This window comes from Sapajus apella, unplaced genomic scaffold (assembly GCF_009761245.1).
Source record: "Sapajus apella isolate SASKATOON/1434 unplaced genomic scaffold, GSC_monkey_1.0 scaffold47, whole genome shotgun sequence".
Taxonomy (NCBI): domain Eukaryota; kingdom Metazoa; phylum Chordata; class Mammalia; order Primates; family Cebidae; genus Sapajus; species Sapajus apella.
In genome coordinates, this window is record NW_022436987.1 from 4006791 (window position 1) to 4078627 (window position 71837).

The 71837-nt window shown below is 44.9% G+C and overlaps 2 protein-coding genes across 5 annotated transcripts; one reads left to right on the top strand and one right to left on the bottom strand.

Annotated features, from left to right (window-relative positions):
- Window positions 1-14340: 14340 nt before the first annotated feature.
- Window positions 14341-57040, bottom strand: TRIM66 (tripartite motif containing 66). Of its 4 annotated transcripts, XM_032240674.1 has the most exons (21): window positions 55968-57040; window positions 55270-55438; window positions 48609-48712; window positions 46571-46718; window positions 45270-45402; window positions 44824-44940; window positions 43342-43456; window positions 42632-42778; window positions 40198-40315; window positions 37398-38299; window positions 35573-35734; window positions 21341-21856; window positions 20987-21179; window positions 19450-19510; window positions 18139-18313; window positions 17527-17813; window positions 16927-17053; window positions 16533-16607; window positions 15966-16118; window positions 15333-15551; window positions 14341-14618 (listed from the first exon to the last, which is right to left on the bottom strand). In XM_032240674.1, the coding sequence occupies exons 3-21, from the start codon at window positions 48615-48617 to the stop codon at window positions 14559-14561; spliced, it is 3717 nt and encodes a 1238-aa protein (XP_032096565.1). In that variant the 5' UTR covers window positions 48618-48712; window positions 55270-55438; window positions 55968-57040; the 3' UTR covers window positions 14341-14558. The 4 variants fall into 4 exon arrangements, with proteins under 4 accessions (XP_032096565.1, XP_032096567.1, XP_032096564.1 ...); XM_032240676.1 differs by having other exon boundaries at window positions 17527-17729; window positions 55270-57040; XM_032240673.1 differs by having other exon boundaries at window positions 55270-57040.
- Window positions 57041-63921: 6881 nt separating this feature from the next.
- Window positions 63922-65500, top strand: LOC116525098 (calcium-binding tyrosine phosphorylation-regulated protein-like). Its single transcript, XM_032240678.1, is given in 2 exon segments — window positions 63922-64516; window positions 64518-65500. Coding segments are annotated over 2 exon segments (1167 nt in total). The 5' UTR covers window positions 63922-64313; the 3' UTR covers window positions 65482-65500.
- Window positions 65501-71837: the final 6337 nt, after the last annotated feature.

Genomic DNA, 71837 nt, shown 5'->3' on the forward strand with positions numbered 1-71837 from the left:
AATGAGATAATCACTTCACACCCACTAGGAGGGCTATAATAAAAAATGTAGACAATAACAAGTATTGGTGAGGATGTGGAGAAATTGGAACCTTTGTACATTGCTGATGGGAGTGTAAAACAGTACAGCTGCTTTGGAAAACACTCTGGCAGTTCATTAAATGATTAAACATAGAGTTATTATGTGGCCACTCCTGGGTATATGACCAAAAGAATTAAAAACGTCTGTCCACACAAAAGCATATACATGAATGTTCACAGCAGCATTATTCATAATAGTCAAGAAGAGGAAACAACCCATGTCCAACAAATAATGAATGAATAAGCAAAGACAGTATATCCATACAATGGAATGTTATTAGGCCATAAAAATCATGAAGTACTGACACATACTACAATATGGACGACCCTGACAACATTATGCTAAATGAAAGAAGCCAGAGGCAAAGGCCATATACTGTATGACTCCATTTATGTGAAGTGTCCACAACAGGCAAATCTATACATATAGAAAATAGATTAACAGTTGCCAGAACAGGGAGGATGGGGAAATGGGGAAGACTGCTAACAGTTACGTAGTTTCTTTTTGGGGTGATGAAAATATTCTAAAATTAGACTGTGTTGATGGCTGTACACCTTGTGACTATTCTAAAAGCCACTGAATCGTGCTCTTTACAAAGGTAAATTCTAGTCAGGCGCAATGGCTCACCCACCGTGTCTGGCCCCAGATGTCCTTTACCCAGATTTACCTATTAAGATTTTATGACAGCCAGACCCAGTGGCTTACGCCTGTAATCCCAGCACTTTGGGAGGCCAAGGCAGGCAGATCACGAGTTCAAGAGATCGAGACCATCCTGGCCAACATGGTGAAACCCTATCTCTACTAAAAATACAAAAATTAGCTGGGCGTAGTGGTGCGTGCCTGTAGTCCCAGCTACTCAGGAGACTGAGGCAGGAGAATCACTTGAACCAGGGAGGTGGAGGCTGCAATGAGCTGAGATCATGCCACTGCATTCCAGACTGGTGACAGAGCGAGACTCCATGTCAAAAAATGAAAGAAAAATTTATACCATTTGCTTTATGTATAGCACTCTCTCCTCTCCGTGTGTGTGTGTGTGTGTGTGTGTGTGTGTGTGTAATTTAAAAAGATATACATCTACAGTTTTGTTCTGTACCATTTGTGGGTGATTTGCACACACTAAAGCCTTTTACTTCTAAATACTCCAGTGCATATTTTCTAAATATGAGAATATTCAATTATATAACCACAGTTTGGTTATCAACCTTAGTACATTTAACATTGATACAATAATCTCATCTAATCTCCATATCCCCATGTTGTCTGTTGACCCAAGAATGTCCTTTATGCTACATTTTCCCCATTCCACTACAGGACCCGATATAGGGTCAGGTGTTGTATTTAGCTGTCACGTCTCTTTAGCCTCCCTGAACCTGGACATTTTCCTAGCTTTTCGTTAATGACAGGGACATTTTTTAAGAATCAAGTCACCTATCCCCTGCCTTTACTTAATATAACATCTTTCATTCTGTGTTTGTCTGATGTTCCTCTGTGATAAGATTCGGGTTCTGTATTCTTGGCGGCAATACTGTATTATGGCTGACACCATGTCCTTCTCATGGCATTACATCTGGGGGCACAGTAGGTCCACCTGCCCCTTATTGGTGATGTTATTTTGATCATATGGTCAAGATGTTATCTGATTTCTCCACTGTATAATACTCCAATTGCTATATATTTTTTCCTCCCTTACAACTTTTCCTGCACAACGAGCAGTCAGTGGAGAGACAATTTAGGACTATGCAAATATCCTGCTCCTCATCAAAATTTCCCCCTAGGGTTAGCCCTTACCAAGTTTTTCTGATGTTCCCCAGAGCTGAGTGCCACCTATGAGGCTTCCGGCACACTGCAACATGGGGAATGAACCTCGGACCTCTTTCATTCTGCCACTTGTCTGGAGTCCAGGAGCTAATTCAGTCCTAGATGTTTTGAAAGACCCTATAGAGACCTGAGTCGCAAGCCTGAGTTCTGATCCGGACACCGCCAATGACTCAGGAAAAACTTTGGACAAGTCTTCTTAAGACTTGTGTTCCTGCCAGGTGCAGTGCCTCATGCCTGTAATCCCGGCACTTTGGGAGGCCAAGGCAGGCTGATTACCTGAAGTCGGTAGTTCGAGACCAGCCTGACTAACATGGAGAAACCCCGTCCCTACTAAAAATACAAAATTAGCCAGGCGTGGTGGCGCATGCCTGTAATCCCAGGTATTCAGGAGGCTGAGGCAGGAGAATCACTTGAACTTGGAAGCATAGGCTGCAGTGAACTGAGAGCTTGCCACTGCACTCCAGCCTGGGTGACAGAGCAAGACATCGTCTCAAAAAAACAAACAGGCCAGGCCCAGTGGCTCACACCTATAATTCCAACACTTTGGGGGGCCAAGGCAGACAGATTACCTGAGGTCGACAGTTCAAGACTAGCCTGACCAACATGGAGAAACCCCATCTCTACTAAAAATACAAAATTAGCCAGACACAGTGGCACATGCCTGCAATCCCAGCTACTTGGGAGGCTGAGGCAGGAGAATTGCTGAAATCTGGGAGGCAGGGGTTGCAGTGAGCCAAGATCATGCCATTGCACTCTATCCTGGGCAGCAAGAGTGAAACTCCATCTCATCCGTCTCTCAAACTCATTTCGTCTGAACCCAACATACTGTATACTGTTTTTTCCTATACAAACATTCCTATGATGAAGTTTAATATACAAATTAGGTACAGCTAGAAATTAACAATAACTAATAATAAAATAGAAAAAGCATAACAATATACTGTCATACAAGTTATATGAATGTGGTCTCTCCCTCAAAAATCTTACTGTACTGTACTCACCCTTCTTCTTATGATCTGTCGACCTAATAACCAAGAAGGCTACTAAGTGACTAAGGGTCGGTAGTATATAGAGTGTGGATACACCAGACAAAAGTGATGATTCGTGTCCCTAGTGGGACAGGTTGGGATGGAGGGGGTGGTTAGAGATCTCATCACACTACTCAGAATAGTGTGCAATTTAAACCTCATGAATTGTTTATTTCTGGAATTTTCTATTTAATATTTTCAGACTGCCATGTGCCACAGGCAACTGAAATTACAGAAAGCAAAGCCAAGGATAAGGGTGACTACTGTAGTTCACATGCCCATGCCTTGCTATCTCTCTCTCTCTCTCTCTCTCTCTTTCCCTCTCCTCCTCCTCTCTACCCACAAGCTTTGCGGAAAAGCCACATCCTCATAACTTTTTCCCTGAATCTTATCCAGCTAAAAGATTTTACTGGGCACAATATTCTTAATTTGATGTGTTCCCTGAAGGACCTTAATCCATTCAAAGGTTTTAACAATGAATATTATGCTCATATTTTTTATATGATCTTTTACCTCAAGGCTGAATTTTAATGGGCCTTCAATTTTAAATTTTATCTTAGTTTTCAGCATCAAGAAGCAATTACCTCTTCAAAACCCTAGGTCCTTCAATTTTTGTATACTATTTTCTTTCACTCCTTAAAAACAGGGCGATTCTTTTCGGAACTCATGTCTTTCTTGAAATACCTTGATAAACAGAATATCAACCAGCATAGGCTGCTCATGTTGTTTTTCCTATCTCTTCCCCTCTATTGAAATTCATTAAGTACATGATGTGCCTCCCAAGTTATCTCAGACTATAGTTTTCAGCAAACGTTTTTCCTCTGCATAACATGAATCACTGTCCCTCTAGTCACCAATATCAGTTCCCATGCTACCCACTTGCTGGGCCAGTGCCTGGGATCTTAGTGTTTTGTTATTGTTCGATTTTTTTCCCCAAGGAAGCCCAAGCTTCTTTGTATTATAGGCCAGCTTATGCTGCAGTAATGAATAACACACAATTCTCACTGACTTACAACAAAAGTCCTTATTCACGCAAAATTTGCTGCAAATATGGAAAAAATGACAAAGCATATATTATCCATGTATCAGCCCAGCATATCAGAATGGTTGAGACTTAAGCATCTCCATGTCAGTGCATGCTCTCTGAATCACCTCAGTAAGGGAAGAGAGAAAATAGAGAATCAAGCACTGGCTCTCATTCAACCTAGTAACGACCTATATCACTTCCACTCTCATTGGCCAATTCAAGCCTCATAAACACACCTGAAGTAAGTAACTGGTGTGCAGTAGTGCAATATTCCCATGCACTTAGAAAGAGAAGAGCACTAGAACCACTGGAAGGTAACATTTACATCTTCCCCTCTCCTGTGTGTAGGATCTTCTCTGTCTTTGGTGTTCTGCAGTTTTCACTCAATAGATTTCAAGTTTCTTTTTATTTTTCAAGTGTATTTTGTTCAACATCTTATAGCTATGAATTCATGTCATTGATCACTTCTGGACAGTTCTCAGTTCTTAGCCATTATCTCTTCAAATGTTCTCAACTGTCTCATGGTATGTTTAGTGTGTTTAAATTCTGCAAATAAGTTCTATATATTGCAACTGGTTTACATGATTTTTAAGGCTCTTGAAGGTTTCCCCTCCATCTCCCTTTTTTTTCCCCCTTGCAATGTAAACCAAGTCATTTGTCCCATCGGTCCTAGGGGACTGGATTTTGCTGAATGGATCCTTGTGAAGTCATCTAAAGTGTTCTTCTATTCTCTGCATGTCCCGTCAATTGGGAGTTAATCTGTAAATTGGTAAATGTAGAGACTTGTTTAGGTTCAGATTCTATTTGTTTATAAACGCTTTATAGGTGATGTTGTGTTCTTCAATCAGGAGACACACAATGTCTGATTGTCTCTTTTTTGGTGAAGTGAGCAGCCATGGATGGTCATTGCCTAGATTCATTAGTTCACCGGAGGCTGAAAAAAAGGTGATATTCCAAATCTATCAGTCCTTCAATTACTGTGGAAAACTTCTTAAAAAGAAACTTTCCCTCATCAATTATTTGGTTACCAGAGATTCAGTTTATATAGGAAAGAGAGGATGAATGCTTTATTAAGCTAATTAATAAAATTTACTTTTTATTTTTTCACTGGGACACGATCTAGTTCTGTCACCCAGATGTAGTACAGTGACACAATCATGGCTCTCTGCAGCCTCGACCTCTTAGGCTCAAATGATCCTGCCTCAGCCTCCCAAAATGCTAAGATTACAGGTGTGAGCCACAATGCCTGGCCCTAATTAATAAGTTTCAAAAGTCACAGAGGCACTGTTAACATGAAGCAACACTGTCAGTGGGCCATACCACAAATGGGAACCACTAGAATAAATAAGGAGCTCTAGATACAAACACTGCTTACTCCAGCATCAGGCCTTAGCCCTTAGGCTGGGGCAAGACCAAGGCTGTGGTGTTCCTGTTTACAAGCATGAAGCAGATCCTTATTTTCTCCATGAATGAGGAGCTTGGCTTCAGCAGGTCTTACATCTCTGACATAGCTGGAAGCCAAGGGTACATCAATTTCCAAAAAAGCCTAGGAATATCCTCCCAGCCTGGTGAGCAAATAAAGCACTGTTTTTTTTTTTTCCATTTATTTATTTTATTGCATTTTAGGTTTTGGGGTACATGTGAAGAACATGCAAAATTGTTGCATAGGAACACACATGGCAGTGTGATTTGCTGCCTTCCTCCCCATCACCTACGTCTGGCATTTCTCCCCTTGCTATCTCTCCCCAGCTTCCCACCCCCCACCCTCCCTCCCCTATTTCCCCCCAACTGACCCCAGTGTGTAGTGCTCCCCTCCCTGTGTCCATGTGTTCTCATTGTTCAACACCCGCCTATGAGTGAGAACATACGGTGTTTAAAGCACTGTTTTTGTAATATTGGTTGGAATATGGAGTCAGCTGCTATAAAATAAAATAAAACAAAAACAAACAAAAAACACCCCACACTGGATGCTCATACTCTATAATCGCAGCACTTTGGGAAGCCAAGGCAGGAGGATCGCTTAAGCCCAGGAGTTCAAGGCTGCAGTGAGCCACGATCATGCCACTGCACTCCAACCTGGGCGACAGATCAAGAACTTGTCAAAAATAAATAAATATGTAAAACAAGAAAATAGATACTGGCAACAATTAGCAGTCTCTGCTACACTTGCTGAGCTGTCACTGAGGATTGGTTACACCCTCTCATTTCCTAAAGCATATTCTGTGCAAGGCCTTCAGGAGTGATGTTTATAGGACAAGGGGCCCCCCTCTCTAACCTGGGCATAACTCCAGGGCCCATGGATGAGAGTTCTTCCCAGACAAGAACTTCTTATTCTAACCCTAGAATAAGAACTTCTTATTCTAGGGTTTCTTATTCTAGGAAACCCTTCATCAAACATGAAACTGCACCTACAGCCTGTGGTAAATATCATTTTTACTGCAAAGTTTTGCAATTGTTTTTTATAAGTTTGCTTTTTAAATTATTTGGCTAGGAGTAATTCATTTAATTTACACTGAACTCAGGTTTCTTGGCAATTATCTTGTGTATATAGAATTTCTTAAGAAGTGAGAAATTCTAACTCACAAATTGTTTTCAGGTATAACAGAATTTTTACACAACTTTATGAAATTGTTATAGTATTAACAATTATAGATTTAACATGATATATAGACATTTAATTATATATTTATGTATGATTTACCATTTTTAATTTTATACTGTTTCAAGACTTTTCTTTTTTGAGACAAGGCCTCACTCTTTCAGTCAGGCTGGAGTGCAGTGGTACAATCATGGCTCACTTCAGCCTCAACCCTAAGGCTCTGGAGTGATCCTCCCACCTTAGCCTCCTGAATAGCTGAGACTACAGGTGTGCACCACCACACCTGGCTAATTTTTTTTAAGAGACAGGGTCTTGTTATGTTGCCCAGGCTGGTCTCAAACTCCTAGGCTCAAGCGATCCTCCCACTTTGGCCTACGAAAAGTGCTAGGGTTACAGATGTGAGCCACAGTGCCTGGCCAGGACTTATTTCTACAGGCCTTTGAAAAGCTCCTATACCCTGGATACTATGCCTCCACTGCCTAGTGGATAAAATAATCCATAGGCCAGGTGAAGACGAAGAGGAGGTCAAATGCTGCCTTGCCTATGAGGGCAAGACTTGCTGCAGGGAACTGGCCCATCTAGCAGCTTGGCATGGGAACCCGAGGAGTGGGGAGTAGAAGGGCTGTGTCCCTGGAACCTAGAGAAGGACTAGTACTAATGCAATTAGTAAGGCAAGTCAGTGTGGTGGATGAGCCTGGATCTCAGCTACTCGGGAGGCTGAGGCAGGAAGATCACAGAGTAGGCAGGGAAATGCTTCAGGTACCTGGGCCAGTCTGGAAAGGGGTGGGAGGTCAGAGAAAATTTTTCAGGTCTCATCTGAAGCATTAAAACTGACGATTATCCTTCCTTGAAACACAAACTTCCTTGGCTTCTCTGATACCACATCCCTCTGGTTTTCTTCCCACTTCCCGGCTGCTGAGACAGAGAATATGAGAGGAAGAATCTGTTAAGGGGGTGGCTAGTGTGCCAGGCAACACTGCGACATCTAAGAGAAGGTGTTCACAGACCACAGGATAGGTGAGTCTGGAGCTCAGAAAAGTGGATTCATGACTTTTATCTCCAGATGTCAGAGTGTTGAGTTGCAAGTACCAGAAACCATTTCTGGCTGATGTAAGCAGAAAAATGAATGTATTATAAGGTTTTTTTTCAGGTAGTTCACAGAATTGTCAAGAAGGCTAGAGAAGTATACTCAGAGCTATGCAGACAGGAACAATTCCTGCAATCATGTGCCAAATTGGTATGCTGAAGAAACTAGCAATGCCATCGGGCTGCAGGTGCTTCACCTTGTACCACTGCTACTGCCGCCATGGAAACCCAACCTGCCTGCAGTCAACACTGTCACCAGAGAGGAGGCTCTAGGCTTTGTTATTTGTTTTTGTTTTTTTGTAAATCACTACCACTAGGCCTGTACCCTGACTTCAACGGATGCTGGGAAATCAAGATTCTAGTATGTTTAGCTTCTGTAGGGAGGAGTGAGCTGTGTCTCCCAAGACTCCTGAGGTGGGAAATTCACCAAAAATAGGAAAGGAGTTCAGAATGTATGCAGCCTAAATGAATGACAAATCTTCATTACAATGTCCTTGACCCAAAAAAATGGCTAGAAACCAGTAGCATGGAGAAAGCAGAGAGGACAGCTAAGGATAGGTAACTGGGGAGCATCACTATATAAAGGATGTTCTTGAAGTGTAGAGCACTTGGAAGGGTTGGGCTTTCATATGGTTCCTTTTCCCTAACTCCACCTCCACTTGTTGCCTGTGTTTTGAGAAACAGGCTGTGTTCATGCAGTGAGAAACAGCGACATGGTGGCACGTGCCCGTAGTCTCAGCTACTCAGGAGGCTGAGGTGGGAGGAGCATTTGAACCCAGGGGTTTGGGACTAGCCTGGGCAAAGAAAATTATCTCTAAAGAAAATGAAAAATAACAAAAATAAGAAGAATAAGAAGCAGAGAGCTGAGTTCTTCCCTAGAGAGAAAAGCTTCCCAGGCTATTCTTCCTCACCTTAAGTTCTTATGATGTAGTGAACTAGCAGCAAAAAGGCCATGCGATAGTTCAATCATCTTCACTGAAAAACACTCCAGGACACAATTCTTGGTAAAGAAAAGTGTTATTTTTTATTTGTTCTTGAATGTATAGGTCCTTAAAATCAGAGACACTTCCCTTTAAAATATCCTACCTCATGCCCCAACTGCTTTGGATCTAATAGCCACTCCTAATAGGGGCCTAGGAGGAACTCACCCTACCTATCTGAGAAAGGGGTGCAGCTTGAGGAATGGGCATATGGCTCAGGAAGCAGCACCAGCTGGTAAGAACGCTCCTCAAAGCAGCTCTGTCTGGCTTGTGAGTCCCCTTTTCCTGCCCTGCTCTGGACTCCTCCAGCTGTGTCCCACACCCGGAATTCCCCTGTTCCTTATGTGGCCTGAGCTCTACAGTTAAAATCATAACGAATAATATCTTTACCATTGGAGAGCTGAGAGATCACTGTTCTCAGCCATTCTCCCACTGCAACTTTGTAGATGAGGAAACTGTACCCAAGGTCACACAGTTCATGATAAAAGCCACAAATTTAGGTGCTCAGAGTCTCAAATCAGATGTCTTTCTAGTATATACCTCCTTACCTCCAAGAAAGCCACCAATAGCTGCCTCCAGCTCCAGAACCAACTGGAGCAAGCAGGTGGTGGTGATCAGCACAGGTGGGAAAGGCCCTGATATAGGAATCATGCTGACTCCAGCTGAGCCGCAGCAAAGCAGGAGCCACCGCACTCCCCAGTCTCCCTCCATCCCAATGTCATCAGCAGCAGGCACCCACACTGCCAGCTTCTCCTCCTGGTTAGCAGCACTGACATGCAAGGAAATATGTCTTACCACAATCCCAGGTTCCTTCCCAACTGCAGCAGGCTTTAACTGGTACAGGATCATGGTGAGGAGCTGCCTACCAGCCTAGTAATCCAGTTTAGCCAGACTGAGACCTGGATGCTATAAGACCTAATCCACAGCCTTGGGCTGACTTATAGGGTCTCTTAGCAAACAAGGCTAAAATCTGTCTCTGTGTTGTCTAGGAGAGACAGAGGGAAGGACTCACAGATGCTGTCCTCCCAGCAGGAGCTCATAAACATGCTTGGCATGAGGAGAACTGAGTTCAGGAAAAGGAAGGGACTCAGGAAATAGACAGGGAAGCAGAGCAGCTGTGATTCTTCCTACCTACCCAACTTCTTAAAAGGAGAGACCCCAGACAGCCACAGACATGTACCCCTGTCTAGGTTTCAAGGATGGCTCAGCCTGTGCGGCTGAGAGGTAAGAGGAGAATCCAGAGACTTGCGGTGTCGTAAAGCTAAGGGAGGAGGCTGTTTCACTGAGGGTTGGTGGATGGTGTGAAATGCTGTGGAGAGGTCAAGACAGCTGAGCACTGAAAGGTATTTATTCTGTTTCGCAATTGGGCAGTCACTGGTGACGTTTATGAAAAAGAACAGAGGGCTGAAGAACAGTTGCGGAAGAATCAATTTAAAAAGATTCTTGTTTAAAATAACTTGACTAACAAGGAAAAGGTGTAAGGGGTAGCAGACGCTAAGAAACGCTGTTTTAATCTTGGCGAGAACCAGTTTGCAGACTGTGTGGAAATAACCAATGGAGACAGAGGCTGCAGACTCCAGGAAGCGGGAGCAGTGGGCTAAGCAAGGGAGCGCTCTTGGAGGACATACAAGAGGATTCAAGGCATAAGAACTAAATAGGAGCAGGAGGGGAAGGGAAGGGAGAGTTACAAACACAGATGAATGAGAGGGAAGAGAGGAACAGTGGGCAAGGACGCTCTTGCTTTAGGGGCTCTCTTCTGCGAAGTAGACAGTGAGCTCAGTTATTTGTGGAGGGCAAAGATGGAGGCATGGATGGGAAAAAAAAGGATCACAACAAGTTAAAGAATTTCCAGTCAATACTGAGAGCCCAACTGAGGCTGCCAACTGTGAATCTGTCATGCTCAGCAGCCCAGGAGGTGGGAGCAGAAAATATGATGATGCCAAAAATGGAGAATGGCTGATAGTTTCAACAAAAATTGCCTGGCACGGTGGCTCATACCTGTAATCCCAGCACTTTGGGAGGCTGAGGTGGGCGGATCACGAGGTCAAGAGATCGAGACCATCCTGGCCAACTTGGTGAAACCCCATCTCTACTAAAAATACAAAAAAAAGTTAGCCGGGTGTGGTGGCACACGCCTGTGGTTCCAGCTACTTAGGAGGCTGAGGCGGAGGTTGCAGTGAGCCGAGCTTGCACACTGCACTCCAGCCTGGAGACAGAGCAAGACTCCATCTAAAAAAAAAAAAAAAACAGTTGAAGGGGATGAGAAAGGATGTTGATAAAAACATCAATGTGTGATAGGCTCTGGGTTCAGGCTGGGGAGAGGAAGGAGTCCAGGAGAAAGCTGAAAGGCAAGGAGAGGAGAGAGAGGGCCGAGGTCATGCAAAGGGACTAAAGGAGCAGGGCAATTTTGGCAGTACTGATGGAGTGAGAAGAGGAAGCCCAGGAGATGGCAATCCAGGAGCAAAGGCTTTCAGTTCAGGAGGTCAGAAAGGAAGACCCTAAGTGACCCCATGGAGTGAGAGAGGGAGCAGAACAGAACCCAGGAACAAACAAGGAGGCGCCACGGTCTCAGGAGCCAGGCAAGGAGCTGTTGCTAGAAATGGGTAGAGGCAGAGAGCCAGAGTCTGCCGGGGTGGATGGCAGGACCTGCCATGGAACAGAGCCTATGGAGTGTCTGGTGGCTGCCACTCAGGTAGGGGTACTAGAGGCAGGCAAGGTGTATAGTTAGCAATTGCTGGATGTCAGGCAGGGCTAACCTACCCATGTTCTGTGGAAGAGTGCTCTGCAGTTCATCCTGAACCAACTTTTTTTTTCCGAGACGGAGTCTCATTCTCTCGCCCAGGCTGGAGTGCAGTGTTGCAATCTCGGCTCACTATAACCTCCGCCTTCCAGGTTCAAGCAATTCTCCTGCCTCAGCCTCGTGAGTAGCTGGGATTACAGGTGCATACCATTACACCTGACTGATATTTGTATTTTTAGTAGAGTCAGGGTTTCTCTATATTGGCCAGGCTGATGTGAAACTCCTGTCTTCAGGTGATCCACCCACCTAGGCCTCCCAAAGTGCTGGGGTTATAGGCGTGAGCCACCATGCCCAGCCAAAAAATAAAATTTAAAAATCCTGAACCAATTTTTAACTAAAATCTCCTTTCCATCAACTGAAGCTACTTTACTGTCTTATTTCTCAGCACACCCAAGAAGCCAATTTCTCCTCTAGGACTGCATGCTGTCCCATAAGAATCTAGAACTCACCGTATTTCCATTGCATGATACTGTCAATAACCAAAGGACTTGGCTGACTTCAAAACCGGGCTATTATGGGAATAAGTCAAAAGCAAGATCAGCCCAAATGTTAGCAAAGAGCCAAGGTAGTCACTTGGCTGCAGGTAATCACTTGGCTGCAGGTAATCACTTGGCTAGAAGGATTTTTTTTTTTTTAATTTCTAAGTCACGTTCTGGTTTTTTCATGCAAAAACAAAACAAAACCATGCCTCAAAACGCTGGTGGCTAGGTCCAAAGGAAAACCCAGGGTGAGGGCAGTGCCAAGGGATAGCTAGTGTGGGGATGGTGTGATAGGCTTTGGCCTCAGCCCCACCCACCCAACCCTGATCAGGTGTCTAAAGGGAACCTCTCTGCATGCAGGCTCTCCATGATGAGAAGGGAGCATGTATCTCTCCAGCTCATTACTAAGACCCCCTAGCTCAGCAAGCTGATCCTTGAGCCCAGCAGGCCACACCCAAGCTGGGAGCCTCACTGATATAAGGAAAGCCAGGCTTTTAACAGGCATTTCCACTTTAAATTTGTGGTCTTCAGTTGGTCCTAAGGAAGGATCAGATCTGAGCCTATCACAGCACTCACCAGCTGCCCAACGCCAAGTACGATAAAGCTCACAGGGATGGTGGGAATGTGGGCCGAGCAAAGGAAAGATGACCTAGAGCAGGAATTAGTGACATGAGAACAGAGGGAATGTTGTCAAGCCAACCAGAGAACAAGATTCAAACATTGAAAGGGAAATGGCCAGACTCCAAACCAAAAAGTCATGTGAGTCTCAAAGGGCAGAAACCTAAGTCCAAAGATTGCTGGACTGGTAAAGCATTGAAGACTTAGTTTCTGAACCAGAAAACAGGATCATGGGAGCCTATCTGCTTAGGAGAACATGGCACGTGCTGCTGAAAGAATGGCAAGCCAATGGGCATGGTTTGCTTTGAAGTGAAGATGATCTCTCAGCTTGGGTAGAGAAGGAAATGGGCAATACCATCAACTCGCAAAGAGAGAAGAAATGTTTTCTGACTTAAAAAAAAAAATGCTCATTAGCAAAGCCCTACAAATCAAAACATCCTTGAACTGTGTCTCTTAACAAAACCAAAGCCATGACCTAAGGCTCCCCTGAAATTAGCCATTTGATGGCAGGACCAAGGAGAGCTGTCTCAGTCCTGGCCACTGAAATGTCAGGTTCAGAGCTGGCCCTGGCCACTGAAATGTCAAGTTCAGAGCTGTCCCAACAGTATCAGTAATGAGTTCTTTCTCAACCAAGCCCTTGCTTGGGAGGTAGCCTGAACTCCAGTATCCTCACAAACACCTGGCGAGGACCATGCAGATCCATTCAGGATGCAACCTTGAGCTCCCGTTCCCATGGCTTCCAGAATGCTTCCCTCTGCATTCTGGGAGAACTAAGGCTCTGAATTTGCTTCAGGGTCACCAAAGGACACTGGCTTTTTGCCTCTTGATTTTTCCCCTGTCCACTTTAGACAAATTTCCGTCAGGAATGTCTAGATCTGACCCCTGTTGGTCCCTGAGGCCTTCTCTAACCTCCAACAAAAAGGGCTGCTAGTAAAGCTTTTTCAGGATGGTAGACAGCCTGGGGGCATGCTAGTCAGAAGATTCACTTCTGATCTTTGGCTCATGAACTTGGAGAGGTTGAGAACTAGAATCTCTAAGCAGGAAGAGAGGCCCAGAGGAGTGAGCTGGTTGTGGGTTACGCTTTCCACCCATGGAACTCTGTACCTGAAGCAGACAGCAGCTGCTTCACAGTATTCACAAGCAGAACTCAAGATCCAGACCTCTGAATGAGGATGATGAAGGGTGTGCCACTGACAAGCACCAACAGTCACTTCTAGGAAGGCAGGTTCTCACACTAAAGAAGTGCGATTAGCCCAGAGTAAGGAGCACAGAGGGCGGGCTCGGAAGTGGACATCTTTCTAAGTGTGCAAGTGAAATCTGAACCAGAAGATGTAAGTGGTCTCTGCACAGCCACCCAGCTCAATCAAGAATGTCACACCAGCCACAGCATTTTCATAGCAGCCACTGAAGTCAGCATCAGGAAAGTGAATATGTAAAACAAATACCCTGAAAACCGTTAGAACCCAAATAGGCACCAGTTGAAACCTAAGGCCTGTAGAAGCCTCCACTAGTCTGCACACGGCAGGTGCCTCTGTCCAGACAGGACAAGCAAAGGCAAACAGTGACAGTCTTTGGCTGTGCTGGGCCAGGGACCACAGTCCTGCCATATGTCTAAACCTCTCTCCCCTCTTTTACTCACTTCTGAGCCCAGGAGGAGTTCAGATATACACATGGCTCCTGAACCCTGGACACTAAAAGGTGAGACAGGTCTGCTTTCCCAGGCAGAAAAAAATTCACCAAGGAAGGTAGGTCCTCCCAAGCCTGACCAGGTGTGGTCTTGTCAAGTGGACCCTATACATCCGATTACTCTGATAATAACGAATGCCTTCCTCTTTCCTGTTTATTACTGAAATCTTCTCTGTAGTGGATGCACTACGGCTTCCAAATAAATGCTGTAGATGCAAATGGCAAAGAAGAGCACTACACAGTTCAATGAGACTCATCTACCACCCACATTCTGAAGAGGATAAGCTGCAAGATGGGAAGGAATGGTCGACAGGCTGGGACAACAGCTGCCAGAGTACGCAGCCTCCTTCTGGCTCTCACACCTGGGGGATGCTGTTGGCCAGACGAAATGACATTTTCTTTGCTCTTTCATTCTCCTGAAAGAAAAATACATATTAAAATAGCCAAATGTTGGTTATGTCAAGATTGCAGTGCTGCAAAGTATTTTATTTTACCACAGGAATGCAGCAATAAAACTTACTGAAGCCACTAAACATTGTATGCTGAGTATGGTAAGCAACTGAGGATGGCTGGTCAATCCCTGGCACACAGGAGGCAGGCAAAACATTTCCGTGGAATTAAACAGCCCTGAATGGACATTTCTGGTCTGCACAGGTGGGACCAGCCCAAAGATCAGAGGAGCTCTCTCTGCTGCAAGCAATACCTCTCCTTCCTTACCTACACCAAGGGGCTAAGAAAGATCTCTTCCTTTCTCTCTCAAATCCAAGTAGAAACCAGGCACTGAGACCAGGTAATTCCCTTCTTAGGGGCATCACAATCACAGTGTAGTGTAACCAGCACCAAATTGGCTATTAGGACAACTGGTTTCTCAGCCCTGGTCTGCTGCTAAATGCTGGGTTACCCTGGGCAGGCAGGTACCTTTCTGAATTTCAAGTCTCATGAGTAACTGGCATTGATGAGCCCTGTACTGCCCTGCCTTCCTTACAGGCTAAGGGGCTGGAAGAAGGGGTTCACTATCACCACTGTCTTTTGTGCCACCTGAACAGCTTCACCTTAGGTTGCTGCTTGGGTGCCCTTCTGCTTGCCTGATCACCCACCCACCTGCTGCCACTATGGCAGTAACTCTTTACCATATGTCGTCGCCGCCTCTTGGGTTGGATGCCTTCCTGCACGTAGGGAGGCCATGGGAAGCCCTGGGGAGTGGAGCGTCCACTCTCACTAGACACCTCTTCGGAGTCTGAGTCCTCCTGCCTTGGCTGGGCAAACCGTTTCTCTGGGTAGATCTCCTTCAACCAGCCCTCAAAGAACACTTCCAGGCAGCGGCCAGCCTCTGCAACCTCTGAGTCAGGCTGATGGAGAAGGAGAGCAATGATATCCTAGCCCGTTTCTACTAGTCCATCTCTTCCAGATCCCTCAAGAGCTACACAGAGCACAAAACCTGGCAGGGTCTCCTGAGGCATCTGGAACTGGGCATTTTTTCCCCTAGAACTCAGGATAACTAGTTTGATAGTAGCTCTTAAGGCAGAAGTGACCCCAACAGGCAGCCACAGATGGCCGGTCACTAGTACCTCCCCTTTTTCCTGAGTCCATGCTGAGGCCTGAGTGTGGGAGAAAGCTTTTAAACACCCACCACAGCAGGTCCCTGGAATCTGCTCCCCCATCTTCATGGCAGCCCAGACCAAACCTAACCTCTTACCCCTACCCACCCATGACAGTCCTGTGGTTGGAGGAAATAGGAGAGAGGGAAAACAGATAAGACATACATAATTGAACTTAGCACAGTTCCAGAACATGAGGTGCACATCCGATACCACCTCCTCTGGGGTGGTATAGTGAGCCGGGTCCTTCTTTTGCAGCTTCCTCCGGATGATTGACAGGTCCATGGGCCTCTTGATAATCTGGTAATAATGCCGGGCCTTGCGGGAGGAGACACGAGCAAAAGGAGGCAAATGCGGGTGAGAGAAGAAATGGAGGTATGGATAAGAAGGAAGAAGAAATGGACAATGAGTTGAAATATAAGTAAAAAGAATAGGAGGAGGAATGATGAGAAGCATCAGGAAAAAAAGGATGGAGAAAGAAGACAAAGAGAAAGGGAAAAGGAGGAATGTGTCACTTGTCAAGTCAGATCTGATACAGCAGCAGTTGTGGTTGGGGAGGCTGGAATGGCCATGGCCCCACAGTCCCCTGGACTATCCACAAGCTACTACTGTCATTACTTCCAGTGGCCATGCTCTGAGCCCAGCCTGGGAACCACCATGCTCCTGCCCCGTGGTCTAGACCCTCTGAGCAGAAGAAACAGTAGCAGGCAGAAACAGCGCGGCCTTCCTTACCAGGGGGCTGACAGGTTCATGGAAGGGCAGGCTGAGGTTATTGCAGCACAAGGACAATACCAGCTTCTCACACTTCTGCAAAATCAGAATTGGCAACAGAGTCACTTTGTTCTGGCCTCACCTCAGTATGAACTAAAGATGCTGACCCTGATAACTCCCTGGCTCTGTCTCACAGGCTACCAGCTGCCATACTAAGGCAGAGCTCAGTCTCCCAAGCCAGAGGAAAACTGCCAGGAGAAGGAAAATCATCCAAACACCCCGGGCCAAGTTGTCAGGCACAGCACAAAGAAAGGTATCCAGAAAAGCCCCTCATCCCCTCTGAAGGCCTCAGACCCTGTAGGCAGAAGGGGGCTGCCAAGGGCAGGGAACCTTGTTTCCAAAGACCCCTCCCTACCTTCTGGTCATATGTGCTTAGGCCAGGAGATGCCCGCATTCCAGGCTGGTTATAGCGGGCGTTCTCACAGTCGTACTCCATCTCGGGCTGGGTCAGGCTGCGGCACAAGGTACACACCCACTCTCCCCTGCAGGGGCAGGTGAGGCCATCTTAGGCCTCCACACATTGCCCAGAGCATCCTTCCCTCTCCCTCTGCCCTAGGGCAGGCACTAGGACAATGACATGGGAAACTGAGTCCCTGGCCTTGCCATGTAAGGAATGGCTTCCTAGCCACAGGCTTAGAAAAAATTCAGTAACTCAGAATTTAGTGAATCTAGAAAAATAGGGGTTGAGGAGGCTGGGGTAGGAGTATAGGCACGAAATCCACATGCAGGAGGAAGGTGAGTAAAGAGGTAGAAGGGAAGTCAATCAAATGTCAAGCATCCACCTGTCTGTGTGCAGAAGACACCCAGGCCTATCAACTCACAGACCTGCAATTCAGGCAGGCCCAGAAGAGGGGAGTAAGCCCATCCTGGGAGCTCTGTGGGCCTGGCCTGGAATAATCATCCCTGGAAGGTAACCCTACTAGCCAGGTGATGGTCCTGGACTGGCATGACTCACCCTGGAAAGCTGAGCAAGGCTGGCACATGGCAGGACAGATGGAACACTTTGGGGCAGCGGTCACAGCACAGTAACTCTCCCCCATTGAGGCAAACAGCACAGAAGTCCTCATTCTCTATTGGGGCTGGGGGGCCCTTCTTGGCTCCTGGAGTTCGAGGAATGAGTCTGTGTTCTTCAGATGTGCCCTCCACTTCTGGTGGCCGCTGCCCAGCCAGAGAAGTGACAGTGACCTTTCTTCCCCCCAGACCTGGGGCCTGGGTGGCCTCAGACAGTCTGTCCTGGCTGACCTTGGGGAAGAAGTAAGTCTGGGGAGCCAGAGCACAGCACCAACAAGCTCTTGGGGGAGGTGAGGGAGGGACCGGCAGGCCCTGTGCACCTACTATGAGAGCCACTTATTCCAGGACCCCACACCAGCAAGCCCCATGAATGCTGGGACAACTCGCTCCTAATATGCATCTCGCAGGCACTTTGAAGCAGGGAACAATGTCTGGCAAAGCGGCAGCCCCATCAGAGACTCAGGAAAGGTCCCAGAGCCAGAATTCTGGCAGTAGCAGAAAGAATAAGCTCTTAGGCTGGGCCAGGGTTTAAGGCCAAGGCAGAGGAAAGTGGTACCTTAATGGACATGCTGGAGGACTCAGTGCCACACTCGATGATCAGCAGGAAGCTCCCATCCTGATCATTCTTCTGTGGCTTCAGCTTGAACACGGGCATCTCTCCCGAGGAGCCAGCACAGATCTTGAGTCGCTCTAGTCGCACATAGGGAATCTTAGGCTCGCTATTGAAGGCTCTGCAGCAAGACAGATATCCCGGGGTCTTGGGATCCTCCTCTGGCCCCAACCTCTAAGTCAGAAACATCCATGATCCCTGTGATGGTTAATACTGAGTGTCAACTTGATTGAATTGAAGGATACAAAGTATTGATCCTGGGTGTGTCTGTGAGGGTGTTGCCAAAGATTACATTTGAATCAGTGAGCTGGGGAAGACAGACCCACCCTTAATTGGGTGGGCACCATCTAATCAGCTGCCAGCAAATATAAAGCAGGCAGAAAAACATGAAAGGGAGATAGCTGGCCTGGCTTCCCAGTTATATCTTCCTCCTGTGCTGGACACTTCCTACCCTCAAACATTGAACTCAGTTCTTCAGTTTTGAGACTCAGACTAGCTTTCCTTGCTCCTCAAGCTTACAGACAGCCTATTGTGGGACCTTGTGATCATGTCAGTTAATATAAACTCCACTTCATATATATATATATATATATATATACACACACACACACACACACACACACACACACACACGCACATATATATACACACACACATATATACATGTATATATATACGTATATATATATGTGTATGTATATATACATATATATATGAACGGGAGTTTATATTAACTTACATGATCACAAGGTATATACACACACACATATATATATACACATATATACATATATGTGTATATATATGTGTGTGTATATATATATCTCCTACTAGTTCTTTTCCTCTAGAGAACACTGACTAATACAATCCCCAGCTGAATTGCTACTCTAGATCCTCTCAGACCTGGACTCTGAATGCGGACTCTATAGGTCCAGATTCTGCCCTGCTGCCCAGCTCTGCATGGCCAGGCCCTGTCAGCCACTGGGAAGCCCTTTGGTGTAGTCCTTCCTAGTCAAAGATGGGAGCTCCCTGATGTGCAAGAACTGCACCCAGAGTGCATGCCTCATGGTGCAGCAGCCAGGACATCCTCCCACGACCATCCCAGACATTCACTTGAAGATCAAGGGGTGGAAGAAGACAGTTGCAGACAAACTTCTTCCACTTGCAATTAAATCGTCAAGGTTGCTTCCTCCCTATGCCAACATCTCAGGACGTGAAGTCATGGGTGGGAGGGGAGATTAACCAGGAGTCTGTTACCTGATGCTCTGGTTCTCTTTTGCATCCAGCTCTAGGGTTCCTTGTTCAAAATTCTCACACTCTAAGGCAAAACACAAACAAATACCTGTGACACACATTTGTGACAACAAATCCTGTCATGCACACCTTCCACTTATATCTGTTATTCATACCTTTGGCCACACACCTGTCATACAGTTGTTATCTACACTATAGTCATTCATAGTGGTGACAAGTCTACCATGGATCTCCTTCTTGAAAGGAGAAAGGTCACCTTCTTTCAAAAAAGATGAACACAAATAACACTCAGAAGCTGCCTACAGGTGAGTGTTGGTTCAGGCACTAATGGGCAGTTTCTCACCTTCAACATGAGCTCAAAAATCACTTGTTCTCAGTACACTGTTATTGCCTCCTCTAAGGAGGCCTTTTGTCCAGCCTCTGCCCTCTCAGCTAAGTGCTGGGATTCCAGCACTGCTTGAGAATCCAGCTCACACTCCATGGACAAGGGGCTCCCAGGAAGTCCTCCCCTGAGTATGCAGTCTATGGAGATGGGCAGGAGGCAGTGGTGGGGCAAAAGGAGGAAGCTAGCATCCGGTCAGCACCAGGCATGGTTCTGCTGTACATGGGCAAGCAGGATCTAAAAAGTTTAATTTTACTGCATAAAACGCAGAGTTACATTATTGTGTTGTAATAAGAACCAATAATTTTTCAGCTAGTCTTTCAGTCAGTGTGAGGAAAAGGAGAAAAACTGTTTCTTTCATTTTCACTTTTTACATGTATAGGAAAGAGACTGAGCATTATAAATTAAACATGCATCATACATTGAACTGAAAAAGTCCCAAATGATCACTAGGGAGTCGCTTCTGACTTCCCAACTGGCCCTCACCTTCCACAGAAGAACAAACAGCCTAGCCTGGTTGGAGAAGGGGCATGGGAAGCCGAGAAGCAAATCAGAACCAATCTCCAATGGTCCAAATTCCCTTCACTATGAGGCACAACACAAATCCACATTACTGTCAGGTACCAGGAAAATCCTTGCTACTCAGAGTAAGTTATCAAATTATTTCACTATAGTTACTTGTCCCAGTAGCCTATGAAGTAGGTACGATTAGCCCCATTTAGAGAGAAAGAAATCAGTTAAAGGTTAGGTTTCTTATCCAGGATTAGAGGGAGAGAAAACTGGTTTCCTAACTTCCATCTGTCAGACTCCAAAGTCAGACATGCTCTTTTCCCTATAACATGTTGCCAAGGCTAGCCCTCCTGGGCTGTGTTCTGTTTCCCCCTATGAATAATGCAGATCCCCAGGACTTTTTTTGCATGGAGAGTGTTACAAACAGAATAAATCTTGGCCATGCCTAGATCAGCCATGGCCACAGTGAGGGAAGCAGAACAGGTGTCACTAAGACAGTTTCAGAGGAGAGAAGTAAATTCGGCCTCAGAGAGATGCGCTGCTTCCCCAGCTTAGAGCTTGTCTGCTGGCTTCTATCTCACCTGGAAGTGCTGAGTCCATCTGCTCAAGTCTGTGGCCAACACGAAGGGCAGGCTGCTTGAGTCTCACCTTTTACGTTCTGGCACTGCTGCAGAGCTGGAGATGTGCTGACCACTGGTGCCAGTGGAGGTTTCTTCACAGAGAGGTTAATTGGCTCCTCCAGTTCTGAGGGGATGACCAAGTCCTTGTGAGCATCCAGACCAGGGGCTATGGGACCTTGTCCCAGTGAGTCAGTGAAGCGAGTGGAATCCTCACTTTCCATCTTTCAAAAGTGAAATGTCAACAAGAATCAAAGAACTCAGACACAGTTGCCATTGGTGGTCAAAGGACTGTTAAGCTAAGGTTAGAACAAGGGTCTTAGTGGCCAACCTTTTGCCCATTGTTGAGCAAAGGAAGTTTGAATGGCATCTCCCTGGGACTTACCTTACACAGAGCATTCCCCAGGGAGGGCTCAGCCCCATCTCCAGGGCACAGGCTCCCTGAAGTTCGGCCAGAACTAGAGTTGGACCCGGTTTCTGGCTGCATGTCAGACACTGAAGGGATGCTCTGCAGAGGACAAGTTGCCAGACTTGGCACAGCCTGGGTGTGACCAGACACTAGGCTGGGCCCAGCCTGAGAGTGATCACTTGCCAGGCTTGCCATAGCCTGGGGGGAGTCACTCAGCAAGTTGGGCATGGATTGGAATGTGCTACGCACAAGGCTGGGCACAGTCTGTAGGTGACTGGTTGTCAGGCTGGGCATGGCCTGGTTTTGAACACTTGTCAGGCTGGACACTGTTTTGGGGGGAGCACTCAGCAGGCTTGGTACTGCTTTGGAAGCGCCAGCTGTCAGGCTGCTCGCACTCTGGATCTGTGGCTCTAGGGTCCTCTCCAACCTGGTAGATGACAATTCCATCTCCAGAGTGTTGGAAAACCCCATGATGCTCACCGAGGTGGAGTGCTGCGGGAAGAGAGACAAGGGTAGAGTCAGGCTGCTAGCTGGGAATGGAGGGAGGGAGAGGGGAGACCCAACCCACAAGAGCTCCCATGCTCCAATTCCACTCTGGCTTCAGAGTCTGGTAGCTGCCAGGAACTTAGGCAGTGCATGAAGCCCTGTTCCTCTTCCCAACACTAAGGAGGCTGCTAAGCTATGACACAGAGAGACAGGCACAGGCAGAGGACCGTGTGTGTGTGTGTGTGTGTGTGTGTGTGTGTGTGTGTGTGTGTGTGTGTGTGTGTGTGTGTGTGTGTCAGCAAGAGTGAGAAAGAGAATTTACTGCCTGACCTGAGGCATGGATACACACACACACACACACACAGAGAGAGAGAGACAGAGAGAGTGAGAGAGAGAGAGAGAGAGAGAATCAGCTACATCCTTCACCCCAGTCCTGTACCTAACCAAAGGGTCAGGCTGTGGGACTGTCCTCTAATTTCAAACTCCCCTCTGACTATATTGCCAGTGGCTCCTCTTCCCTTCAAGGGGTGCTATACAATAGTTTCTGCTATACAAAAGTAGCAGGGGGTTGAGAAGGCTCAGACTTCTATCTGCCTCAAACCTGCCTTGAGAGAATGCCATCAGAAAGTTCCAATCAGTGCTGGGGAACCTGGGTCAACTCCAGGGCCTTCTTATGAGCTTGTTCAAATCAACTCCAAGCACCACCAGCATTTGACGTAGGCTTTAACCAAGATATCTGAAGGTCTTTTCTGGCCCTAGTATACCTGCTAAAGATATTCCAAACCAAAGGCAGAGAACTTCAAAGCAGCTAAATCTTAATATCACCTAGTCTGTACAATCATTGGATGAGGCAGTAATGTTCCAACTCCAAAATTATTTTCTTACATTTAACTACTTGGTGACCTAAGGAGGAGATGTAAGAGGCTGATAAAAGAAGTGGAACACAGATTTATGTACTGAATCCACTCCGCTGTTCAGATTGAAGAGGCAGATTTAGGAAAAGGGAGGGAGACTGACTCTAAATGTATAAAGAATGTATATATGTATCAGGAATGTAGAAGTTTCATATTCCTGCCCTTTAAAAAAAAGACTAAATATACAACAATTTGACATCTTTTGAAAAACAAAGGGATAACAGGATTAGACATATCTATCTAAGTTTCCAAAATCAGTGTCTTGAACCTGTCATTTCTTTCCCCATTCAAATTTTCACAGGAAAATAAATACTTCAAATATCTTCTCAAGTTTCAATATAAAGTCAGTAAAGCTATTTTGCCATGAGGACTGTCCTCATCTCAGTGAAAGTCACTCCAAGACATCCAGTTCTGCAAGTCAGATCCTATGAGGGAGGCATCAGTGAAGCATCCCTCCTGCCACACCCAAACTAATACCAAGCCCCATCAATTCTACCCCTTACATATCTCTCAGATATACCCACCAATTCTTCCCTTTATTGATGGTGCCCTAGCCTAACCTACTTTCACATCTCCTTGGACAACAGTAGTAGCCTCCTCAATGGAGAAATATTTTCAAAACACAGACTGATCACATCATTTCTTTTCATAAAACCCCGCAGTGCACTCCATTCTTCTTAGAATAACTGCAAAAATCCTTAACAAGACTCCCGAGGCCCTGATGACCTGTCCTCTGTCCTTCTGTCCTCCTTTGTAGCTATAGCACATTCAATAACCCTCTCCTCATTCTCAGAACTCCAGCCATTTTTTTCAGTTCTTGCAACATACCAAGCTCTCCTTCCATCCACTACCCTCACCCCCTTCAGATGGACTGCTTTCTCTGCATAGAGGATTCTCCTTTTCCTGCCCAGTTCCACTTATCCTTCAGAACCCAGCTCAACGGACATTTTTTGCCACAAAGTCTTTCATTCTCTAGTCCAGACCAGGTTCCTGCTTTCATCCTCTCAGATGCCTGATACTTGTACTTTCAGCCTCATACCACAATCCATGATATCATTTGATTAATGTCTGTTTCCCCTACTAAATTGTAAACTCCATTAGAGTACGGATTTTTATCTATTTTGCTTACTCACTGTATTCCTAGACCCAAGAGCAGTGTCTGGATGAATAAATGAATTAACGAGCTATTTGAAATTTCGAAACAACACTAATACAGGACTGTTTATTCTACAAATCTTTAGCTAAATGAACAGCAGCTTACTTAGGTCTACTGACAACTTTGGCTATGAGTCTCTCTAAACTAATGATTTTTTATACAGCTAAAGTTTATTGAGAATTTATTATATGCAAGGCAATGTGCTAAATGTTTTACATATATTACTTTATTTAATCCTCACAATAACCATTAAAGGGTTGTTAGAAAGTTAAAAGAAAAAGTCTATGTGAACATTTAGAACAATACCTGGCATACTATCGATGCTCAATAAACCCCAGTTGTTTCTACTGCTGCTGCTATTATTTTTATTGTATTATTGTTGCTGCATACCTACTTTTACACTTGATGAGGCTCAGAAGGGCATCTTAAGTTTTTTCTTGTTATTGTAAAACATAATTTTGTAGATTTCCATTTTTCTTTATTGTGTGTGAACTATATATAGAAATACAATTAATTTTTGAATATCGACTTTGTATAGTCCTTGCTAAAGTCATTCTGAGATTTTCTTTTTCTTTTCTTTTTTTTTTTTTTTTTTTGAGATAGAGTCTCACTCTGTCGCCCAGGCTGGAATGCAGTGGCACGATCTCTGCTCACTACAACCTCCACCTCCTGGGTTCAGGCAATTCTTCTGCCTCAGCCTTCTGAGTAGCTGGGACTACAGGGGCAAGACACCACACCTGGCTAATTTTTTTTGTACTTTTAGTAGAGACGGGGTTTCACCATATTGCCCAGGCCAGTCTCGAACTCCTGACCTGGTGATCCACCCACCTCAGCCTCCCAAAGTGCTGGGATTACAGGCGTAAGCCACCGCACCCAACCCATTCTGGGATTTTCTTTTGGATTTTCTGTGCACACAAATCACATCCATCCATGTATAGTAAGTTTTTGTTTTGTTTTTCCAGACAAGGTCTTGCTCTGTTACCCTGGCTGCAGTGCAGTAGCACAACCACAGCTTACTGCAGCCTTGACCTCCCAAGCTCAAGCAAGCAATCCTCCCACCTCAGCCTTTGGAGTAGCTGGGACTACAGGTGCATATCCTCACACCTGGCTATTTTTTTTTTTAATTTTTGTAGAGACAGGGTCTTGCTATGTTGCCCAGGCTGGTCTTGAACTCCAGGGCTCAAGCCATCCTCCCACCTTAGCTTCCCAAAGTGCTGGGATTACAGGCATGAACCACCATGCACATCCTGAATGGTAAATCTACTTTCTTTTTAAATTTACATTTGTTTTTCTTGCCTTACTCCACCGGCTAAGACTTCCAGTACAAGGTTGACTAGAAGTAGTGATAGCAGCCATCCTAGTCTCATTCCTGATCTCAGAAGATCTTTGCAATATTTCATCACTAAGTAGATTTGATGTAGGTTTTTTGTAGATTTAGAATCCATATCATGGTCAGGCATGGTGGCTCACACCTGTAATCCCAGAACTATGTGAGACTAAGGCAGGCAGATAGCTTGAGCCCAAGAGTTCAAGACCAGCCTAGGCAACATGGTGAAACCCTGTCTCCACAAATAATAGAAAAATTAGCCAGGCATGGTGGCATGGGCCTGCGGTCCCAGATTATTAGGAGGCTAAGGTGGGAGGGTTGCTCGAGCCCCAGAAGTTGAGGCAACAGTGAGCCAAGATTGTGCCACTACATTTCAGTCTGGGCAAAAGAGCAAGACTCTGTCTCAAAAAAAAAAAAAAAAGAATCCACATCTTTGGTACCAAAGCTACAACATAATTTTGACTTGTCCCCTTCTATACCTCTCTGGGCTTACTCCCCTTCACTATCTCTCACATTCTTTTCTATTTCTTTTCCTTCCCTCTCTTCCCTTCTCTCCCCCTCTCTCTCTTATGAGCTCTTTCTCTCTCTTCCTCTCCTGCTTTCTTTTTATCATTTCTTTCTCCTCTTTCCCCACCTCTTTCCCTTATTATTTAACTGCCTTAGTAAAGCTTATATTTTCTATTCTGAATTTTAAACACAGATGAGTTAAATATCTTTTGTTCATCTCTCCAAAGAAAAGTATGCTTTTTATATTTTCCTTAGTAGTTTAATAGTGTCCAATTTTTTAAAAATCTTCAATTTCCTCTACAGTCTAAGGGCCAAGAAAAGAAAGGCTGAAGAAAAGCAAGGTGGAAAGAATATTCAAACCAAATTGGGAAAACTAGGAATGGAGCCCAGCTTAAGAGACCAAGGCCAAAAAGAAAATGGCTATCTCAAACATGCCCAGGACTGCATCCCTTAATGTCTCCTTGTTGTCCTGGTTATGTACTACCATAGGGTTATAATATTCTATATTTCCTTATCTATAAATAACAATACCCAGTGACTATTTCATTTTGTTTTCAATATATGACAGTCTAGTCCTTTGCACTAGATTCTTTCCCCTTTCCCCCTATTTGACATGTATATTTAGTGCAGTTCTGGTGTTCATTTCATCTACCCATGCTGAACATTGAGAATTATACAGATGTCTCTTTTTAGTGAGAAACTTGCTACCAAGCAGTAAGAGCACTAAAATCCACATGAGACTACCTAAATAATAATGGTCAGATGCCATATGTCACAAGATATGCACAAGATAAAATTCCCAAGGACAAAGCTTCCCAGATTAGGGGTAGAGATCACATTTGTAGGATATCATCTCTCCTGTCCTAATTACTTATTGCATATGTGAGTTAACTTAATGATAGGGGAGAGCAAGACATGCAGACTGAGCTGTGGAAAAATTGCGGAAACTCCGTCACAGTTTATTTTGAGGTGAACCTGATGAACCTGGTCCCATAATGCCTAGAAGACAATATGAGTCAGAAATACATCCCAAGATATTGCAAACTTGACTGATTTCTTTCCTTTCCACAACCACAGCCAATCCCAAGGAGGCCAGTGCTATTAGGAGAGGGGGTGAAGCTCTGGTAGTCGTAACAAGAACCTGGGAAACTTCCATGGGGGCTGTGAGAAAGCCAGCCCAACCCCATTTTTACAGGCTCTATAGACACAATGGCATTTCTGAAACCTATATATGCTATGTGTTATTTTTATACTTCATTGGCTCTCTAAAGGATTATAAAATATTAAAAGATACTTATTTCATGTACAAAAAGGAAAAGAAGAGCTGAGAGCTTCCATTCGAGTCTGTTGCCAGTGCTACAAGATGGGTAGGGCAAGGGTAGGGCCAACTTTCAGAGAAAGGAAAGCAGACTGAGTCTCCAGGGTCTGGGAGGAGGGGAAGCGCTTCTTGAGAGCATGATGGGATTGAAGAACAGCTTGAGAACGTGGCCAGGTGGTCTGACACTTGGTGCCTCCCATGTAGAAGGCAGCTTACCTGTCAATGGAGATGATACCACCTGCCCTCTAGACCCCAGAATTGTTCAGAGGTCAAATGACAGGAGGTAAAGGTATATTTCTAGCTACAGAAAGTCTGTGGAGGATTATCACTGAGGTTTCTAGGCTGTCAACTATGTAACTGACACCTTGACTTCATCTTCACATACAAAACCTCCAGATTTCATGAAGGAAAGGGTTTGTTTTGGGATTCACAACTGAAATTAAACTATTTTCTAGTTCAGAGAGGAAGAGTCAAAATGCCAAAACACATTCACTATAATAATCTGTTCAGGTCATCTTTGGATGAAGGGAGACAACCCTGAGGCTACAGAGCCCCCTCTTAACCTCCCTTAACTAGCATCTCCTCTCACTCCTCATCTCCCTTCCCCCAAACTGTGTTCCTATCCCCGTCCCTCTCCTCTTCTTGCCTCTTAGCTATTTGTCTCCTTATCTTTGTCTGCCACCTGTCTGACTTACCTGAAATTACCTCACCTATTTATTTAATAGATTCAATTAACCTATTTAACCTACCTGTCTTTACCACCTGACTTGACAACTTGCCTGACCTACAACCTCCCTGAATTATCTGACTTTCAGCCTCTGCTACTAGTCACCTATGTGACCCTGTAGCTGTCTAACATGACTTCTGCTTGATCTGTGCTCTGTTACCTGATGCCTTCTCTCTCTCTCCTCACCCTTACCATTCAGATGCGTTTCTAGAGTCCAGTGTGTTAACATTTTTATTCTAATGATCGCCACATGGTATTGTCAAAGTTCAGAGAAAACATTGCTCTTTCATTTCAACAGGAAGGGAAATTGAGACACAGAGTGATTACCCAGATTTCCCAAGCTCATATAGGTCCAAGACTAGGAATCTTGGCCCCGTCTTGAAAACCAGCTGGCCGGTCTTGATTCTGTGCCAGTAGTTAGAAAGCTAGTACCCTAGTAAGCAGTGATTAAGAAATCAATAAACAGACACTTAGTGCACATGCCCTGAATTTAATGTGAATTTCAGGTTCTTACATAAAGATAATATTGCTGGGTATAAAGTAGTGCAGATAGGGTGGTGTTCCACATAAATTAATTTTCCATTTATCTGAAACATACCTCTTTCAATAACAAAATGCAATTGGCTTAAAAACATTATTTCAAATGGGAGTACTTATAAAACACTTTACACACTCTTCTGTCTTATTGAACAGAGCATTAAGGAGCCTAAGGAGACCATTTCTTAGTGGTATCAAGGAATTTTGATGAACAAGTAAGTAATTCAGTGATGCTTTTGGGAACTTCTAAGAACGTAGGGCTTAGCTGGTTCTTTCAGAGAATGATCTCATACCATGGCACTTTTCCAGGTGATGTTTCTTGTCTTCTCCTTTTTTAGCTGCCTTTATGGAAATCTTGACTCCCTGCTTCTACTGTCCTTACTACTATCATGAAGTTAAACTAAAATTTTCCCAAGAAAACCATATATTTAAGCTCGCTAGATCAAGGACACTGGCTAGGTACCCACATGTGAGTTTATGATCTCCTACAGAACACAATGCATTGGTTTTGTGATGGGCTGTTTTTGTTGCTGCTCCAAAGCTTTGCCTGGACACTTCTGGTTTCAGGTTTTTGTTCTAGTGGTTAAAGTCATCAGAAACTGACCATTGTGTAAATATGCAATAGAAAAAGAGGCCAAAGATTTGGGAGTTGTACCTTGGAAACACACTGAAGGCCTTCACTCTAGCTAAGGAAACAAGAGAGAGGAAAACAGATTTATGAATTAAATCCTCAAAATACGTGAATATGCCAGGTGCAACACCTGAGGTCAGGAGTTCAAGACCAGCCTGACCAACATGGTGAAACCCTGTCTCTACTAAAAATACAAAAATTAGCCAGGTGCAGTGGCTCATGCCTATAATCCCAGCACTCTGGGAGTCTGAGGCGGGCAGATCACAAGGTCAAGAGATCAAGAACATCCTGACCAACATGGTGAAACCCCCTTCTACTAAAAATACAAAAATTAGCTGGGTGTGGTGGCACACACCTGTAGTCCCAGCTACTTGGGAGACTGAGGCAGGAGAATGGCTTAAGCCTGGGAAGCAGAGGTTGCAGTGAGCTGAGATTGCACCATTGCACTCCAGCCTGGCAACAGAGCAAGACTCTGTCTCAAAAAAACAAAAAAAGTGAATGCTTCAACAGCTTCAAGACTAAGTGGACTGGTTTAACAGTAGCAGATCTTTAAACAACAGAATCAGATGGCTGAGGAAGGGGCAAACCTTTATAGTAAGTAGTTTCACATGTTTTTTTGTTTGTTTGTTTTTGAGACAGAGCCTTGCTCTGTCGCCCAGGCTGGAGTGCACTTGGGCAATTTCAGCTCACTGTAAACTCTGCCTCCTGGGTTCAAGTGATTCTCCTACCTCAGCCTCCCAAATAGCTGGGATTACAGGTGCTCACCACCATGCCCAGCTAATTTTTGTATTTTTAGTAGAGATGGGGTTTCACCATGTTGGCCAGGCTGCTGGTCTTGAACTCCTGACCTCAAGTGATCGACCTGCCTCAGCCCCCCAAAGTGCTGGGATTACAGGTATAAGCCACAGCCCCTGCCCCTCACATGTTGATTTTTAATGGCAAAGTTCTTGCTCTTGCTGACAATGAATGTTTCTTAACAGAAAGTTCTTGTACTATTTAAAGCTGTCACTATCAATGTAACTATGCAAATATATGATAACTTAGTAAAGTCAAATGGGAAAAGGTTCATGGGCGGTGAAGAGAGAAGAAGTGAAGAGTGCCCTGTACCCTGATAATCCAAGGAGGACAGAGAAGCAAAGAGGATCCCAGAGTCTGAGGCTGAAGAAAGGGGAAAGGAGTAAATGGATTCTACTAAGTCGGAAGTGAAAGCCAGATGAGTGGAATCCTCAAACCCCAAGGCTGGAAGACTCAGGAGAATTTGGTCAGAGGTATTTTGCCCAGGCCAGTGTAAGAAACTGACTTAAAACATTATTTTGAACGGGAGTACTTCTAAAACACTTGACACACTATTCTGTCTTATTAAACAGATAGGAGCAAGAACTTGATTTCTCATGGGCCAGGAGACCTAGACAAAGATCTTAGGCTTGGATGGTGAATGAAATCAGGATAGAAGTAAGGAGACAGGCTTCTTAGAGTATGCTAAGTTCAGGAGCCAGACTTGGGGAGTGTTTGGCCTGACTCCCCAGTAGAGAGAGTGTACAATTCTGCAGACGCTGACCAGGACGCAGGCTGTGCCTTAAGAAAACTTCACCAGGCTCCAGGAACACGTGAGCGAATACTGCTGCCAGGGCTAAGCGATTGTTCCTGAGGTTGAGTATCCACAATCTGATCCATAGCAGTAGCTTTGGAGACTATGGAGGCAGGATGCCTGGTATTTTCTCACAGTTACCAGAGTTTAATGAGTTTAAACAAGTCATCGTCCAGCTCTGGGTTTTAATTTCCTCCTACACAGGTTAATGTAAATCTCACTGAGTTTTTATAAGACTCAAATTAAGAGATCGGATACTGAAATGCTTTGATAATGGTATAAATATTATCTGCCTAAGTCATTATCTTTTACTTCTCTGTATCACTCTTAATAATCTAGATCACAGGAATGCCTACCGCTTCTGTATCATTTACTGGAAATACATCTCAGACTCCTAAGCCATAAGCAGCGTGCTGGTGGCTTTGAAGTCCTCTCTTGAAGATCTGGGGCTATGTTATGAGCAGCAGAAGAAAAGTCCCTCTTGAAGGTGAACTGGGACCCAGATACGGCTTTCTGTGACACCTACAGCTTTGACTCCATGAGAGCTTTTTATTTTTTTGAGATAGTCTTGCTCTGTTACCCAAGCTAGAGTGCAGTAGCGCGATCTCGGCTCACTGCAACTTCTGCCTCCCAGGCTCAACCAATTCTCATGCCTTGACCTCCTGAGTAGCTGGGACCACAGACACGCACCACCATGCCTGGCTATTTTTCTTGTGTTTTTTGTAGAGACTGGGTTTCACCATGTTGTCCAGGCTGGTCTTGGGCTGTTCAACTCAAACAATCAGCCTGTCTCAGCCTCCCAAAATGCTGGGATTACAGGTGTGAGGCACCGTGCCTGGCCAGCTCCTTTAAGGAAATGCTTGTGTGTATTTTTCAGCAGTTGACTCGTTCAGAAGCGTGAAATGAAGCCATCAAAATGTCTCCCAGTTTCACTTGAGATGTAAGGGTTGTTGTTGTAGGGTTGTAGCCATGGTCTTTCTTTCAGAGTGGCTGGACCAAGATTAGGAAGCTTAGGCAACAGCGGGTGCCAGACAAATGTCGAAATGCATCCAAAAGGGGTTGCAGAGCTTAAGCCACTAGAAAACTCTTTCTAAAACTTTCACATCTCATTTTCAGCAGCAATCTGAAGACCAGACTAGCACCAGCTCCAAGGTACTTGTGCACAGATGCTCTGTTTCACCAAAAGTCCTCTTATGGTGATATACAGTCAGTGTAGAACTCATAGAAAGGTGCCTGGTGCCACAGATTCTTCTGGTCTGTGACTTTCAGATAGATTCTTCTGACTTTCCTGGCACTCACAAGCCAGCCAGGCTGGGAGTGGGCTGGAGGCCAAAACACCTTTACTGGATAAAGACAACTGATACCAAACTAGTCTGGGTCCTAAGACCTCTCCCCAGCAAGGCCTCAGGCTACTTCGAGGGTTACGAAGACAGGAAAATACAGCAGGTGAGAGGCCAAATGGAATCCTATTTCTCCCACTGCGGTGCAGAAAGAGAAGCAATTTAACCTAGTCATTGAACACAGAGCTGTCAAGGACCTGTGGTCTGGTCCTAACATTGCCCAATGGGTTGGCTGCATAACTCTTAGGTGGGTCACTTAACCTCTCTGTGTCTCAGTTTTCACATCTTTCAAAGGGGAATAAGAAAGAGACTTCCTCATAGCATTGCTAGGATAAAGAGATAAAAATGAAATAATCCACATAAAAACCTATGAAAAAATTAGAATGATACTATACAAAGTATTATCAAAATGTTGTTGGCTATCCTTGAGCTTCATGCCCTCTACCCTGCCCAATCTCAGCTCCAAGGCAACAAATTCCCTCAAATACAAAGCCCTTTTCCTTATTACAGTAGTTTTGTGTACAACCAGTGGCTCTCACTGTCAGGGTTGATCTCTTTCTGCTGACCCAAAGGTTCCTCTGAACCAGGATGACAAACTTGAGGATCCTTTTTCTGGGAGTTCAAGCCATGAAAAGCCTATGAAACACCTGAAGAATGCCAGGCCATCTGACCCTCCAAACCGCCACAGGAACCCCTTTTAATAAGGGGCAGGACAAGCTCAAAATGAGAAGTTAGAGTTCCTAGGACCTTTGCTAACCCCATTGCCAACTTGCAGTCACACAAGAGGGCAGCACCCCTTGCTGCTGAGAGAACCCTGTGGGCCATTCACACAGGCATCATTGACTCCATGCATGTGGCTCAGCTCCTTTCCTCTGCTCTGTATATAGGAACAGAACTTAACCTCATCAAATGAGAAGCAGCATTTTCTGCATGGCTTCCACTACAACTGAGCACTGGCAATGAAACCACCTTTGCAAAAATTATATCAGTGAGAAAATTGTGACAGTGAAAAAGATCTGATCTAACCTACCCACCCCAACCCTTGCCTTTCCCTTAATCATTCTTGGGCCTACTGTAGATTGGTCTTTTGAGATATCTTTTCAAGTTCTGAGCATGTCTGACATCCATGGCTTTACCCAGACCCATCAATCCCACTCCTGTGGCCCACCCAGAAGCAACTTAGCTGAAGTGGACAGCTTTCACCCATAATTTCCTCTCCATCCCAACCAATCAGCAGCAAGCACCCATTTCTAGCCACCCCTTCCCCAAACTGCCTTTTAAAAATCCCAGCCTCACATCAACTAAACTCTTTCTCTACTGCAGTGCCACAGTCTTCAGTTGTGCAGCAGGCAGGAAGAACCTGTTGGGCGGGTCACAGCAATTCTCATGCTTGCTTCTGAACTACTGACATCTAGAGCTAGCTGCCTTCAGGTTATCTTCTAATGTGTCCTCCACAAAAGAACATCAATAATTCAAAACTTAACTTCTTCCCCTAAATATGCCCTTTTTCCCATGCTCCTATCCCAGTGGGTCAAGACAAATCCACTGGGATGGGAACATGGGGAAATACCTGGGTGATAAGCCAAAGGGCTTTCTTTGCCTTACCTATCATCAATCAGACACTAAGACTAGGACTACTATGATCTGATATCTCTTGAAATATTTGCTTCCTCTTTATTCCCACTGCTATTGATTTCATTCAGCCTGCTGTTCCTCCTCTGTACTATTCTGGTCTCCCTTACTACAGCTAAAGTGATCTTTCCAATTTAATTCAAACCATGTTCCCCCTTTCTGAAAGTCCTTTATTTATTCCTCACAGCCCCCAGGACTGAATCCCAACCCTAAAGTATAATTTACAAGGCTTATAACCCCTCTGGTTTCAATCCATCTCATTCCCCAGTGCATCTCGTGATCCTATCAAGTCAAATTACAAATTATCTGAAGCCCCCCTAATTGCCCCAGGCTTTCTCTCACTCCTGAAGCTTCCTAGTTGCCATTCCTTTTGACTCTTTGTTCTATCCCTCTACCCTTTACTAGCCCAACTTCTCTTCTTTGAAATGTCAGCTTAAAATAATGTCCTCTAAGAAATCTTCTGTCAACAGCCCCCTCTCCCAGAGCTTGGTGCTCCACTGGGGTGTACCACAATGACAATCACAGCACTTTACCACAATTTATTATTGTTGCTTAACTGTTTCTTTTACCAGCCAGTAATCTCCACCATGGGACTATCTTATTCACCAAGGTATGCCTGGCACCTAGCAGAATATGCGGCACATACTTGGAGATTAATGTATATATAAATACATACATACATATATAAATAAAAACATATATGTGTATGTGTGTGTGTATATATATATATGTATATATGTATATTATATATATAAAACATTCAATGAATAAACAAATGGATGAATGGTTAGGTGGCTGGCCCAAATACAAGAAGTTAAACATCTAAGAGCCACAAAGGGCCAATCTACAGTACCTCAAGGGCCTCTACACCAAGCCATTTTCAACAGGGTAGGACAGGAACAGACAAAAAGCCTCGAATCACTAGCAATTTCCAAGTTGACATTTCATTTTTGCCATTCCTTCTTTTTTCTAAACTCTTCTCAAATATTATTGAGACTGACTGATTTAAGACATGCACTGCAATGGTACAGTTAGGCAAACTTGGTGAGGGGCAGGTACACTAAGCAACCAGCATAGCTGGGCTGCAGGGCCAGAGGGATGCAACAGGGCCAAGGCTACAGGCAGGGAGGGTTCAGAATATCTGACAGAGCTTCAAGTCCAGGGCTGGGTGGAGGCACTGGAGGGCTGAGGGCAGCAGGCCACAGAAGGCAATTGGGTAAGTGGAACAGGGCCAAGGGGCACTAGGAAAAATGGGTGGAGGACATGGCACAGCACTAAGGCTCCGGCTAAAAGTATGACAGGAGTTGGGGGTGAAGGGGCAGCAGTGAGAATAGACAGTTGAGGATTTGTAGGATTCTGGGTTATGTCCAGGGTAAGCGAGCACTTTCAGCAAGCTGTAGGTGGGTGGACAGAAAGGTCTCCAAGAGCTCATCTTCAAGAGATCTCAGTGTCTCAGCTGCTCATCTACCTCTGCAGAACATCGCTGCAGACCACTCACCCAACAAATTTCACTGAATCAAATCTTAAGGTCGACCAACTCTGGGTTCTTGTGGCCACATAAAATATTTTCCCCATCTTCATTGCAGAGGGAAGTTCAAGCTTTGGATTCTAACTGATCTCAGTTTAAAAACCTCAGCTCTCTCTTCTACTAGCTGTAGGGCCCTGGACTTCAGTTTCTTTAGCTATACTATAGGGGATGCTCACTTCCACAACTGTTGGAGGTGAGGTGAGTTAATGCTCGTGAAGCAGCATACACGGTTCCAAGCACAGAGTGCGTGTTTAATAAATTGGCCTTCTTTCCCTTCCCCCTTCCACTCTGCATGAAGCCCAGTAGGCCCCATTGTACGTGTGTGGGGGAGTGGAAATGGGTGATGAGGAAGATCTATGTTGTTGACTCACTAGGAGAGAAGGCATGAATCAGAGCTGTGTAGCATCCAGGGATGGAACAGGGACACTCCTCCCCCAACCCTATCCTCCTCCAGGTGCCCGGGGCCTTGGCCAGCAGTGGGTTCCATGTGGTCAGGGAAAACAGGCTCCTTTAGTACCTTTCTCACCACATTTGGAGAGGAGTTCTGGATGGTGCTGTCCACTGGGGGGACACTGAGAGGGGCTTCTTCCCCAGACACCTGGGGCAAGGCAGCAGCAGTATTCTTGTCAAGAGGGAGAGCCGATTTTGAGACCTCGGATGCTGGAGGCTCATCTGTAGCCTGGAGAAGAAAATAAGAATTTGGGTGGGTTTTACTGCAGAGAGTGTAGCAGCAGCAGTGGCAGCAAAGGCTAGAACCCACCCTGCCCTGCCCATCATTACCACCTACATACTGTGGACTGCTTATTTTCCAAAAACAAAAATACTCTTATCCCAACTTTTCCAAAGACTGCATGCTAGTGCAAAAGTCTTAGGATAGAATTTTGAGCTAATTTTGTGATGTTCACTTTAGCAATCATAACCTACTTTTGACTTACATTTCAGCTTGTGGCCCTCTATGAACCCTAGACCCTTCTCTGCCATCACACGGATTATTCTATATCTCCTCAAAAGACTGGGCCTCAGGGGAAGACACTGAAGCATGATCTGAAGTTGCCAGTACTGAAGCATAAATGTGAAGCCTTATATTCTATAATAAAGTAAAAATCTGTAAAGTTGCTTTGAAGATAAAAATGTGATTACAGATTTAAAGGGGATACCACCATGGAAAAAGTGAGACAAGGGTAGAGAGAAGAGGATAGAACAGATGTTCTGGGGGTAAAAAAGAAAATCAAGAGCTAAGAATGAAGATGTGAAAGGCAGCAAAGATCCCAGGGGTACAAACTGCACCTCTTCAACTGTCTTTTGACTGAGAAAAAGAGGAGCAGCATCCAATATCCTCCTACAGAGAGAAGAAGACTTCTTCTGTGGCATTACAGAAATGTCAGCAGACCTGGATCTGTCTTAGCTCTACCTGTCAATGTTGTATGATATGTAGACAGACTGCTAGCCTCCTCTAACTCCGATTTATACACCTATAAAGCACAGATGGTAATGCCTACCAAACAACATTGTTGATAGGATAAATGATATGGTGCATATAAAAAATACCCAGCTTGGCCGGGCGCGGTGGCTCAAGCCTGTAATCCCAGCACTTTGGGAGGCCGAGGCGGGTGGATCACGAGGTCAAGAGATCGAGACCATCCTGGCCAACATGGAGAAACCCTGTCTCTACTAAAAATACAAAAAGTTAGTCGGGCGTAGTGGTGGAGAATCACTTGAGCTCAGGAGGCGGAGGCTGTAGTGAGCTGAGATCGCGCCATTGCACTCCAGCCTGGGCAACATGAGCGAAACTCTGTCTCAAAAACAAGCAAACAAACAAACAAACATTCCCAGCTTAGTAGAGGTAAAAAAGTTTAAGTCTATACCTGTGCAGTATTATAAAAGTGCTGCCTTCCAGCATCTAACATGGATCCTCACTCTACTCCTTAAGCTCTGCCCTTCCCCCTGTCTGGGATTCCTAAGGTCCGGCAAGGGATCTAGGGATATGACAAGATAAGAGACAGCCTCCCTTCTGCTCTGGCACTGGCAGGAGTTCAGCATGGCTCAGAAGGTACCATCGGTGGGCAGGGTCCCTACTGTCATCCAGGAAGATGGCAAAGCCAAGCTACTCTGGAGAGAACTGAGCGTAGATCTAAGTTGGGACTGGGTACTATGCTCTCTGGAGCTTTTCAGAGATGGGAGGTTGGGCCCAGGGTAGTTTTGAAATGTGAGGGTTGAGCTCGAGGCTGCTCTAAGGTGAAGTAACTGTATTCCTGTATACCGCCCTGTTTCCAGGGAGGCTGTGTTCCCTGAATGATCCTAGGATGGGCAGAGTATCCATGCCAAGTCACCCTGACGCTTACCTGCAGGGTCTCCTCCTGGCTCTGGGACTGGACAGGCGCTGGCTGCCTCACAATGTAGTTGATCTGCCCCACAATGGTTTGCTGCAGATGCTGAGGAGATTTGGTCTGACTCAGTTGCAGGCTGGGCTGTTGAGCCTGGAGAAGAAGCTCCAAGTCCTTCTGCATTTCCTCCAGCTCAAACTTGTGATGCATTATGTCCACGTTCTGAGAACAGGCAGGCCCAGGAGGGCTCTCATGCTGACTAGAAGCCAGATGCTGGGATGGAGGTGGAGGTGGGGGTGGCTGCTGTTGGGGAGGTAGGGGAGGTGTTGGAGGTGGCAGCTGCTGCTGTGGCTGCTGCTGAATGTGACTGAGCTTCAGCTTCTGGTGGTGGCCAAACTGGAGTTGGATAGTGGGTGTCTGTAAGGTGGGGTGGGCATGGGCTCCTTGCTGAACATCCTGTGGGGGGACAATACACACAGGCTGGGAAGTCAGCTGCTGCCCCAGCCGCTGGGGCATGCTCTCCTGCTCCATAGGGGGCTGGGTTTCCAGCCAGGGCTGCAGCAGCTTTGGTGGATGAGGGCTGCAGGCCAGCTCTTTCTCCCTGGGCAGCAGGGCAGAGCACTGCAGAGACCCCAGCTGCTGGGGCACCATCTCAGAGGGCTGCCTAAAGCTGTGGGCTGGGTGCATGCTGGGTGGGGGGACCTGGCCTTTGAGGGAAGGTGAGACTGGGGAGCAGTGGGAGCAGCACACAGATGAGGAGCACACTGCTGGAGACTGGAACTTGTGTGGAGGGTGGCTAAGAGCCTCTTGCTGAGCCACTGGAGACTGGTGGCTTTGATAAAAGGGTGATGGCCCCTGTAAGCCTCCATAAGCAGGAGCATCTGCCCGGGGCAGTTGTCCGCCTTCAGTAGTTATGCGGCCTGGAAATGCAGAATAGAGAGTTTTTCAAAAGTTTTTCAAGTTGCTCCCACTTTGCTACTTCCTGCTCCTGGGACAAAAAGACCTGATTCAACAATCCTGTACCAGGCACAGAGATTAAGAAATTCAAGCCCTGATCTCCTAGACTCAGTCTAGAATACTGCCAGTAATAGCACCTGTATGGAGCTGCTTTGGGGGAACAGAATTTTTGAAAAATTAGCTCAGCTTTCACCAGATGCTCTGTCCTGACTCTGTTTCTGTCCCACTAGGAAAACCATAAGCTCTCTCAAACAGCACCCACTCATTTTTTTTAACAGAATGACCCAATCAGAGTCTGACAAAAAGAATCAACTTTAGGGTGGGGAAGGAATATGCTGGAAAGTAGCAAAGGGTAGACAGTGATGTCTGGGACCAATGAACAAGTCCCCGGATACTTGTGTGTGGGGAACCAGAACAAGGTATGGGGAACTGTGTGTTGAGTAAGTAGGATGGAAGAGAGTAGGGAAGCTCTAATACCAGGTGATACGGTTTGGATCTGCATCCCCATTCAAATCTCATGTTGAATTGTAATCCCCAGTGTTGGAGGTGGCTCCTGGTAGGAGGTCACTGGATCACGGGGACAGATCCCTCATGAATGGTTTAGCACCATCCCTTCGGTGCTATTCTTGTGACAGAGTTCTCATGAGATCTGATTGTTTAGAAGTGTGTAACACCTCCGCCCTTGCTCTGTTTCTTGCTGCTGTCCATGTGATGCGCATCTTCACCTCCTGCCATGACTATAAGTTTCCTGAGGCCCCCCCAGAAGCTGAGCAGATTCCAGCATCATGCTTGCTTTACAGCCTGCAGAATCATGAGCCAATTAAACCTCTTTTCTTTATAAATTACCCAGTCTTAGGTGTTTCTTCACAGTAATGTGAGAACAGACTAATACACCAGGTCAGTGCCAGGTACTGGCACTGCCCCATGAGGTCTCTAGGTCCCTTGTGCATGAGTGGATCTATGGCTAACTCAGTCTAATGAGTTAGCTTCTTCAGTCTAATGAGTTAGCTACTTCATCTCATTATTTTGATGAGGCTTGCTTACAGGAAGTCTGAGTTCCTTAAAGAAAGTGTGTTTTATTCACCTTTCGTTCTTTAGTGCTTAGCATGGGGCCTAAACAAGAGTAGGTGGCTATCAAAGGTCTGCTGAGTTAAATCAAAGGAAAGAGGGAAGCGGAAAATAAACCTACATATCATTTGTCACTTTGCCAACTTCAACAAACTTTCAGTAAGATTAACAGCCTCAAATGAAGGCAGCAGCTGGCCATCAGTTTAACAAACTCGTTAGTCTGTCAACACAGGCACAACTTCAAGCTGTCTACATTCTGCCTAAAGACTGAATGCCAACAAATGATTGCAGCACGGAAGTAAAATGCACAAGGCCATGAATTATCTGCTTACATCTCAACTCAAAAGGATATGTCTGTGTAACACACCCACATGCACACACAGTCTCACTGTTGCAGAGATACCCCTGCTTGTGCCCACACATGTGTACTTTTGTGTGACCACAGAGACACACATTCATCTGTACTGCCACACAGCATTCTGGAGAGCAAGGTGACTGTCTTGTCTCCCCCTCAGCAACAAAACCAAGGTAACAGGACATTTATACAGAATGGTAAACTCAGATTTCAACTGGTCCTGATATAAAGCCCTATATTGCCATTGTTATTTAAATTCCTCAACCGCTCCACCTCCCTTTAAAAAAAAAAAAAAAAAAAGGTTTGCTTAATGATTTCATGACCACTGGCAGTCTTAGGGAGTGCTTTCTCTTCCGCACCAAGAGTAAGTAAAGTAAGTAAGCAATTAGGGCAAAGCCCACAGGGTGGGTGGGCCTGGGTGGGTGGGCACAAGCTCACCAAGAGAAGCTAGCTGCTTGGTCCAGAAGTTAGGCTCCCAGGTGAATCTGATACTCCAAGGGGAGCCAGGATCTGTGTTACAACTTGTCTCCAGCAATCGCTGCATCTGAAACACAATCTTACAACAGCACCAAAGGTCATTTATTTAGGCATCTCGCACCTAAATGACAACTCCCCTTCCCTTACTCTTTGGGCAGGCTGAAAGGCTCAAAGTCATGGCCCTTTAACCTCTTGTTATCCTCCATATTCTCATTCTCGTGCACCTTGGCACCTGCTCATCCTCCCAGCTGATCCCTTTTCTCTTATCAAGGCTTCTGCAATGCCTACATTCTTATCCTTTTCAGGCCTCAAGTGATTTGTCATTCTCCTTCACAACCTTGACTGGCAGCTCCATTTATTATTCTACCATCACCTCAATTTAAAAGCCTAGTGGGGGCAGACATTTTCTGAGCTCCCCATTGCTGTTCTTCCACTTACAGGTAAAACACCCTTCTGTCCTATTCAACAGCCCTCTTCCCCTCCCATCACTTTCATCTATTTCCTGTCACTAACTCTCCTATTTATCTAGGGCTTTGGCAAGTTTCCAACTTACCCTGCCATCCTCTAGTTAACTAATGTCCCAACTAACATCTTGGCCTCTTATTTCGTTGATCTCTTGCATGAAACCACCTTCACTTGTTTTCAGTTTAGTCACCATACCTAGACCCTATTCATCATTTAGAACCATTCTACCTATGAGACCTTTGAACTCCAACAACCCATCCTGGTCATAACAAGTTTATGCTCTTTCAGAGTATGTTCTTCAACCTCTCCAAGCCCTGCTCCTTCAGTCCACAGTACCCCTCAGCTTCCTGTCATTTATAGTAATGACATCACTAGTGTCCTAATTCCTTCCCCATCGCCAACTCCTACCCTTAGGCAATCCAGCCATACCAAAGCCATGTTATCTGTGGCCATTTCAGTGATCATTAATTTCAGCAGCACCCCTCAGCCCTTTATCTTGTCACTTCTTGTCATCTTTCTCTTCCACTGCACTCAATGACTATTTAAAATCTTTACTTTGGTGCTACTTACCAATGTTTTAACCCTCTTATTATCACCTTCCATTTCACAGAGAAAAAAAGACACCATAAAGAAATTATCACCTTCCATTTCACAGAGAAAAAAAGACACCATAAAGAACAAATTACCCCAAACTTGTATCCCTTCTACCTCAAACTTAACTACAACATTGTCCCCTTCCTGTCCTCCCATGTTAGACAAAGGGACTGTCCTTGTGTTTAAGGCCACCAGTTCATTCTAGATCCTTCCTCCTGCTTTTTCAGTGGACTCACCCCACCACACACCCCTTCTCTCTATCTTCACAGCCTCTTCTCCCATATACATGTGTGCAGATGTTTTCCAGTCTTAAAAAAAAGTTTCCCCCAACTCTGCCATCTTCTCAGGCTATGTTTTTATTTTTCTTCTTTTCGCTTCCATCTCTACTTCCTCACCACCCATCCTCAGTCTCCTGATTCTAGCTTTTGACCTTTCTACTTTGCTGGATCTTCTTTCAGACGATAGCCTCATTTCCAGATCTGAAGGCTGCTCTTCACTATTCACCTTCTTTCACCCATGCAGCATTGACATATGGGCCACTTAAAACTGGAAACTCTGTTTGTTTCTGTGTAAGCAAAACACTTTGTTTTGCTTCCGACCTCTGACCATTGCTTCTCACTCACCTCCACTCATCTTCTTCCTCTGTCTACGCTGAAAATGACGGTATTCCCTGGGTTCCTGACTTTCTCTCTTCTTGCTCCACACACTCTTCCAAGGTGATACCACTGATTTCCTGGTGACTCCTACATCTCCTTCTCCAAACAAACTTTTCTTCTGACTTCCACACCCATATATATTAAAACAGCTTTTTCATGGTAGATAGCTTAGAGTTGGTTTTGGATGCTCTATAGGCACCTTAGATTCAAAGTATCCAAACATAAACTCCATCAACTTCTCTCAAAATTCTTGCTCCCTCTCCTGGGCACTGTCATCCTCTCAAGTCTAACACTTCAACCTTATCTCCAGCTCCTTTTCTCTTAGCTCCCCATGTAAGCCCCAGTAACTTTCTATGAGATGCCCAGCACATTGCTCATGTCCAGGATAATGTCTGAATCACTGACCTACAACAAAGAACTACAGATTTTCCCAACTGAGCTACCTTCAGTAGGGGAGGACAATTTCAGCACCTGCATCCTCTTTGCACTGTGGCATTTGGTTACAGATACTGTTTACTTACTAACCCAAAAGCAGCGACTGAATTTGAAGGATGGAAGGAGGAAGTTATTCCTCCTAAAAAGAAAAGGCACTTCCTAGGACTGCCTCATTGCCTTTATGACAAAGGCGGTGCTCTGATAAGCTTCAAGGACAGGCTGAGGAGTTGGGAGATTCCTCTTACCAGCTCTTTGCTGAAAAGAAAAGGGACACTGGTTTTGCTGCAGACAGCCCAGTTGATGAAATTCTGCACATGCTCAAACTGACGGTTGAGAACCATGATGCTCTGTAACTGCTGTTCCAGCTTCTGCTTTCTCTCATTAGTAATGCCCTGGGTACAGAGAGAAGACAGAGTCCTTGAACCTGTTATTGGACTGTAGTCTACCTGCTTGGGAAGTCTGGTGGCCTGTGTGTGTCACTGATGGAATCAGATGAGATGATAGCCCTGAGATGACAGTAGGGCAGAGTGCTGCCATGGGCTGCTGGCTGATGGAAAAGGAGAGGAAGACATGGTGGGAGATTGTATGGTGCAAATATAGAATGAGTAATAAATGAATGAGGAAATGAATAAATGTCTGTATCTCGTGCATAAATTGGTGAAGAAGGTGGTTTGTTTTGTGACTTTCTCTTCCAAGACTATAGACTATAATAACCCTGTGTAGTTAAGGATGAAAGACTGCCTAAGAGACATAGCATCAAAAATCAGTTTGAACTGATTTTCCAGCCCTTCATGAGCCACCCTCCTAAAATTAGACTGACATTTTAAAATACAGGGAGCAGCAGACAGCTATGGAAGCTACATATCTGAATTATAGCCTAGGCTTCCCTGGGTGCTGGGACTAGTTTGATATGTGCATGGTTTCTGAACCATCTGGTCCATCTGTCTATACATACCTCCAATTCCTCTATAAGCCCATTGGCCTGTTTGTTCAGCTCATTCATCAGAACCATCTTGGCCATTTTGATCTGGTTTTCCACCTTCCTATGCTGATGCTTCACCTCAAAAATCCTGTAAACTCAATAGGACAAACCATGGTAAGCTTTCCTCATGGCCTATGAGGACCAAGAGACAGCAAACGTAAGAACCAACCTGGAGGCTGCCTATTGAGATCAGGGCCCAGCAGACACCAAATACACACACACACACACACACACACACACACACACATACATCTATATATATACATATATATACACATATATATGTATACAGAGAGAGAGAGAGAGAGAGGGAAACTTCCTCCATCATCCCACCTTTTGTACGACCCAGCCCACTTCATCTAAGTGAGCCAACGGCCCAAAGTTCAGCTTGGTTTTCTCTAGGTAAACCTCAAGTCTACACCCAGGTCAACAAGTAGCCCACCAGTTGACACAGCACTAGAGGTAAGACCAAAAGAGAAAGTATGGGAATGATTTATTGTAACTTGTTGTTGTCTTTAAATGGAGGATGCTCCAATAAATGTTGCCATGAGGTAAAAAGAGACAGAAAGGTCCCTTTCACCCAGGGGGGTGTTGGAGGAATGGGGAATGACTAATAATGTTTATGTGGCTTCTTCTGAGGGAGATGAAAATGTTCTAAAAGTAGACAGTAATTATGTGCAGTCGCACAATTATGTGAACATACTAAAGGCCAATGAATTATACATTTTAAAAGAATAATTTTATGATGTGTAGATTATATCTCAATGAAGCTATTTTTAAAAACTTAAAAAGCATGGGCTTTGAAGTCACCACAGACCTAACGTCCAAACCCAGCACAGTCACAGGCCAGTTGTGTGATCTCAGACAAGTTACCTAACTTCTGTGAACCTCAGTCTCCTCATCAGTAAAATGGAGATAATCCCTGATGGAAAGAATGGCAAGAACTGAACAAAATAATGCATACATGATACCCAAGCCAGTGCTTGCCACATACTGAGCTCTTAGCATCTACCACTTCCTCTTCCTATGTAAAATGCCAATGATTTCATGTCATTTGCAGATTTATAGAGAACACCTAGGGAAAGGGGTAATAAAGCGCAGATTGCCCCTGGCTTATTCCACCCTCATCATAAGCAGCCCCCTCTTCCCGAGTGTCTGCTTGGTACCCTTGTTCTCAAGCACTGACTTCCGGCTAGTTCATAAGGTGTATGCTTTGGCCAAGCTCACTCTGATCATCCTGACCTAGCTTGGCCTCGGTCACCAAGTGATGACTTGATGACAACTCCCTGGCCCTGAGACCTCTAAGGCCAAGACATATGCCTTTTGGACATATGTTCACATCTGCTTAACCACATGTGCTCTTCACAGGCACTATATCTGATGGCCTGGTGTTGGGACCCCGGGTGTGTAGGAACAGAGCATTTCCAGCACTGGCAAGGCACTAGCCTGTACTACCTGTCTTCAATTTGCTTTGCAGATGTCTGTAGACTGGATTTCTTATGTGCCACCTGTGTAGTCACACTTTCCAGAAGCATCCTCTGGTTTTGCAAAACTTCTTCAACATGTCTGCACCTAAGGGATGAGGCAGAGAAAAAGCTGAGAAGGGCTGAGTCCTACTTTGAACATGCCAACCAAACAGGAATCTCCACAGGGCACTGTCTCTGCCAGACCTATGGAAGCTGTGATGACTTCTAGGGAAAGTCTAAGGCACCACAGGCTCTTGGCCCAGTAGGCCTTTTCCAGAGAAGTCCCACAATAGGAGCAGAGAAAAACTTCAGCCCAGGGGCTGCAGGTGGGCTTGGGCAGAGAAAAGATTTTGATGGATGGGGAGCCCCAGAGCTCTCACAAGCAAGAAGTCCAGAGCCCTCCCCAGCCCATTTCAGGCAGTCTGTCAGCCCCACCTGTGTTCTTTGTGTTCCACCATTAGGCAGCTATGGCATGTGAGCATATCACATGTCTCGCAGAATAGCTTGAGCACTTCCTGTGTGTGTAGAGGACAGTACAAGATGAAGTCTCCAGAACCACCATTCACTCCTGCCAGAGAAGATGGAGAAAGTGGGCTTCTCTCGCTTAGGTAGGCAGATCTCTCAGTTAAGCTTTGTTGCACAGCCCTCAGCCTTCAGAGGACACTGCAGAGACACAGAACTTGGGGGAAGGTGGTACAAACAGATGCCTCTCCAGGGGCACAAGGAGAATTTTGGGCTTAGCTTGGCTGGATTTGCCCAGTTGTCCGGAAGTAGCACACCATCAAGGCCCAGCATCCCATTACCTGCCAGAGGCTAAAGAAGGCACTTGCTACTACTCCACATAGATCTCCTGCAGAATAACGAATCCTTCACAATTAACCTCAACCTGTTTATTAATCAGGATTTTGTTTTTAATGGAGCTGAAACCAGTCTTGCCAGGCTCCAGGATAGATCACATGGATCATGAACTCTGGTTCCTTTGGATTTGACAGATGTAGAACCCCTCCCACAATTCAAGGGCCTTGAGAAAAGACTTTCAAGAAGATTGTTACTAAAAACAGATGGTGGCTGGGCATAGTGGCTCATGCCTGTAATCCTATCACTGTAAGCCAGGGTGGGTGGATCACCTGAGGTCAGGGGTTCAATACTAGCCTGGGCAACATGGAGAAACCCCATTGCTACTAAAAATACAAAAATTACCCAGGCATTGTGGCTCATGCCTGTAATCCCAGCTACTCAGGAGGCTGAGGCAGGAGAATCACTTGAACCCAGGAGGCAGAGGTTGCAGCAAGCTGAGATCGCACCATTGCACCCCTGCTTGGGTGACAGAGTGAGACTTCATCTCAAAAAATATAAAAATAAAAATAAAATAGATGGTGCTGGATAGACAAATGGACAAGCCCTGATCCAGACTAAGTTAACTAAGTAACTAAATTAGAAGTGTGGCATGATTGCTCTAGAGGTGAAAGGTAGGGAGCTCAGCTAGCTTCCACAATAATTCAACACTTTCCTCCGTGTACCATTTTATCCACACTCATCCTCCCCTGCCCCCAACTGGGAGGGACTAGAGTGAGTCACTCCGACTCTGAAGAAGACTTCCTTTGGGAAAGGCTCTGAGACTGTCCCTTCTTTCTTTCCCAGTAGGGAAACAAGATCAGAGAGCTATTCTCCAGGGATCCTAAGGTTCAGCCCTGTTTTAGAGCATGGAAGTGGGTGGGGAGAGGTAAGATTGGTACCTGGAGATCCTTTTTGGGCCCGAGGAAAGAACGGGCCCCCGGGGACAGGGCTGTGTCGGTGTTCCTCTGTGCAAGAGCTACAGAGCCAGCGATTGCAGTAGGTGCAGAGGATATGTGCTGCCCTCTTCTCCTTGCATTCGGAGCAGTTCTGGAAGCAGAGAGTTCTGGAGTTACTGGCAATATCCTCATTTAGGTCTGCCTACACAAGAGGCAAATCCTCTAAAGACTGGGGTCCTGCATGCCTATTCCTCTACTATTTTGGAGTGTAGTCTATTCTGGAGAGCTGTCTGGGAGTAATATGTCAGGGCTTGTGAAAGGAAGCATCCTTTGTGAGCAAAAGAGCAGTGGCTATGTCAGGTATGGTGGCTCACACCTATAATCCCAGTACTTTGGGAGGCCAAGGCAGGAGGATTGTTTGAGCCCAGGAGTTTGAGACCAGCCTGGGCAACATAGTGAGACCCTATATCCACAAAAAATACAAAAATTAGCTGGGAGGAATGACACATGCCTGTGGTCCCAGCTACTAGGCAGACTGAGCTGGGAAGATCACTTGAGCTTAGGAGGTCAAGGCTTCAATGAGCTGAGATCATACCACTACACTCCAGCCTGGGCAACAGTGGAAAACCCTGTCTCAAAAAAGGAAGAGGAAGAAGAAGGAGAAGGAAAAAGAAGAAGGAAGAGGAGAAGAGAGGAGGAGGGGGAGGAGAGGAAGGAAGAGAAGGAGGAGAAGGAGCAGCAGCAGCAGCAGCTGTCTCAGGGGCTGTTCGCACAAGTCCTGTGACGAAGCTAAGGATACCCAGATGCATAAGCCAAGGAACTGACCTCATGCTATCTATAGCACACAGGATGGTATGCATTAACTGAGTAATGCTGTAATAAAAGGGATGCAACACATGCTAAGGAAACCAAGGCAGGCTTCCAGGAGATCAGTCTAGGAGTAGCCAGGAAAGTTTTTACAAAGAGGAAACATTTGAGTTGGATACTGAATGGCAAGTAGGTTCACCAGGCAGACAAGGGAGGAAAATGTTATAACAGAGGGAAAGCACAGGCAAAGGCAGGAAATTCAGTGTGCTTTGGAGAGGAGAAAGCCCACATATGGGAATACACAGCAAGATGGTCAAATGCAGCCAAGAAAGGGCAAGTATAGACCAGTGTTCAGAGCTAAGCTCCCACACTTGGGTCTGCCTGATCTGAGAGTACGTAGGCCTCTCCTAGTCCAAATGTTCATTCATTTAGCAAGCAAATATCTTGCCAGAGCTGATATAAAACATCAAGAAAAGGGGAGATTTGGAGAAGTTGGCCTATCTGTGCCTGAATCACACAGGCCACCAAACTAATATGAATTCTGAAAGTTTTACTAATTAAACTATGAATTCCTTGAAGGTAGAGTACATGGGTCTATCTCCCTAACACCCAGCACAGGGCCTGGCACATGTGAGACATTCAACACAAATCAGACACAGGAACAAGTAAGTAAATTGGCGAATTAATACAAAGTGGTGGCAAGGATACCCTAGTGGAAAGAGGAACAGAAGGGCTGCCAGCCAATAAGTGATAAAAAATTTTAAGAAATTCAGGAAAAAGTGATAGTGTTTAAATACAGGCAAGATTAATAAACCCATTTAATCCAGGCTGGGGAGACCGAGGTGGGGACATGAATTTCAACTCAGGAAGATAAAAAGTAAAACAAAAGCCCAGTACTGGTATTTTTCAGTAAGTGCTGTAAGAGAGAGAAGAATAACTATAGATACAGTAAGCAATTCTTAATATACCTTAACTCACATTCACCTGCTGCTAAAAGGATTGACAGAAAAAAAAAAAAGACAGTAATTTTCACTTAATAGAAAAGCCACTCTTTTCTATTTTTTCCCCAACTGACACATTTTTATTTTCTTCTAGATGGATGGTTGGATGATTAGGCAAACTGATGGAGAAGTAACAAATCAGATAGAGTGATGGGTGAATAGACAGACTTAAGGACAGGGGCCTCCCAGATTTTTGAAAAAGATCAGCTGCTTCTTTCCTTGTCCTGACTTACCCTGGCCATCTTGGGTTGCTCAGTAGGAACACACTGCAGAAAAAAATGTTCAGTTACATCCTTGGTAAGATGTACTCGTTTACACCCAGGACAGGAGATGAGCTCTGTGTGGGAAAGAAAGATAGTAGAGTCAGGGCAACATGGCTGATTATACCCAAGGCCTGGACATAAGGCTTTCTAATACACAACACCAAGATATGTGGCAATAATCAAGTGTGCCAAAATGAGCTACATTTGATGCCATAGCCTGCATTCACTATGTGGGTACCCTGAACATGACCATCCCAATGGGGCCCTCCCTGCAGACCATCTGGGCTCCTCACATCCTTGTCTTTACCTGGTCCTACCTTCCTCCCCTCCCAATAAGCCATGCTACAAGAGTAACCCTGCTTTGGTTCTGACAATCAGGTGCCTTCCTGCTGCTCCCATTCCTCATTCCACATCCCTGAGAGCACAGCTCCCATTACTAGCCAAGATCCAGAGAGTCAGTTTAGCCCAGTGCAAAGCTCCAGTCATTAAGGTTACTATGTAGCAGGGTGACTTGGAAGATCTTGAGCTGCAGCCTCCAGAAGGCTTTAGTCAGAGAAAGGCAAGGCCTCCCTGCCTGCTCATCTAGGAGGTATTTTTCTCTTAGTACAGCGTATACCAGTCAGTCTGCCCCTGAGGCTCAGAGGTCTTTTGGAGGGCTCTCTCTCCCTAGTCCACGTTGGGTATATATATATATATATATATATATATATATATATATATACACACACACACACACACAAAACGTATGAACAGTTTGACCTACTCTCTCTCCCCAGAGAAATATATCAGTTTTTAACACATTCTTCAACATAGTGGGCTTCTGGACTATAAACAGCAAAAGACTTCCACCCTGGAGACTATAGTTATTCTGCTGGCCCACCCCAACAGCAGTCAACCTACTGGGAATAAGAAAATGAGCCTCTGGAGTAGGGCAAGGTACCTGTGTCCAGGGATGAGGGTGATCTGAAAGGGGATGGCTATGGCAGTGAATGCAGCAGTACCACTACAATCTCCCCTGTCTCATCTCTTCAAGATAGGAAACAATGATATGACAGCAGTTACTCCAGAGTTACAGTCAGACAAATAAGTCCAAAGACCAGGCTTACCAGCCTGGGCAAGACACTATCTCACTTAATTGCTCTGTGCCCCGGGTTCTTCATATATAAAATAGAAAGGGAAAATAAGAGTTGCTATGCAGATTAAATTAGATAAAACTTCAGAAATCACATGATCCTCCATGACTTTGGATTCAAAAGATTCCTCATATTTTATTCATAGTAAGGCAATAAACTCAATTATCAACTCTCTCTGGTGATGAAAGTTAGTTTGAGTGGTAGATTAAAAAAATGGCCACAAATTCTTCCCCTCCCTCATCCATACCCTTCCAATCCTACCATCAAAAGGTAAGACTCTCCATGAGCTTCAAGTCAGTGACGAGTTTTTTAATTTTTAAAAAAGGTAGGACCCTTCACCATTTGAATCTAAGCTTACCTCATTATTTTCTTTGACCAACAAAATGTAGCAAAAGTGACAAGTTCTCCAAGCCTAGACCTCAAGTGGCCTTATATAATTCTCCTCTTGTTTTTAGAACTCTAAGACTGCCATGTGAAAAAGCTAACCTGGCGTTGAGATTGCTGGAAGATGAGAGATCATGCAGAGAGAGATCTCAGTTGTCTCAGGCATTCCACCTGAGGCCATCATAGACCAGCTAGCCCCAACTAACCCACTAGCTGAAAACAGACACAAGAGTGAACATAGACATAATTAGCTAAGCCCAGGCCAAACCAGAAGAATCACCCAGAGAATCCCAGCCCAAGCAACCAAACTGTAGAATCACAAACTAAATAAAGTTTAGTTGCTTTAAATACCAAGTTTAAAAGCGGCTTGTTATCTAGTAAAAGGTAACTGATATGTCCTGGGAAAATCCAAATCCACAAAATCATGAAAAATAATAGTTTAATACTCCCCTACCCCACCAAAAAAAAAAGAGAAAACTTTTCTGATTCTTTGTGGAACCATGGGTGTTAATGACAAGACTGCATCTGGAATGTCCTGCTTATTCTCCTGCCTGTCAAGAACAATGGCCAGAGGTGGAAAAGGATGCTCTCCACAGGTGACATTATCCAGGGAAATAAGGGGACTGTCCCTCTCTTCCACTTGGCTTACCCTAGGGAGACCTCCTCATCTGCGCCCAGGACAGAAATGCTGCTCTAATTGTTGAAAATGACTTCCACAGACTTCCCTGGTATCAGATGCCCAAACATCAGTCATCATAACATAGCCTCATAAGCAGAATGAAAAAAGAGAACTGAACAGGTCAGACAAGGTCTCATCACACATTCTCTGCTCCCTTGACCTTAAAGCCAGAGTCCTCAGCTTGGCATTCAAGGCCCTTTGCAAATTGACCTTGTCTCTCTCTAGTTTCATCATTAACTTCACCTGCCATACACCCTGTGTTTTTGCCATGCCCAATATCTCTGCTGTCTCTTGATACACCAAACTTTTGCATGATTCTCTGTCTGTAAGAAATGCTGTTTCCTCTTCTGAAATACTCTTTCTTGCCCCTCTCCTTTTGAGATAAACTCCTATTCATCCTTTCATACCTGTTCAAATGTTCCACCTTTGAGAAGCAGGGTTAATTTCCCCCAGGATGAGTTAATTAGTCCCTCTTCTGGGTTCCTGCAGCGCCCTGAACATCCTTCTAGTACAACAAATATCACATTGCATTTTAACTACCTGTTCATATGTCTGCTTCAAAAATAAACCACAGTTGGTATTAAAGGTTATTACCTGGTTTTTAGCAGATTGGACAATTAGACAGTAAGTCTTCACTTAACATCATTGATAGGTTGTTGGAAGTGGCAACTAAGCATGATGACATACAATGAAACCAATTTTTTTTTCATCATTTTAACAAAAGGATGTTTACTTAAGGACTTGCTGTACATTGTTTTTCTTAAAATCACAGTTTCTAAGAACCAGTAGATGATGGTAAATGAGGACTACATTTCTTTTTCTTTTTTTTTTTTTTTAAGATGGAGTCTTGCTCTGTCACCCAGGGTAGAGTGCAGTGGCACAATCTCAGCTAGCTGCAAACTATCCCCCGGGTTCAAGCAATTCTCCTGCCTCAGTCTCCTGAGTAGCTGGGATTACAGGCACCTGCCACCATGCCCAGATAATTTTTTTTATTTTTAGTAGAGATGAGATTTCACCATGCTGGCTAAGCTGGTCTCAAACTCCTGACCTCAACTGATCCGCCTGCCTTGGCCTCCCAAAGTGCTAGGATTACAGGTGTGAGCCACCACGGCTGGCTGAAAACTGCATTTCTTTTGGGTTTGTGAGTTCCAAGTGTACTTATTGCACTCACAGCACTGAAAGTACTAAGAAGACACCTGGAAGTTTTCTGGAAAAAAAAAAAGCCAGTGCAGGTTGATAAGGAAAGCAGAGGTGTGGGGCTTGGGAAAAGCTATGAATTAAAAAATATGGGTTCTAGGCCCAGGACTGGCAGTATCTAACTATGTAACCTTGGGTAACACCCCCTTTCACTCAACCTTACTTTCTACACCATTAAAATGAGGGGAATAGGAATGCAGGGAAGTACAAATCATCCAACCCACTTATTCTGCCTACAGTAACCAGGTTTTTTTTTCTCCTGGAGGCCAGACATGGTAGCTCACACCTGTAATCCCAACACTTTGGGAGGCCAACGCAGAAGGATCACCTGAGATCAAGAGTTCAACACCAGCTTGGCCAACATAGCAAAACCCCATCTCTACTAAAAATACAAAAATTAGCAAAAGGTGGGGGCGGGCACCTGTAATCCCAGCTACTCGGGAGGCTGAGGCAGGAGAATTTCTTGAACCTGGGAGGCAGAGTTTACAGTGAGCCGAGATCGCACCATTACACTCCAGCCTGGGCGACAGAGTAAGACTGTGTCTCAAGAATATATATGTAAATAAATAATAATTTTTTTTTAAAAAAGAAATATTCTCCTGGGCAAGATGCGATGGAACAGACAGCCAAATGGTTCCTGGCTATCATCCTTGTCAGAAAATCAGGGAACACGCTTGTCATTGAAAGGAAGCCTGAATTTAAGGGATTAGCCCTCTAAGAGGGGTTGTGCAGCAATGAGCAGAGACAGAGAATCATCGCAATGGTGCAGGCACTGTCCCAGGGAGGCTGCGGGCCCCAGGGTGGACCCAAATGACATGCGCTCTCTTTGTGTCACAGCACCTTTGTCCAAAAATTATTTTCTTCCCTCAGAAGCTCCCTAAACCCATCAAGCTGTGTCAACCTTGACTTTTTATTTTTTTAGGAGATTCTCCATCTTTCAATGAGGATACCAAAACAAAGTTTTACTTTAGACAACTGGAATATATCAGCTTTTAGAGCTGTGTATAATCAAACATCTACTTAACAATATTTAATATTAATTTGGTTATAAATAATATTTAAATCACATTGCACATATTATTTAGATATCATGATTTTTTTCTATTGTATTCAGTGAATAATTATTATTCATGCAACAGTCCCACTCTTGTATTTCACATACAAGAACATCAATTCTGAGAAGTATAGAGATAGGACCCCAAGTCCACACAATTATCCCCATGAGATGTGGGGCTTCTGCTTCCAGAATAAGGAAGTCACAGACACCAGAGATGCTCCTGAAAGCCTAGGAGCCTAGGAGAGCAGCTCTGAAAGCTGAGGACATTCAGTCCATCTGTCACAAGTACAAATACTTCTGGTCCTTGAAAGGCATGAGACAAATTTACATCTGTATACCACCACTCTCTGAACCAGGCACTTTACATGTGTAAAAAACTCCCCAGGTGAGGGCAGGCACTGTGGATCACGCCTGTAATCTCAGCACTTTGAGAGGCTGAGACGGGGGGGTTCATGAGGTCAGGAGTTTGAGACCAGCCTGACGAACATGGTGAAACCCTGTCTCTACTAAAGACACAAAAATTAGTCGGGCATGGTGGCACGTGCCTGTAATCCCAGTAACGCAGGAGGCTAAGGCAGGAGAATCACTTGACCCCGGAAGGCGGACGTTGCAGTGAACCGAGATCGTGCCATTGCACTCCAGCCTGGGCGACAGAGTGAGACTCCAGCCAAAAAAAAAAAAAAAAAAAAGAATCCCCAGGCGAATACAATGATACAATGTACAACCAAGTTTGAGACCCGGCACCTTTCAGAGAGCACTCCCTTCTCCCTGTGGCTGAGCCTGATAGCCGTCCCCTGTATCATGCAGCTAAGAAAGGCAGGCTAGCCCAGTTTTAAAAAGAAACTCTAAGAAGTTAACAAAGACTCTGAATTCAGGTGTGATGTAGTTCCTCTCTGGCAGAGAAAAGGGCAGATCCTCAACAGACAGGTAGTGACCTGATACCCCTGTGCCCTGCCCGTTGGCACTGAGGTGGGAGCCAGACTCCCAGCTCAACTGCAGGACCCATAAGCAGGCCTAGAGTGCAGCCTGAGGTTTAGCACTACAAGGACCGCTGCTGGGACCTAGAACATGTGCTGAGCGTAGGACTTAGTGAGGCAGCAAGGAAGTGGGGTTCACACTGGGTAGTCTACCTTTCAGACATGAACAGCAAGGCCAAGGCAACATGGACACCGGGAGGTAGGGGAGGAGAGAAATCCCAAAGAGGTCTCAGAAAGCTGGTATCAGGTTAGTTTAGGCCACCAAGTGAGGAAACATACATCGCGTAAGCCTGACACCAATGCTAAGCAACCCCCTGAGGGTTGGGAAGCCCTTCATTCTACAGCTCTTGTCCAGGGCTCCAGGTAGCTTGGAGCTGGGGTCCAAGCTCTGACTCCAACAGAGCAATTGAATCCTCTGGAGGAGCCTGATGTTCCTCTGCTAGTTCCAATCTGCAGATCCAAAGCTGGACAGAACTTCACTGTTCATCTGGCCAATACCCACCACGCAGATGATGATGAAGGCCCTGAGATGGAGAGGGGCTTAGCTAAATCCACATAGCCTTGGTATAACATATGTGATACGCTGAACCACTAAGCAGTCTTTGATTACCTCTGTAGCCACAGGGAAGATGCTCTACCTCTCTACGCCTCTGTCAGACACTAAGCAATCAGAAAAACCACTCTAGTTGTATCCTTTGGCAGGCTGCACATCCTCACTAACAGTTCTGCCCTCCCACCCCCAGGGCAGCCCCATTCTACTGAGCACCAGCCAAGGCCCCCGCCACACAGCCCCCGAAGGCTTCCTCCGACCCACCACTGAGAGCGGCACCACCTTCAAGAAACATGTTGCACCCAAACCCCAAATACCCAGTCCCTGCTAGACAGACAAATTTTTATCCAAGTCACCCCTAAAGTGACTAGTGCTTCTGCCCCAGCTGCCAGCAGGCTTACCTGTGGCCCTGCTGCCACGATTAGAGTAACACCTGGGAGAGAAGTCAGAAGAGCGACAGGTGAGACCACCACAGGTCCCAGAGGATGGTGCTTACCAAGCACCCAGGAACACCCACCCTGCATGCTGCAGCCAGCCGGGCTGCAAGGCCAAAGCCTTGGGGAGTGGATACTAGACAGGGTAAGGGGAGCAGTCTGGATCCTCTCCTCCCTTCTCTGATGCATCCTCAGCCAGGGCTGCATTTCTCTAGCTCACCTGAGATAATCCTGCAAGAAAGGGCTTGGTTGACTCCTCCTGTTTCTGTTTATCTCGAAGGCTCTGCAGCAATTTTCCCACACTGAACAGCAAGAGGGAGACCTCAAAGAGGCGACTCTCTTCCTAGCTGCATCTCCTTCCTAATCCTCTGGGTGCCTTGGAATAGAAGCTCAGAAGGAAGAAAACGACATTTCCAACTTTCAGGAACTAGCTCTGTCGCCCTCTGCACAGCTCGGGAGACATCACTCTCAGCCTTTTAGGACTCCATCCAAAAATCCTTCAGCCCTCCATGTTCCCCAAAATGACAGTGCTCATGTGTGGCTGGAACCTGCCCCGATCCGGCAGCTCATTTAAATAGAGCTCATCACAACAACAGTGTTGGTGGAGAAGTGAGTAGCTGCAGTGCCCTGGGGACCCCCTGTTTATACGTAGGAAGAATGATGCAATCTGGGTATCAAAATAGCAATCCAGAATGGAATAACAGGCTCACGCAGCAGCGGTGCCTGCACAGCCAGAGCTCAAGTTGACACACTCTGTCAGCCCCACACTGCTGCAGCACGCAGATGCCAGGCACACACTCTCACCGCATCATTTTAAAAAACAGCAGGAGCCCGAGATATCCCTCCATGCCCCCGGCACTGAAGGAGGGTGTGGGGGGGCCTTCAACAGACATTGAAATCTGTCTCCTACATACTCACCTGCTCCTGCCACTTCACCTGAAGTCCTTATCCTGTGACGTCACAGTCAGTTGCCATAGTGACCAATTGTCCGTCACAAGCAGAGGATTTGGACTTCGGATGGAGAAGACACACATTTATGATGCACAAAGGTCCTGGGAGGTGCCCCTTGGCAGCTAACTCTACCCACCAGGAAGATCCAGTGACATACAAGCAGGGAAGGAAAAAGGGAAGGATGAACAGGATTGACTGGAGTAGATATTAGGATGGGGCAAGACTAAAAGTACAGGATAATTTCAAAAGCACAGAGCAATCAGATGAGGGGGAGTGGCAGGGATGTGCTTGGAAGGATGGGCAGGAGAGTAAGCTCCTCAGGGGACCTGAATGCTAAGCTCAGGAGCTTGACCTTCATCCTAAGATAAAAGGCAGCCTAAAAGCTTCTGGAGAGTGACTTAGCTGGGCTTTAGGATTATCGTGATAAACTGGACACAGAGAGGTCAGTATAGCTGGGCATTAATGGGACCCTAAATTAGGTTCGAAATGAAAAAAGGGAACAGAAGACTCATTTCAAAGAGAACTGACAGGACACAAGCAAATTATGATGCTGGGGCTAGTGGTGGTGTGTGAAGAGCATGAAGTCAAGTGGAGGCACTGTCATGAACAGAGGTAGGTAACAGGAGGAAGAGAGCAGTGGTCGAATCCCATGTTATCTATGCGTTCCTTTCTCTGGCCCCCTTGCCCTCTTAAGATCAGGTCTCATTCTGTCTTGTCTGGACCAGTGATGCCCAAATCTGGAGAGCTTGTTAGAAATCCTGAATCTACCAAATCCAAATATGTTGTTTAGGTGTGGCACTGGGAATCTGTATTTTTAGCTAGCATCACAAACAATTCCTAGGCATCCAGACCAGCACTGGTTCAAGGCCAGCAATCAGGAACCAATGGCCTAAACAGCTGCAGTAGTCCAGCAGGGCTTCCTGTATCCAGTCCTGTCTCCTCCTAGAGTTCTTCTCACTGGGCCAGCATGACTGTTTTTTTCTTGTTTGTTTGTCTTTGTTTTTGCTGTTTCGAGACAGTGCCTCATTCTGTCACCCAGGCTGGAGTGTGGTGGCATGTTCATGGCTCATTGCAGCCTCAACCTCCTAGGCTCAAGTGATCCTCCTGCCTCAGCTTCCCAAGCAGCTGGGACTACAGGTGTACGCCCAGCTAATTTACTTTTTATTTTTTGTAGAGACAGGGCCTTACTATGTTGCCCAGGCTCGTCTTGAACTCCTGACCTCAAGTGATCCTCCCCTCTTGGCCTCCTAAAGTGCTGGAATTACAAGGGTGAGCCACCATGGCCAGTCAGAAAGACTTTGATCATATTCCCAAGTACAGATTTGACCATATTCCACTGACCAAAAACCTTCAGTGGCTCCCCACTGTCCACAGAATAGCTTAATCAAGATCCTTCACAATTTGGCCCTAAATATCCTTTCTGAACAGAATTCCCACTTCTCTCCTTCAAGCATCCCATATTCCAGCCAAAATTTACTCCCTCCTGTTTCTAATATTTGCCCTTCCCTTCCCTCCCCTCCATGTGCCTCATCCTAACATTATTCCCTCCTTGGGAGTCCCTTGCATATTTTTCTGACTCTGCCTGGTTCCTGCACAGCTACTGCTACTGGGTGTCACCCACAGATTCAAACCACCCAATTTCCCCAGACAGAACCTAAAACAGGGGTCAGAAAACCATAGCCTGCCTGTTTTTGTAAATAAAGGATACAGTCATGACCATTCATTTCCATATTGTCTATGGCTGCCTTCTGCTTTTTTGCTACAATGATAGAGCTAAGTAGTTGTAACAGAGACTGTATGAGCCACAAAGCCTAAAATAGTTACTGTCTAGCCTGTGCAGAAAAAGTTTATGACCTCTGGCCTAAAGCAACAGCTCCTTTAATTGTATGAGCCTCACCCTTTGGGGTTTAATTCTGATTATGGGGATTTTGCTTGTTGCCAAGCCCAAACCCATCTTTGTGAATTCTCATTCTGACAACTGGGACACACCTGAGCTGGACCCTCATGTTGGGTAGGATGTTTCAAGCAAGAAAACATATTTCGGGAGGAAGGAACATCATAAACAGAATTATAGATATAAAAATGTGAGGCCTCTTTGGAAAGTCTTGTAAGGCTAGAACATATAGAGAAATGACAGGAGATGAGGCTAGAACATTAGTTTGGGACCAGATTAAGAAAAAACTTGGAGGCCGTGCTAGGTGCCTGTTCTGAACTGCAAGCAATTGGAAGCCTTTAGGTAGCTAAATGTGCAGGCCCAGAGTCACAGCGAGTGATCAGGATCAAAGCTAGAGGGTTTGGGAGCATAACCACAGTGGCAATAAGTGAAGTGAGGTCAGGAAAAATATCACTATAGGAAAAAATAGGGAATAAACTGAGGTCAGGCAGGTGTCCAGGGACTGTGAGGAAGAGCCAGGCAGCAGACCTGAGCCAAGAGTCAGAATCTGGCCATGAAAGCCAGGTGACTGGCACAGCTGGAGACGGATGCATGAGCCACAGCCTTCGGAATCCATGCTCCTAGGAACCACTTGGCTGTGAAACAGGCTTTTTGTGCCAAGAAAGTACCCATAGTATGATGCAAAAAGTACAGGTAGGATGAGTCTGGGCTCATTTCATTTGATAGACCATCACTGACCCAGGTAGCACCTGTGTCTTTTTTCATCCCACATCTTCAGAGTCAATCGAAAAACTGATGCACTGACACATTCCATGCAAAGCCACTGATCCCATTTCCAGCTGGGCCTGGAGACAGAGAGGCAGTTGGAAACCAAGGGAAGCATCCTATTCTGGGTCTGTAGTTTCCATTGGCCCTCAAGCCCAGGAAAGCCCTGGACTGTCAGGCAACAGAGCTAGATTTTTTTCCTGACTCTGAAAGTGACCAATTATGTGGTTTTCAGCAGGATCCTAGCCCTTCCTGGACTCCTGATGCTTCACCTATGCAGTGAGGGGTTCAAGATTAAGGGCCTTCCCTGCCTTCTGGCCTCCACAGCACTCAACCCTGACAGGTCCCCCTTAAATCAGACAGTTCCAGCAGACAAGAGGCCCCTCCAAGACCCCGTCCATCACTCACAGCCATCTCGAGCTCCCATCCTCAACATATCTGTTCTAGCTATAGCTTTCCAAGCAGCACTGGCAGCAGCAAGCACCTCCCGCAAACCACAGCCTGCCTCCTTTCCATTACCAGGGGAATTGCTCTCCCAGTAACGGGTCCTGTTCTGGGGTGCAAGTGCTACTCCCAGGGCCCTAGAGAGCCAATTAAAATGAGGAAACTGTTCATGAACTAAAAAGCCACTCCACTGATAGGGCTCCGGGATCCAGCTTCTGCACCTGCTGCATACCCAACTCAGCAACTGCCCTCCACCTCGGAGACTTCAGTCACTGCCCACAACAGATCCCACAAGGCTGGACACACTGTGCAGCACCTGGAATGAGCAAAGAGTAGTTAGTCACCCACCTCCCAGGCTCCCGTAGCTGAGATCTCACCCCCAGCCTCCTGTTCCCACCCAAGACCATTAGAGTCCCTCCAGATGAGCTGCTCATTAAGATAAGCATCATTTCCGTCTCTGACTCTAAGGTTATAGCATCTTGCATCAGTTCCCTCTCTTTGGATAGTCCTAAAGTCCCAAGGCCTGCCCACCAAGGGACTGTGATTGCTTCTCCTTTCAGCATTAGTAGTGTTCAAGGGATGCTGTCATCCTTCACTAGCTTCAAGAAGCATGGGGCTATGGTAGTTATTAAGTGTTCTTACATCTCATTAAGTCCAGCCCTGAAAGCCAGAGAGGCCTAAGATGCCCAGTCAATTAGTGCCAGAGTCCAGATGAGCTCTAGGGGCTGTGACTTCCAGATCAAGGTTCCACATCTCAGCTGCACCCCAACTTTGAAAATGGGAAAAATAAGACACTAAACAAGTAGATTCTGGAATCTACATCTCAATATCAAAGTCTCCCAGCCACGATTTGTCTTTAGGTTGATTTGAAGAGAAAAAATAAGTAATGTTCCTTTTCCTTACTTGGGGAAGGAAATATCCAATTAATTCCCTCTTTCCCTCCCTAAAATGACAAATAAAACCATGGCAACAGGCCGGGCGCGGTGGCTCACGCCTGTAATCCCAGCACTTTGGGAGGCCGAGGCGGGTGGATCACGAGGTCAAGAGATCGAGACCATCCTGGTCAACACGGTGAAACTCCGTCTCTACTAAAACTACAAAACATTAGCTGGGCATGGTGGCACGTGCCTGTAATCCCAGCTACTCAGGAGGCTGAGGCAGGAGAATTGCCTGAACCCAGGAGGCGGAGGTTGCGGTGAGCCGAGATCGAGCCATTGCACTCCAGCCTGGGTAACAAGAGTGAAACTCTGTCTCAAAAAAAAAAAAAAAAAACCATGGCAACTTGAAGAAGGATGAGGCAGAAAAACAAACAAACAAACAAACAAAAAATGACGGCAACCCTGAGAACCTTGAAGGCAGAGCCAGCATACGGTAAGAGTCAGTTGCTGGGATGTTAGCTCCCTTCAGAGCTTGCTACATTTACTTAAAGTATCACTTTGGTACTCAATGGCCAACTTTCCAGATAGAATTTGACCTGGGATCATTTTTAATTAGGCTTAAAAGCAAATAGCCCCAAGTAGATATTCTCATTGGCTGAGAAAATCCAATTCCAATAGCTAGCATTTCTGAGCCCAGCCATTCCACTGCATGGCTAAGCCATTGTATACTCGGCACACTCCTGCCTTTGCTCTGGTCCCCATCACTAGCTTTTGAAGATCTTGCCCAGCTGGTCTCCTCAGTGCCTGAGAGGTGATGCAGACTCATTTTCTTAGTAGCTGGGGAGAATCCCAACCAGGCTGTAGCTGTATTAATTAAAGATTTGCACTTGATCCAGCAATTCCAACACTGAGTACATAGTGGTCCCCTCTTATTCAAGAGGGGATAAGTTCCAAGATGCCTGAAACAGCAGATAGTACCAAACCCTATATACACTATATTTTTCCAATGCATACATACCTATGATAAAGTTTAATTTGTAAATTAGGCACAGTAAGAGATTAATGATAAATAATAATAAAATAGAACAATTATAACAATATACTGTAATAAAAGCAACATGAATGCAGCCTCTGCGCACGCTCTGTCTTTCTCTCTCTCTCTCTCTCTCTGGCCCTCCCTCCTCCTCCCCCCATCACTTTCTCTCAAAATCTCTTCATATTTTCAGGCTGTGAATAACTAAAAACTTGAAAAGCAAAACCTTGGATGCCAGCGGGGGAACTACTGTGTATCCAAAGAAAATGAAATCAGCATGTCAGAGACATACCTGTACTCCCATGTTGATTGCTATATTATTCACAATTGTCAGGACAGGGAATCAACTTAGTGTCTATCGATGAATGGATAAAGAAAATGTGATATATATATATATATATATATATATATATATATGTATATACGCACAATACTATTCAACCATTAAAATAAAAGGAAAACCTGTCATTTGTGACAACATGGTTGTACCTACAGCACATTGTAAGTGAAATAAGCCAGGCACAGAAAGACAAATACTGTATGAGCTCACTCATGTAGAATCTGAAAAAAAAACTGATCTCATAAAAGTGGAGAGTGAAAGAGCAGCTACCAGGGGCTAGAGTGGTTGGCAGGGGGCAAGGGTAGTTAGGGGGATGTTGGTCAAAGGATGGAAAATCCCAGTTAGAAAGCAGGAATAAGTTCAAGAGATCCATCATACAGCATGATAGGTATGGTTGATAATATATTGCATTCTTGAAAGATGCCAAGAGAGTGGATATAAAGTGTTATCACCACCAAAATGGTAACTATGTGAGGTGATGCATATGTTAACTGGCTAGATTTAGTCATTCTGCAATGTACGCATACTTCAGAATATCATGTTGCACACTGTATACATACAGTTTTATCTGTCAGTTAAAAACTTTTTAAATTAAAAATATTTATATTTGAGGCTGGGCGCAGTGGCTCACACCTGAAATCCCAGCACTTTGGGAGGCCAAGGCGGGTGGAGCATAAGGTCAGGAGTTTGAGACCAGCCTGGCCAAAATGGTGAAACCCCATATCTACTAAATATAATAATAATAACACAAAAATTAGCCAGGCATGGTGGCAGGCACCTGTAGTCCCAGCTACTCAGGAGGCTGAGGCAGGAGAATCACTTGAACCTGGGAAGTGGAAAAGTGGAGGTTGCAGTGAGCAAACATTGCGCCAATGTACTCCAGCCTAGGTGACAAAGTGAGACTCCGTCTTAAAATACATACATACACACACACACACACACACACACACACACACACACACACACACACGATGGCTCAGGCTGCAGGGTTTGTTCTTTCTTCAAAGACTCTCCATGGAATCTCCTCATCAGTTTGGTATTCTAAGTGAGTGTAAACTCTCCCACTGAGCAAAGTGCTACAATGTAGATCACAAGCTTTGAAGACAGGTGAACCTGAATTCAACCTCACCAGACAGTAGTTGTTAACCTTAGTCTATAAATATCCCAATCCCCATATTTTTCATCTATAAAACAGGAATACTAATATCTACTTTATAAGGCTTCTATGAAGTTCACAAAAGATAATGCCTGTACAGTGTCTGCCAACCAGTAAGAGCTTGATAACTGTGTTTTGTACCTCCCACTTGAAGAACAAAAAGGGACAGTATCACAAGTGAAAAAAAGCCTTCTACCCAGGCTTTATTAAGTCATTTATTCAATAAATATTCACTTTAGATCTCCTCTCCTGTATCAAATTCTATGTTGGTCTATGGGGTTATAGACATGAAAGGCACTATCTGGTTGAATAAGAAGATGCCCGCCTCATGCCATCCCCTCAGTTCTAAGCCCCAGAGCAGGAGCACAGGCCTGGGGAGGCTCTGTTGAGGAATTAGAGTTGAAAACCAGCTGGACAGACCCTGAGCCCCGGCACAGCTCCTCTTCCACTCAACATAGCAACTGCCTGGCTCTGCCCAGTAAGCAGGAGAAACAGGTTTATGGAAAAGAACTCATCCCCATGCAGTATGACTCCATCTGGTTGGAGGCACTGAAACTAGAAACCTGTTTATTCCTCAGCTTCTATCCACTTTCCCTGCCATCTCTCTGCTGGCTCCCACATTTTACTTTTAAAAAAAATGATTTCTGCCCAGATTCCCAGAAAGAGGATAAACCTTCCAGAAAGCCTGTGTTCCTAGTCTGCTGGACAAAGTGACTGCACTGAAAGCTCTCCCAAGCATGGCTTCTCAAACTATAGACCAGAAATCTAAGTGCAGGTATTGGGTATCTCACTAGGCTAGCCAGAGAGAGGTGACAGCTCTGACTTTCATCAGACAGCTGATTTGGGAGCTATTCTTTTGGTCCTTCAGAAAATATTCAGCAGGTAACTGATATCTACCAATCCTAGCACATGGAGAGCTTACCAAAGTTATTGATCCTTTGCTTGAACTTCAAACAATCTTCTCCTCACTGTATTATTATCACCTCTTTATTTAGCTGTCATTCATTGGACTATGAGCTCCTTGAAGTTAAGGGCTCTGTCTTTTCATCTCTGTATCCTAAATGCCATAGAGCCTGGCACAGAGTAGTTGATAAATACCCATGGAGGAGACAGACATACAAACCAACAAACACCACACCACATAGGGTCCTAATAGTTCCAAGTAATAAATGCCAACGTGAAGGTAACAATGGCCTAGCCAGACCATAAGACCTACTAAAGAATGTAAGATGCCACATACTGTATTATACAAGAAATTGCCTCTCTGGTTCCAAATTAAGCATGTTTCCATCTAACAGGCTTTTTTTCCTCTGTTTTACATCTTCTCAAGTTCTAAATAATAGCTTTTTTTTTTTTTTTGACATTTCTTACCTTCTTTCTATAAATGAGGCTATAGAAGGCTTTATGTATATATCCTCATTTAGAGGAGCTATCCGCAAGCGGGCAACGAGGAAGCTCTTAAGAACGCAGCCGGAAAGAAGTTGAGTTACAGACATCCTGCCAAAATGATTTCTTCAACATCCAGATTTGGCATACCCTATGGCCTCAAGACTCTACTCAAAGGAATTAGCAGAGCCACTATCAAAAGCAACCCATCAAACATCAACCAGTTTGCAGTATTTTATTTTAAAGAACTTATTATGTATAGAGAAGGGAATACTTCTCTGGATATAAAGGATCTGGTTAAACAGTTTTATCAGATTAAAGTACAGAAGTGGTCAGAAGGATCAATATGACCGAAGAAAGTAGAATGTTTAAAAGAACCAGAAAAAAACATCTGTAGAATCTAAAGTACCTACACGGATGGAAAAATCTACAGACACAGAGGAGGACAATGTAACCGGAACAGGATATAGTGACAAAACCACCCAGTTTCCATCAACTTATGCTGAGCTAAGCGCTGAGCAAACTGAGGCAGTTCATGATTCTTCTCCCAAACCAGCTACCCCTAAGACTACTACCCCACCCTCCTCACCACCTCCAACAGCTGTCTCACCAGAGTTTGCCTGTCCCAGCTGACCCAGCTCAGTTTGCCGCTCAGCTGTTAGGTAAAGTTTCATCTATTCATTTTGATCAATCCGATGTTTTAATGGTGGATGTGGCAACCAGTATGCCTGTTGTTATCAAGGAGGTGCCGAGCTCAGAGGCTGCTGAAGATGTCATGGTGGCTGCTCCTCTTGTGTATTCTGGAAAGGTACTAGAAGTGCACGTTGTGAGCCAACCATCTGTCCATGTAGATTTGGGTTCTCAACCTAAAGAAAATGAGGCCGAACTATCAACGGCTTCCTCAATCCCCTTGCAGGATGAACAAGAACCTCCTGCTTATGATCAAGCTCCTGAGGTCCCTTTGCAGGCTGATATTGACGTTATGTCAACTGTTCATATATCATCTATCTATAATGATGTGCCTACGACCGAAGGAGTAGTTTATGTCAAGCAACTGCCAGAACAAATAGTTATCCCTTTCACTGATCAAGTTGCTTGTCTTAAAGAAAATGAGCAGTCACCACCAGTTAGTCCCAAACCTGTAGTAGAAAAGACAACCTCTGGCATGTCTAAAAAATCTGTAGAATCTGTAAAACTTGCACAGTTAGAAGAGAATGAAAAATATTCCTCAGTACATATGGAGGCAGAAGCAACAGCTCTGCTCTCAGACACATCTTTGAAAGGTCAGCTTGAGGTACCTGAAGAACCCCTGGATGCAGAGGGCACTATCAAAATAGGCTCTGAAAAATCTCTGCACTTTGAAGTGGTGATCACTTCAATAGTCTCTGACAAAACTGGGCAGGAAGAGTCTGGGGAAAACTCTGCACCCCAGGAGATGGAAGGCAAACCTGTGATCTCTGGGGAAGCTGCAGAAGCAGGGTACTCAGGTACATCTGTAAAATCATCTAGTGGCCCCTTCCCTTCTGCTCCAGAAGGTCTTACTGCACCAGAAATCGAACCAGAAGGGGAAGCAACAGCTGAATAAGGTTTGATGAAGCCAGCAATGGCAGCAAGTGAACCAGAACAGCCACCATCATATTCTAACATGTGGACACTTTATTGTCTAACTGATAAGAATCAACAAAGTCACTCATCACCGCCACCTGCACCTGGGCCTTTCCCCCAAGCAACCCTCTACATATCTAATCCTAAGGATCTGCAGTTTCTGCAGCATCCACCAACAGTCACTTCTCCAATTTATGTGATGGACGACGCAAAGATCAGTGCCCCACCTTTTATCTTAGTAGGCTCAAATGTTCAGAAAGCACAGGAATGGGAACCTCTTCCTGGGCATGCTGTTGTTTCGTCAGATGTCTTGAAGAAATATGCTGCAGTGCAAGGGCCCATTGCTGTTCCTGCAGATGGGAAATTCCAGAAACATACTCTAAGTCCCCACCATGCTAATTCTCCAAGTGGACAAGATATCCCCAAGCCAAAAAGCCCTGTTTTTCTTTCTGTTGCTTTCCCGGTAGAAGATGTAGCTAAAAAAAGTTCAGGATCTGGTGACGAATGTGCTCCCTTTGGAAGTTATGGTATTGCTGGGGAGATAACTGTGGCTACTGCTCACAAAGTTCACAAAGCAGAAACTGAAAACTGGTAGGTACACTTTCCTACCATAGTATGTAGGTAGGAAAAAAAAAAAAAAACCTCGTGATTTAGATAGCTAAAAACAATTTGAGATAATATGTAATAAGCTGGGGTATACTCTAATTTCCTGGGGTTACTGTCTCTAACTTCCTAACCACCGGTTACTAATAAATGCACAGCCGATGTACCATACAACAATGACTTGCACCAAGGATTTGATGCCCAATACATGAAACTAATGAACTCAGTTGCCTTTGAATACCTAGTCCATTGTCTAACACAATAGTAGATGTGAAAAGGGGATGGATTTTTAAAACAGGACGATTTAGTTGGCATGTTTAGGGAGGAGCTGGAAAAAACTGAAGAGCAAGGTAAGAGGGGAATCTTGATTATGTAACAGAGCACTTAATCCATGTGGTAAGAGACAGTAGATGGACAGGTGAGAAGCAGAGTAAAGAGCTAAGTAACAGCTGAGATTAACTGTGGATGAGACTGCTTGATCACTCACAAGTCATTTTTAAGTTTTTCATTCATACTTAATGCCAAGCCCTGTGCTAGCCCTCCTCCCCTATGTGTGGACAGTAGAGTAAGCAAAACATGGAACCTACATCTTAATGGGGGAGACAGACAGAAAAGTAAAAAGAAAAAAAAATATATATATATACACATATATATATATATCCTCATTTAAACTTCACTATAATCCTATGAGTTAGTTACTACCACCATTAACCCCATTTTACAGGCAAAAAGGAAAAAAACTTCTTCGACAGAGACATGAAGTAACTTGCCTAAACTACACAACTAGTAATGGCAGGCAGATCAAGACTGACACTCAGATGGCCAAACATACTGACACCAAACTTTTGTTTTTACTCTTCATCACAATTAGAATAACTTGGCAACAAACACTATGATTCAGGTAATTGTCATTTATATATATTTATTTTATTTTATTTATTTTTTTGAGATGGAGTCTCACTCTGTTGCCCAGGCTGGAGTGCAGTGGCACAATCTCAGTTCACTGCAATCTCCACTTCCTGTGTTCAAGTGGCTCTCCTGCCTCAGCCTCCCAAGTAGCTGGGTGGGACTACAGATGCCTGCCACCACACAACTTTTTTTTTGTATTTTTAGTAGAGACAGGGTTTCATCATGTTGGCCAGGCTGGTCTTGAACTCTTGACCTCAGGTGATCCACCTGCCTTGGCCTTTCAAAGTGCTGGGATTACAGGCATGAGCCACCACACCCAATCATTTAATATGAATTTAATGTTCTCATTTTAGAGTCAAACACAACCTTGACACACGCATAATTTGTTCATGCTGAAAATCTTAATGAGATCAGAGACCCGAACATAAGAGCTAAAACTATAAAACCGCTAGAAGAAAACAAAGGGGAAAATGTTTATGACATTGGATTTGGCAATGATTTCTTGTTTTGTTTTGTTTTTTCTTTTCTGGCAATGATTTCTTGAATGTGACACCAAAAGCACAGAAAACAACAAAAAAAATAGATAAGTTGGACTTCATGAAAATTAAAACACTTTGTGTATCCCAGGATGCTATCAACAGCATGAAAAAACAACCCACAGAATGGGAGAAAATATTTGCAAATCATATATCTAATAAGACATTGATATCCAGAATGTGTAAAGAAGTTCTACAATTCAACAATAACAATGATAACCCCATTAAAAAATGTGCAAACTGAAACTCTATACCCATCAAACAACTCCCCATTCTCCCAGCCCCTAGCAACCACCATTCTAGTTTCTATCTCCATGGAGGTGACTATTCTAAGTATCTCATGTAACTGGAATCATACAGTACTTGCCCTTTGTGACAGGCTTACTTCATTTAGCAAAATGTCCTAAAGCTTCATCCAGGCTGTAGCATGTGTCAGAACTTCCTTCCTTATTAAGGCTGAATAAAATTCCATTATATGTATATACCACATTTTGTTTATCCATTCATCTGTTGGTTAACACTTAGGTTGCTTCTACCTTTTGGCTATTGCAAATGCTGCTGCTGTAAACATAGGTGTACAAATATCTCTTCAAGTCCCTGTTCTAAATTCTTTTAAGCATATATCCAGAAGTAGAATTGCTGGATCGTATGATAATTCAACTTTTAATTTTCTGAGGAACTACCATATTTTCCACAGCATCCACACTGGTTTTTTTGCTGTTGTTGTAGTTGTTGTTTTGTTTTTTTGAGACAGAGTTTCCTTCTTTTTGCCCAGGCTAGAGTGCAATGGAATGATCTCGGCTCACTGCAACCTCCGCCTCCTGGGTTCAAGTGATTCTCCTGCCTCAGCCTCCCGAGTAGCTGGGATTACAGGTGTGCACCACCACACCCAGCTATTTTTGTATTTTTAGTAGAGACAGGGTTTCTCCATGTTGGTCAGACTGGTCTCGAACTCCTGACTTCAGATGATCCACCCGCCTCAGCCACCCAAAGTGCTGGGATTACAGGAGTAAACCACCACACCCAGCTGCCACACTGTTTTATATTCCCTCCAACAGTGCACAAGTACTCCAATTTCTCCACATTCTTGTCAACATCTATTATTTTCTGGGATTTTTTTGGTTTCTTTGACAGCCATCCTAATGGGCATGGGGTGGTTTCTCATCACGGTTTTGATTTGTATTTCCCTATGATTAGAGATGTTGAGCATTTTTTCTTGGGCTTATTGGTTATTTGTACATCGTCTTTGGAGAGATGTATATTCAAGTCTTTTGCCCATTTTAAAATCAGGGTTTTCTTTATTGTTGAGTTGTAGGACTTCTTTACATATTCTAAACATTAACCCAACAATGCTGGAATTTTTTTTCATGGCTTAAAACATCAGAAGTTTATTACTTTCAATGATTCCATGGGTTGATTGAGTAGTTCTTCTGCTTCAGTGATGTCATCTGGGATGCTGGGATGGCCCAGTCCAAAACAGCTTCACTCACGGCTGGCAACCGGTACGAGATGTTAGGCAGAAACTTCAGTTCTACTCTCCATGTGGCTGCTTGTGCTTCCTCACAGCATGGAGATTGGATTCCAAGACAGCATATCCCAATCAGCAAAGTTAGACATTGCAGATCTCCTGAGGCCCAGCCTTTGAAGTCACACAACATTTCTGCCACATTCCAATGGTCAAAGTAAGTCAAAGGACCAATACAGATTCAAGGGGAACAGAAATAGACTTCACCTCTTGGTGGGATGGGTGGCAGAAAAAAATTGTGGCTATCTTTAATTCTCTGTAGTCACGAAGGGGACCATCACCAAAGCTGGCAAAAGGTACCACCACTGCTGCAGAGGCCCAATATCATTTGGTCCAAAGCATAGACTGCCTTATGTTGATGCATTGAGATTGCCATCTCCTATTGCTGCTAATACCAACAGTGCTATTTACCATTACTGAAGAATTAAAGTCACAGGCACCATCCTTCATCCTATCAGTACTGCTGAAATCAGTGGTACCCAATAGCTTGCATCCTCATTGCCCAACACTATTTTAATAAAACTCCTTGAGGGCCAGGTGTAGTGGCTCACACCTGTAATCCTAGAACTTTGGAAGTCCAAGGCAGGAGGATCACTTGAGGTCAGGAGTTCAAGACCAACCTGGCCAACATGGTGAAACCCTGTCTCTACTAAAAATACTAAAATTAGCCAGGGGTGGTGGCATGTGCCTGTAGTCCCAGCTATTCAGGAGGCTGAGGCAGGAGAGTCGCTTGAACCCAGGAGGCAGAGGCTGCAGTGAGCTGATTGTGCCACTGCACTCCAGCCTGGGCGACAGAGCAAGACTCCATCTCAAGAAACAAAACAAACAAACAAAAAAACTCCTTTTGGGATTTTATTCACAGCCCCCAATGGCAGCCACCTATCACTCAGGCCTCAGGTTTGTCCAAGGGCTGTAGGGCCAGGGTCAGAGAATGTTAAATAACAGTATTAAGCCTGAGGGACTAACACAGTAATCAGCGCTCTCGTCTGCCCTTAGGCATTGGAATTGAGCCAAACCGACCACCTCATGTTTAAGTTTTATTTTAGGTTCAGGGGTACATATGCAGGTTTGTTATATAGGTACACTGTGTGTCATGGAGGTTTGGTGTACAGATTTCATTACCCAGGTAATAATCACAGTACCAGATAGTAAGTAAGTCAAAAAACTACTGGATAGGTAGTTTTTTTTTGTTTTGTCTTGTTTTGTTTTCATTTATTTATTTATTTTTTGAGACAGAATCTCTGTCACCCAGGCTGGAGTGCAGTGGTGCAATTTCGGCTCATTGCATCTTCCATCTCCCAGGTTCAAGCGATTCTCATGCCTCAGCCTCCTGAGTAGCTGGGATTACAGGTGCATGCCACCAAGCCCGGCTAATTTTTGTATTTTTAGTAGACACGGGCTTTCACCATGTTGGTCAGGCTGGTCTTGATCTCCTAATCTTGTGATCCCTCCAAAAGTACTGGGATTACAGGTATGAGCCACTATGCCTGGCCAATCCAGACTACACTTTTTAAAACTTTGTTATCACAATGAAACACTAATTTTAAAAAATTAGTGGACAGAACGCATGAAAATATGTGTGTGGACCTCAGCTTGAGAACATTTCATTAATTAAGAGTGTGGGCTGGGTGCGGTGGCTCATGCCTGTAATCCCAGCACTTTAGAAGTCCCCATTTTTAGACAGTGCTATAATGCCTCACAGAGAGCCTAGATTTGTGCTTCAAATCACTTGGGAAATACTGCAGAGAACAAAACAAACAGAAAAGATCAACAATGATGTATCTAAGTGTTGCCAACTTATTTGACTTTCTCACTGCATAATTTGATTCAATGGATACTCACTGTACCTCCATGACATGTCCTGTGCTAGAATTAAAATGAAGGGACCTGGTTCCTGTCTCCAGTGACTTCACAGTTCCCAGAGACTGTTTCCTAGGAAACCTGACATTCTGGAGCAAGACACAGGCTCCTCCCTGCTGGGCAGCAGCTTAAATAGTGAATAGTTCACTAGTCAGTGTGATTCTATTCAAAATCTGTTCCTGACTAACCCTAGGAGGCCAGCCATTCTCTCTCTGCCTTGGAGTTTTAGTGATTCAGAACACATCCTCTTCGTCTGGGGAGGCAGCCAAACTTTGAATCAAAACCTTCCCAGGCTTCTTAGTCTGCCACCAATTTAAGGAAATCCCAAACATGAAAAGTTCCAGCTTACAAAACAGATATATTAGGCATCAAGAGGATTCACTCTGTCTCACAGATTCCCCCAAAGGTTGCTTTCAGCAATGAGTGTCCCTTGGGCATTTAAATTCTGATTCTTTTTACACCTGAAATTCTGTTCCTATGAAACAGGAAAAGACCTGTTATATAGCAGGTAAACTTGTGGTGCCTTTGTACTTTCCATCTGCAATAGTCTTGTGAGCCTTGGCAATTTGCCCTAGCTCCTGTATCAAGCCCTAGAAGCAGTCCTTACAGAGCAAATGCTGGCAGGGTAGGATTCGAAAGCCCACACCGGGCAGGTCCTGATGGCACAATGAGCAGATCATTGCCATGATCTCTATCTATCCACTCTTAGTGCAGTGTTTCTGGCCGGCTAGTGGCAGCCCCATAAAGCTCATGCCCATGTCCACACCCATGCCTATGCCCAGGACGGGGGCTTTTCCACTAATATCCTCAGGTGAGAAGCAGCGTGTAGAGCAAGCCAGCTCCACTCTCTGTAAGTGAAGCGCAAAGCAGAGTGATCTATTTCTTTTCCTTTTTTTTGAGAGG

Excerpts from the sequence above, each read along its gene's own strand:
- TRIM66 (XM_032240674.1), bottom strand. Across the intron at positions 21,857-35,572 it reads CTCCAAATGTGGTGAGAAAG|CACTCCACCTCGGTGAGCAT; the intron begins GTACTAAAGGAG and ends CTCTTCCCGCAG. Across the intron at positions 17,814-18,138 it reads CCTCCAGCATGTCCATTAAG|GTCAGCCAGGACAGACTGTC; the intron begins GTACCACTTTCC and ends TTCTTCCCCAAG.